The sequence below is a fragment of the Peromyscus leucopus genome, chromosome 10 (genome assembly GCF_004664715.2).
Source record: "Peromyscus leucopus breed LL Stock chromosome 10, UCI_PerLeu_2.1, whole genome shotgun sequence".
Taxonomy (NCBI): Eukaryota; Metazoa; Chordata; class Mammalia; order Rodentia; family Cricetidae; genus Peromyscus; species Peromyscus leucopus.
This window is the reverse complement of record NC_051071.1, coordinates 44,403,502-44,475,590: the sequence shown is the minus strand read 5'-3', so window position 1 is coordinate 44,475,590 and position 72,089 is coordinate 44,403,502. Positions and strand designations below refer to the sequence as shown.

Sequence of the window (72,089 nt, the reverse complement as noted above, 5' to 3'; positions counted from 1 at the left end):
CCACCATAACCATCCCAGAGTGGTCAATGTTTCCATCTAGAGCCAGGATGTTCTCCAGATCCAAACTCCTGCCAAGGTCCATAGCACACTTCCTCCAACTAGATCACATTTACTCTAGGAAGACCACAGCTCCTAATAGTACCACTCTCTATGATCCGACAGGGGTCATTTTCATTCAACCAACCATATCCATGATTCAATTACTGACCCAATTCTTAACAATGATGCACTTTGACCTGTATAACTTGAAGTAAAATCCTTCTTCCTCAAGTAGCCTTTTGTCAGAGTATTTTATCCCAGTACCCAAATGAAATTAGGATAGATACTGGAGTTTGGAATGTGGAGTGTTGCTGTAATGTACTTTTTGTTTGTTTGTTTTGTTTTTAGAATTGTTGAAAATGTTCAGAACTTTAAACTGGAAAAGACACTGAATATTCAATCAAAGCTTAAATGGAAGAATATTTGGAGCTTAATATTCTGTGGGGTCTTGGAAAATTGTGTGTGTGTGTGTGTGTGTGTGTGTGTGTGTGTGTGTGTGTGCATCTGAATTATAGAAGAAGAACTCTAGAGGGAGAGGAAAATAAATTGAAGGTGGAAATGAGAAATGACCTAACTAGAGGGTACTCCTATATGAACTTGAGGCTTGAAATTTTTGAATTAGAAAACAATGTTGAGAAAAATACAGAAAACAAAGGTAGTATATGAAGGTACAGAGAGAAGTATATGATTTGATAATTTGGGAGAAGTTGTAAGTGGAAGAATATGTAGGAGAAGTTAGGATAAAGAGCAATATTTCTTTTTTTTTTTTTTTTTTTTTTTTTTTTGGTTTTTCGAGACAGGGTTTCTCTGTGTAGTTTTGTGCCTTTCCTGGGACTCACTTGGTAGTCCAGGCTGGCCTCGAACTCACAGAGATCCGCCTGGCTCTGCCTCCCGAGTGCTGGGATTAAAGGCGTGCGCCACCACCGCCTGGCTAAAGAGCAATATTTCATACAGTTAAAATACAATGTAACCATCATCTAAGAATTAACAATTTAATATATTTAGAAAACAGTGTGATGTTGTTTCTCACCTAGAACTGAAGAATAATCCATAACTAATAAGAAACCGATATCACTTAAGTGAAACTTTGTTTGTTTTCCTGGAACAGTGGATACTGGGAATGTGATTAATGAGAGGACAATATTATTGAGCTGAAAATTTCTATGATTCAATGTGTTAATATGTGTGGGGAAGTGTTTTCTAAGGATCAGCACACAGAAGCTGTGGTCCAAGGGGCCACTAATGGTCCACACTAAGCTGGTAGCAGGTGTGGCAAAGAATATAAAACTGTGTTCCATGTCCTGCTGGTCTTGAAGGAATAAAAGTAACATGGGAAAGCATATAAGGCACAGCACCATATGGCATGGTCGCAGTTTTTGTAGATGGGGGCCTAAGTGGCCATCGTGAAAGTGAAGACTCAACTACATTAGAGAACTCATTATATTGGAGATGGTAGGCCTGTGGAGTGACTATCAAGGACAGTGATGCGTGTAGAGCTGGCTTGAGCTAAGTATCCAGGATATGTTCTGAGAATGGCAGACATAGAGAGATGAGGACACCAAAGCCATTGGAACTCTGAGGATCTAGAGTGAGTTCTGTATGTTAAATAGTGAATTATTTTCAGTGCTTATTTTTGGCAGTGCTTTGTTCTGAATGCAAGTATAATTTGGTTATTTTTCCATAAAATAATAAAATATATTTTATTTCTACATACTCAAAATACCTCAGTCAAGAGACCATAAACTTTTAAAGGAATGTTAAACTTTTCTATTAGAACTTTTGAAAAACTGAGAAGTTTTTAAGTTGTTCTATCCTTATAATATCACAATAACAACAAGATATTTGGAGGACAATAAATGAAAAAAGTCATGGTTTGAAGTGATTTAGTTATGTGTCCATTTTACAGGGAGTAAGAGTGTTCAGGTTAACTTCAGCTGTCAACTTGAAATAGTCTCGAGTCTTATAAGGGAGTCTCAATTGGGGGATTGTCTGGATATGACTGGCCTATTGCCATGTCTGTAAGCAATTATCTTGATTCATTGATTTGGAGGGCATGGATCACTGTGGACAGCACCATAACTCACATTCCAACAGATCTGATGTACTCTTTTGGCATCTGTAGGCACAAAGTGAACATATGGTACAGATACAAACTTGCAAAAAAAAAAATACTTGTACACATAAGAAAAAATCCTTTTTGAAATGTCTTCTATAGCTCAATAAATAATAGATTAGTATCTAGAAATTAAAAGAAGTAAACAAAAAAGGAACAAAAAGAAAAATGAAACCTAAACACCTAGAAAGTAAATAACTCAAGAATTGGGTCATGGAATAAAACAGAAAATTCTCAAAAGAAGAAAACTAAATGACTGAGAAATATCTTCAAAAATGATCACTAGTCATAGCTATCAGCAAAATTCAAATTAAAACTACTTTGAGCTTTAATGTAATGCCAGTCAGAATGCCTAAGATGTTTATTTAATAGTAAAGAAAAATTATAAAATATAAAATTGAAGCTTAATGAAAAAAATCAAAATATTCTGAGTGAAATACCCAGATCCAGAAAGACAAACACCACATACTCTCTGTTCTATGTAGATGCTAGTGTTGAAACTCGAGATATATGTGTTTAAATAGCAGTTTCCATAGAGGCCCAGAAATGGCCATTGGGTGGTTGAATCTCTAGGGAAGGAGGATGGAATACAGTATGAAGAATAGGGACTATTGGAATGAGAAGTGTTAAATGGAATAGTTCATGGAATGGTACCAAAAAGAAGGGAGTAATACTGAGCTTAATGGTACAGCTGAGATTGTTCTCAAAGAGAGGCTTCCAACTCTGAACTGGGACAATGGGAATGGTTTCCTCAAGACAAGACAACAAACAGATGGACTTCAAAGTTCTGAAAGGAAATCATATGGGTAGTTTTCTGCTTCTTGAAAACAAGAGCATACAAGCCTGCTGAAAATGTAATTCTCAGGTGTGATTGTCCCTCCCAAGATGGCTGTAGAGTTTGCTAGTGTTGTGTACATGCTATTGGCTTGGGAAGCATAAAGATGAAAAGCTGAGGTGGCATTTTATTTTCCTCTGCAGTTTCAGAGAACCGCTGAAGCCACCTAAGTGTGGCAGGGGAGTCCTTGCAAAGCCATTAGAAACCAAAATGTGAAGCCATAGAGGTGAACCCTGGATTTCAGTGCAGATCCCAAGTTGTTGGAAATCCCAGAGCCATGAAACATCCACTAAAGAGAACAGGTAATCGAAAAGATGCATGTTGCAAGCAGAATAGCTGAAGATGCAAAGTGATCTAAGCACTTTGAAATTAAAAGGAAGATACTGTATATGGTGCCACAAGAGTTGGTTATTGTCCTGCTATCTTTTGGTCTTGCTTCTAACATAATGGAATAGATTATTCTGTGACTTTTAATGATGAATGACTGTGAATTGTGTTCACATCTACAAGAGTTAACAGCTAAGAGATTATCTTTAAATTCATAAAAGACTGGACTTTTCATCAGCGATGAGACTGCTAATGGCTGTGGAGACTTTAGAAGTTAGACTAAATGCATTTTTGCAATATAATATGGTCACAAGCCCATGAGAGCAAGAGATTAGACGATGAAGATTTAATAATAAATGTCCCACATATGCTCAGGTATTTCAACAATTTGTTTCCTGTTGATGTTCCTTGAGGTTATTGATCCTTTAGGAGCTGTAACATTGCTGGAGGAAGTGTGTCAATTGGCACAGGACTTGCACATTTATAGCCTCATCCCATTAACTGTTTACTCTTTCTGCTTCTTGAATGTATGAGGAAATATGTTTTATCAGATTCTTCCTCTTGCTGCCTATTACCATGTTTCCTCCACCATTATGGACTCTCCCCCAGGTCAGTAACTCAAAATAAACTCTCTTATCCATTAGTTTTCCTTGAGCATGTTGCTTTTTCATAACAACAAAAAATAATACAGGAAGTAAACAACTACATCCTGAATATGCTTAAAGTCTTATCCACAAGACATAACTCATTCCTGGAACTGTTAGATGAGACCAAATCCCTAAGACTGTCTAGGTCTTAGGGTTTAAGGAAGAACTTATTCTACTAAATGAACATATTACTAAACTGACCACTACAATATAATCATCATATACATACATATACATAGATTGCTGTATCTTGTAACCCTTTTAAGGGAAATGTCATTTTTCCATAGAAACCAATTATTATAAAGGCCCACAACTTGTCTTGATGCAAAGAATAAGAGGCAAGTAGAATAAGAGAATAAATAGTGTGCTCATCTCTAAATGGAACTTCTACATACTACTCCTTCTGGTGTCATTGCAGAACAGATGAAAGCAAGATTCTAAGAGCCAGAAGTAGTGAGTAGCTGCAAGTCAACATTATTTTTGGACATGACAGGGCCATTGCACATAGTAGCTGTGTTTCTATGACCAACAGCATACAAGATCAAGCCAATCAAAAAATTAAGCATGATCCAGCAATGGGCTCAGAATGTCCCACCACAAGACAAGTAGCCAAAAGTGACTGATGGTTGATAGAAGATGGAGAGTAATGTTTCTTCACAGAAATGGCCCTGAAAGGCTATTCATGCTCCAGCAGATGGTCCTGCATACAAGCAGTTCTAAATAGACTTAGTTAAAAACAGACAGACAGACAGCAAGGGAGATCACAATTAATTTGGGAGTGAAATATGATAAGGGATAGAGAAGGAATTGGAGGAGAGAAAATATGGCATGGTTTTGATAAAAGAACTTTATAGCCATATATGAAGTTCTCAATTAAAAAAATAATTCTACTACTGTAACTTCTTAATATTCTGTGAGCTTCTGCAATTACATCCAAAATATTGACAAACCTTTAATTTAGATTTCATTGGTCTCATACTTGGATTAATAAAAGAGCTTCCTATTTTCTTTAGAAAATCATTACTCTTTAATATGTATATTTTGCTAATAAGAATTCTGTGACAATGAAAAGATGTTTGCATCATTCACCTAAGTGACAGTTGAACTAATTAGGAGAATTTACAGCATTTCATTCTGTTCTCAAATACACTGCCTACAATTGTATCTCTGTTTATTTTTTTATTTTTTTTTTTTACTCAGACTCCATTAATTGCTTCTCTGGCAACTTTACATAGTTCTAGACTTCCATCAATGTCTGCATCTTATTAGCCTATAAAAATATGGGCATCCTTATTATTCAAATTCCTATAAATCAATAACTTCCTAATTTCGTTACTGTCACATATTCTGGCTTAAGTAGTTATCCACTCTAACATTTACCAGAACAATATAGTGTAACTCTTGTTACTTTTTTGTGTACATATGTATTTACTTATTTTTGTTCATTAAAGAATGCCTTCCTTACTATATTCAGGGTTCATATAAAGAAAAATTATATTAGAATCCAAGAGCTATTGAACATTAAAGACAAAATAGTCTAATAGGTAATTGAAAGAACTTGAATGATGCTGAGAGTCATTAAATTACAGATACCCAAACACCATCAACTATTTCAAGTTTAAGAGTGGCATATACATAATATTATTGAAAATTTGAGAGTATGAGTTTACTAATAATCATATTAGAAATAAAACAAGAACAGGAAAACTAAATATTGTATTTGGCAATATTTTTACTCTTTTTCTGAGAGTCCTACTTGACCCCAGCAATTTATGTTTTGTATTGAATCTACTTCAAGTGTTTTTGTGTAGCATTTTCACTGAATAAAAGAAAAAGAATCCCCATTCCAAAGAATGCTACAAATCTCTCCCCACTCCTTTCTTGCTGTGTGTTTCTCCCCTCTCCATTCCACCTCTTTTTTCTCTCTCTTAGTCCTGCTTAGCATTCATTTTTTTACAAATGCTATTAAGAAAAAATAGAAGGTTGGGCATTTAGTTCAGTGGTAGAGCACTTCCCTAGCAAGTGCAAGGCCCTGGGTTTGTTTGGTCCTCAGCTCTGAAAAAACAAAAACAAAAACAAAGACAAAAACAAAAAACAAAAGAAAAAATAGTTAATTAGCTAGAGAGTTGATTTTTTGATATGGGAGGTGTGGCTCACAAAGTTAAGTTTAAGGATAGAAAATGTGAAACTATCTCAGAAATAATTGGTTGTAATCCATCAAACTAACCATCCTACTCACCATAGCTTTTTTTAAGGTAAGATGAATCTCTATGGCTAATAACATAGATTGCATGTAATCTAGGTTTGCAGGCAAATGGATGGATCTAGAAAAAAATCATCCTGAGTGAGGTAACCCAGACTCAGAAACACAAATATGGTATGTACTCACTCATAGAAGGATACTAGATGTGGAACAAGGATGACTGGACTGCTACTCACATCACCAGGGAGGCTACCTGTAAAACAGGACCCCAAGAAAGACACGGGGATTGCCCAATGATGGAGAAATGGCTGAGATCTTCATGAACCACATGGACATGAGTGGGAGCAATGAAGGGCGAGGGTCGAGGGAAAGAGAGCGGGAGATCCCACCTGGATCAAGAACAGAGAGGGAGAACAAGGAATAGGAGAGCATGGTAAATGAAGACCACATGAGAAAAGGAAGAAACAAAGTGCTAAAGAGGCCCACAGAAATCCACAAAGATATCCGCACAAAAGACTGCTGGCAATGGCCGAGAGACAGCCGGGACTGACCTACTCTGGTGATGGGATGGCCAAACACACTAATAGTTGTGCCAGAAGCCCCATCCAAGGACTGAGGGATTTGAATGCAGACATCTATGACTTGGCCCTGAGTGGAGCGCAGGAGTCTAATTAGCGAGAAAGAGGAGGGTTTACATGAGCGAGAATTGTTGGAACCAAGGTTGGATAAAGCACAGGGACAAATAGCCAAACAAATGGAAACACATGAACTATGAATCAAAGGCTGAGGGGCCCCAAACTGGATCAGGCCCTCTGAATAGGTGAGAAAGGTCATTGGCTTGATATGTTTGGGAGGCATCTAGGCAGTGGTACCAGTTCCTGGGCTCATTGCATGAGTTAGCTGTTTGAAATCTGGGACTTATGCAGGGACACTTGGCTCAATCTGGGAGGAGGTGACTGGACCTGCCTGGACTGAGTCAACCAGGTGGATCTCAGTCCTCGGGGGAGGCTTTGCCCTGGAGGAGGTGTGAATGGGGCATGGGCTGGGGGGAAGGGGAGGAGGGTAGGAAGGGGGAGAACAAGGGAATCTGTGGCTGTTATGTAGAACTGAATGGTATTGTAAAATAAAGTTAAATTAAATTAAAAAAAGAAAGAAAGTAAATGAGTATTCTTACTAAAAACTATATGTGATTTGCATTTTCCTTAATCATAATATTAATACCATATAAATAGTTCTGTTAAATGAATATTCATATTAAAATGACCAATAAAGATAAATGTATGAAAAATAAATATCATAACAATGCTACTTTTACGAATAGGGTTCCTTGAGACTTTATATATTGTGAAGAATGTATGCAAAGAATAATCATGGATAAAATGCTGTTTCACACAAATTAAAATTACAAATTTTTAGTAAATCAGTATAGATCACTACCCATTGCAGCCACAGATGTAGGTCAGCAGGCAGGACTCCTGCAGGCAGGCCTGACTACTACCACCCTTCCACTAGACCCTGTAACCTACAAGCCCCAAGCTATGGTCCAAATCCACCCATCCCCTGAGATGGCAGCAGTTCCTTGAGACACAACCTCTATTAGCTCTGATTGGACCAAGAGCTCCAATTAGACCGGGAGTGCCAATTGGACCAAGAGTGGCTCCATGATACCATTTGCACCAATTAGAGGAAGAGATGGGTAGATGCCAGTGCAAGAATACATTCAACAACATAAGAAGGAACATGGCACCACCAGAATCAAGTGGTCTACATAATCAACAATTGAACATCCCAACATAGAAGAAACAGTAGAAAACGACCTTAAAAATGATTTTGTGGAGATGATAGAGGTCTTTAAAGAGGAAATGAAAAATTCCCATAAATAATTGAGGAAAAGACAAAAAACTGGAAGAAAGCAATAAATATCTTAAAGAAATCCAAGAAAAACCAAACAGGTAAAGAAAACAGTGCAAGACTTGAAAACTGAAATAGAGACAATAAAGAAGACACAAACTAAGAGAATGCTGGAAATAGAAAATTTGAGTAAATGAATAGGAACTACAGATGCAAGCATAACCAACAGAATGCAAAAGATGGAAGAGAGAACATCTGGTATTGAAGATATGATAAAGGAAATAGATTTGTCAGTCAAAGAACACGTTAAAGCCAAAAAAGCCATAACACAAAATGTCCAGGAAATCTGGGACACCATGGAAAGACCAAATGTAAGAATAATAAGGATAGAGGAAGGAGGACAATACTAACTCAAATGTGCAGAGAATATATTCAACCAAATCCCAGAAGAAAACTTTCCTAACATAAAGAAGGAAATGCCTTTGAAGATACAAGAAGCTTACAGAACACCAAATAGACTGGACCTCCCCCCAATAAGGTCTTTTTGCCACATAATAATCAAACCACTAGACACACAGAATAAAGAAAAATTATTAAAAGTTGCAAAAGGAAAATGGCCAAGTAACATATAAAGGCAGAGTCATCAGAATAACACCTGACTTCTCAATAGAGACCCTGAAAGTCAGAAAGTCCTGGACAGACATTTTGCAGATACTAGATACAATAGATAATCCCACAACAACATATCCCAAAGAAGGGAAACAGAAAACATTTCACCAAAAAATAACAAGAATTCACAATCATTGGTCATTAATATCCCTTAACATCAATGGACTCAATTTGCCTATAAAAAGACACAGGTAACAGAATGGATACAAAGACCAGATCCATACTTCTGCTGCATATAAAGAGACATACCTCAACCTCAAAGACAGGCACTACCTCAGAGTAAAGGGCTGGGAAAAGTCTTTCCAGTCAAATGGACTTAAGAAGTAAGCTGGTATAGCCATCCTAATATTTCACAAAATAGACTTCAAACTAAAATTAATCAAAAGAGATTGATAAGGGCATTACATATTCATTACAGGAAAATTACATCAAGATGAAGTCTCAAATCTGAACATTTATGACCCAAATACCAAGGCAACCACATATGTAAAAGAAATATTACTAAAGCCTAAATTGCATATCAAACCCCACACCCTAAGAGTGGGAGACTTCAACATCTCGTTCTCACCAATGGACAGATCTGCCAGACAGAATCTTTAGAGAGAAATAAGGGAACTAACAGGCATTATGACTCAAATGGACTTAATAGACATCTACAGAACATTCCACCCAAACACAAGAGAATATACCTTTTTCTCAGCACCCCAAGAAACCTTCTCTAAAATTGACCACATACTCAGTCACAAAGCAAATCTCAACAAATACAAAAAAAGAAAAAGAAAAGAAATAACCTCCTGTATTATATTGGACCACCATGGCTTAAAGTCAGAAATCAACAATGACAAAAATTACAGAAAACCTACAAACTCATGGAAACTGAATAATGCTAAACTGAGTCAGCCATGGATTAAGAAAGAAATAAAGAAATTACAGCCTTTCTCAAATGCAAGGCAATGAATGTATAACATACCCAAACTTATGGGACACTGTGAAAGCAGTACTAAAAGGAAAGTTCATAGCTCCAAATGCCTACATAAAAAAGTTAAAGAAATTTCACACTAGTGACTTAATGGCACACCTGCAAGCTCTAGAACAAGAAGAAGCAAACTCACCCAAGAGGAGTAGATGAAAGAAAATAAACAAAATGAGGGCAGAAATCAATAAAATAGAAACATAGAAAACAGGACAAAGAATCAATGAAGCAAAGATTTGCTTGAGAAAATAAATAAGGTAGAAAAACCCTTATTGAAACTAACTAAAAGGCAGAGAGAATATCCAAAATAACAAAATCAGAAATAAAAAGGGAGGCTTAACAACTGAAAGAGAATCATCAGGGGCTGGAGAGATGGCTCAGAGGTTAAGAACACTGACTGCTCTTCCAGAGGTCCTGAGTTCAATTCCCAGCAACCACGTGGTGGCTCACAACCATCTATAATGAGATCTGGTTCCCTCTTCTGGCCTGTAGACATACATGCAGGCGGAACATAATAAATAAATAAATCTTAAAAAAAAAAAAAAAAGAAAGAAAGAATTATCAGGTCATACTTCAAAAACCTGTACTTCACAAAATTGGAAAATCTAAAAGAAATGGACAATTTCTAGATAGGTATCATATACCCAAATTACACCCAGACCTTATAAACAATTCAAATAGACCTATAACTCCTATGGAAATAGAAGCACTCATTAAAAGTCTCCCAGCCTAAAGAAATCCAGGGCCACATGGTTTCAGTGCAGAATTATATGAAAATTTCAAAGAAGAGCTAATAACCATACTCCTCAAATTGTTCCACACAACAGAAACAGAAGAAACATTGCCAAACTCTTTCTATGAGGCTACAGTTACCCTGATACCCAAATCACACAAAGATGCAACATAGAAAAAGAACTACAGATCAATCTCCTTTATGAACATTGATGCAAAAATACTCAATAAAATATTGGCAAATAGAATCTAAGAACATATCAAAAAAATCATCCACTCTGGTCAACTAGGCTTCATCCCAGAGATGCAGGGATGGCTCGACATATGTAAATCTATCAATGTAATCCTTCATATAAACAAAATGAAAGAAAAAAAACCATGATCATCTCATTAGATGCTAAAAAAGCCTTTGACAAAATCCAACACCCTTTTATGATAAAAGTCATTAAAAGATCAGGAATACAAAGAACATACCTAAACATAAAAAGGTAATTTATAGCAAGCTGACAGCCAACATCAAATCAAATGGAGGGAAACTCAAAGCAATTCCACTATAATTAGGAACAAGACAAGGCTCTCCACTCTCCCCATATCTATTCAATATAGTACTCAAAGTCCTAGCTGGAGCAATAAGACAACAAAAGGAGATTAAGGGGATACAAATTGGAAAAGAAGAAGTCAAACTTTCCCTATTTGCAGATGATATGATGTGACCCAAAAAATTTGACCACAGAACTCTTACAGCTGATAAACACCTTCAGTAATGTGGCAGGATACAAGATTAACTAAAAAAAAAAAAAAACAATAGCCCTCCTATGCACAAATAATAAATGGGCCGAGAAAGAAATCAGAGAAACATCATCCTTTATAATAGCCACAAATAATATAAAAAATATCCTGGGGTTACCCTAACCAAACAAGTGAAAGACTTTATACAAGAGCTTTAAGTCTTTGAAGAAAAAAACTGAAGAAAATATCAGGAAATGGAAAGTTCTCCCATGCTCATGGATAGATAGGATTAACATAGTAAAAATGGTAATCATAACGAAAGCAATCTACAGATTCAGTGCAATCCCTATTAAAATCCCAACACAATTCTTCACAGACCTCAAAAGAATAATACTCAACTTCATATAGAAAAAAAAAAACCTAAAATATCTAAAACAACAATTTACATTAAAACAACTTCTGGAGACATCACCATTGCTAACTTTATGCTCTACTATAGGGTTATAGTAATAAAAACAGTTTAGTATTGGCATAAAAATAGATATGTGGACCAATGGATTCGAACTGAAGATCCTAACATTAGTCCACACATCTATGAACACCTGATTTTTTTATTAAGGAATTTTTTATTCATTTTACATACCAATCACAGATCCCCCTCTCCTCCTTCCTCCTGCCCCTCCCATTTTCCTCCCCAAACCGACACCCATTCCCTCCTCCAACAAGACAAGGTCTCCCATAGGGAGTCTTCAGAACCTGGTACATTTAGATCTTCACCCACCCCACACCTGACAGAGGTCCAAGCCCCTCCTCCAGCATCAAGTCTGTGCTAGTTGTCTTACCATAGTGGACTCCAAAAAGCTAGCTCATGCACCAGGGATGGATCTTGATTCTACTGTCAGGGAACACCTGATTTTTGATAAAGAAGCCAAAACTATACAATAGAAAAAATACATCTTCAACAAACGGTGCTGGCATGACTGGATGTCAACATGTAGAAGACTGCAAATTGATCCATATCTATCACCATGCACAAAACTCAGATCCAAGTGATCAAAGACCTCAACATAAATCCAGCTATATTGATCCTGATAGAGGAGAAAGTAGGAGGTAGCCTAGAATACATTGGCACAGGAAACTACTTCCTAAACATAATACCAGTGCCATAGACCAGTACCATAGAGGTCAACAATTAATAAATGGGATCCTCTGAAACTGAGAAGCTTCTGTAAGGAAAGAGCATGGTAAATAAGACAAAATGACAGCCTACTGAACGGGAAAAGATCTTCACCAACCCCACACCTGACAGAGGGCTGATCTCCAAAATATAAAATGAACTCATGAAACTAGACAGAAAAATGTGAAACCATCCATTTAAAAAAATAGGCTACAGAAATAAACAGAGAATTTTCAACAGAAGAATCCCAAATGGCCAAAAGACATTTAAGGAATTTCTCTCATCCTTAGTCATCAGGGAAATGCAAATCAAAATGACTCTCAGACACCATCTTATACCTGTCAGAAGGTCTAAGATCAAAAACACTAAGACAGCTTATGCTGGAGAGGATGTAGAAGAAGGGGAACACTCCTCCACTGGTGGTAGGAGTGCAAACTTGTACAGCCTCTCTAGAAATCAGTATGGCTGCTTCTCAGAAAACTGGGAATCAATCTACCTTATTACCCAATGATACCACTCTTGGGCATATACATAAAGGACATTTAATCATACAACAAAGTCATTTGCTAAATTATGTTCATAGCAGCATTCTCCATAATATCCAGAACCTGGAAGCAACCTAAATGCCCTTCAACCAAGGAATGGATAAAGAAAATGTGGTACATATACACAATGGAGTATTACTCAGCTGTAAAAAAAAAAAAAATCACCTTGGAAAGGGAAAACAGAGGTCTCTATGAATAAACTGGGGATAGTGGGGCAATAGAAGGGAGGGGATGGGGCATGAGAACATAAGGGAACAGAGTGGTCGAGCTGGTGGAGGGATAGAATTGGAGAGCAATGAAGGAGTTACCTTGATAGAGGGAGACATTATGGGGTAAGGAAGAAACCTGATGCTAGGGAAATTCCCAGGAATCCACAAGGATGACCCTAGATTAGACTACTAGCAAATAGTGGCAAGGGTGCCTAAACTGCCCTACCCTGGCAATTACCTTAACTGTCACCATAGAGCCTTCATCCAGTAACTGATGAAAGCAGATGCGGAGATCCACAACCAAGCACCAGGGTGAGCTCCAGGAGTACAACTGAGGAGAGGGAAGAGGGATTATATGAGCAAGGGGGGGTCAAGATCTTGATGGGGAAATCTACAGAGACAACTTAACCAAGCTCAAAGGAACTCAAAAACTTTAGACCAACAGCTGTGGAACCTGCATTGGACTGAAATAGACCCTCTGCATAAGGGAGACAGTTGTGTAGCTGGATCTGTGTTAGGGGCCCCTGGCAGTATGATTAGGATCTATCCCTGGTACATGAGCTAGATTTCTGGATCCCATTACCTATGGTTGGACACCTTGCTCACCTTTAAGGAAGGGGAGAGGGGCTGGGTCCTGCTTCAACTGAATTTACCAGGTTATATTGTCTCCCCATGGAAGAACTTACCCTTTTGGAGGAAGGGATGTGGGGTGGAGGGGGGTAGGCAAGCTGAAAGCAGGAGGAGGGATAGGGAGGCTGTAGTTGATATGTTAAATGAATAATACATTTTTTAAATAAAAAATTAACCAGTATACAAAAAAGCAGTAAATATTTACTACTCTTTCCTAATATGGATAATAAAGTTATTTTCAAGGCTGAACCACAAAAGTACCAATCCTACATTCTCACCCTTCTGAAAGGCAAGATTATATGGTATAGGTACATACAACTATATCTAGCTATTTGTATCTAAGTGTTAATGGTAACAAATTATTCTATAAGTAAGCTATAAAAGAATTCCTGAAGATCCATCCACCTCCCCCGACCCTTTTTTTGAGACAAGGCTTTTCACTGTACTTGACACTCACTGATGGACACTCACTGGCTGACAAGTGAGTATTAGTGGTCTTCCTGTAACCTTTTGCTCACTCTCTGTCCCAAACTCCCCCATCCCTCTGTATGCTTGGGTTACAGAATCAACTACCCTACCCTTCCCTGCTTTTATGTGAAGCCTGGGTATCCCAACTAAGGTCCTAGTATGCATCAAGGACATTATCCCTTAAATTGCCTCCCCAGTTTTATTTCTTTTGAAAAAGTTTATTTGTAGCTTTTACTGTTCTCAAAGTTGCTATAAAGCTAAAAATAGTCTTGTAGACCTGGTCTTCCAGGTTTTGCCTCCTAAATGTTAGGGTTATGGGAATGTAGTACAGTGACAGTGACTGGATCCCTTTTTAAATTGTATATTCTCTAAGGTCTGTATTGTTTTGTTTTGTTTATACTTAAAATGATAATTATTCTTTCACAACAAGATGTATTTATGAGGTATTTCTAGGCATTGTGATCTGTCTTCTAAGGTACACATGCTGAATTGTCTGAGAAATAGACTTACCACAGTTTAAAACTAACCCAAAGAATTATCTGCTCCTGAAAGTTGTCCCTGAGACTTTGGACCACATACCCTCTTTATGGAATTCTGTATGAACTTTTTTAGCTTGCATGGCTTCTTCTCCATTTATGTCTTACTTTAACCACATTGTATGTTTTAAGAAATACTTAAGCATGCCAATTGAATATGAAATCTGAATTTCCATTTCAGACATTTAATGTAGAGAAATCAACACTACAAAATGAGTGTGTTGATTTGAAGACATGATAGATGTGGTAGAAAGCAGTGATTCACCATCTCATTAGTGAAGTATCCTCAAAACAATTCAGAGGAGAGGCAAAGTGAGTTCACTAGTTTGGATGCCATATCATGTAAGGGAAGTCACTAAAGAAACTGAACTGGTTACTTGAGGATTAGAGATCAGATTTTCTTTTCCTCTTGTTTTTGATATTTCTTTGTGTGTATGGGGCGTGTTTGTTTATTTTCTTTTCTTACAGAAAAAGTTTAAATTAAAATGAAATAATGGCAGTGATTGGATTATGAATGACATTCAAATAAAAGAATACAGCAAACTAAAGCAGCTTTGTTGATAAAGAGAAGAAACTGAATGCAAGGAATTGATCATTGATCAGAGGTTATAAAGCAGAGAAGCTTAATGAGGGTTGCATTGGCATTTTAACACTATGAGGTCCTAAGTAGATTTTTTTTGATTCTCAAAATTGTGGGGTTTTTTTGGGTAACATATATCATTATCAAGAATGTTCCTTCACAATAGTTTGTAAAGATGGTAAAAATATTTGCAGCCTTTGGCCAAGTATCTATCACATAATAAACACATAATAAATGTTAAAATAAGATAAAAATACAGGACCCAAGAGTCTAATAAAAATGCTCTTGACAATTTTGGTTTAGCCAAACTGACCTATAAATAATTATGGAAGATTCAGAACTTGAGGTGGTTCAAGTTAGCAATTTTCACATTTACAAAGATGTAAAAATGATAATAACTTCTTTTTAGAAATTTGATGCTGAATATTTATCCTTTTCAAGGGTCTTGTCTTGAGATAAGATGCGATTTGTAGTCCATAGTGGTGATCAGATTTGTAGGTTATATCAGACAACTGATTATGAGTATAAAGAAACATTAAAAACTGCTATGCTGGTAAGCTATTATGCTCAGAAGATTTAGTTGTGTTTAAGGTATTTCCTAATTATAGTATATTTAGTATACTGAAATTGAGGTGAATAAGACATAACCCACTGTAAATAGCAAGCCACCTGCATAAAAACTTGAGGATGAGCTTCTTCATCACTCCAAACATGGCATTTTCACAATCTCTGCATCATTCTTTTATTTGAACTTTGCTCTCCACATCTGGTGATCTTTCATAAAACCCATCAGCCTTCAACTTGGAGCTGAGCCCAAAACAAGTTTATCTGATGTAATCACTGAGAATAAGAGATAGGTGAATTAGAAAATTCACCCTGATAAAAGAAACTCTAATAATTGGCACTTCTGAATAACACTGATTACAAGATGTAATATATGAAGAAATAAATATGCTGTCAAGGTTGTTGAAGAATACAGATTAGGAGATACCTGTGGATTCTGACATACACAATTAATATAATTTTACAATATGATTCATATGTGATTGCCAGTAATAAAGACGCAAATGCTTTGAAAGTTAGTTTTGTAATGGAGCATTAGAAGGGAATGTCATTCCTTCAGGGGTTTCTCTGACAAGTAATTGCTTTGTGTAGACCAATCAACATTGTTCAATAGTATTCTTGCTGCAGTGTCTGTCAAAGGCACATCACACTTCTTTGTAATAAACTGTATTTCCAAGACACCTATGCATTGGTCAGACAAGCAAATAGTGGCATGACATTTTTCTTACAGAATGTGGTCCTGTTCTGAAAGCAATTTTCCTCGTATAATTTCTGTTTGAAAACCCATTCATTTGTGACAGCAGTGTAAAGAGAACATTAATTTTAGTACATTCAGGATTGCTTTCCTTCATGGTCAATGTGACATTGTCAAAGAGAGTAAAGGAAGTAAAATTGGCCATCTTGCAGGAAGAAGACCCTCCTAGAAACTGAGAAAGGAGTTTCATGGAAGTTAAATATGTCTATTTTGAGGCTCTACATATCAGAAAGTAAATATGCTTAAGTTTATACTCCTTCCATGATAGAAGAGCCACATCTGTATTCCTATTGAGAGTGGCCAACTTTTTTTCTCAATGTGAAGGAGTTTATGGATGAAATTTACAGATTTAAAAGAATGAAAATAATGGACACATCTTCCCTTTCAGATACAGGTACTTGAAGTTTCAAGCCAATAAAATTTCACTTTTCCTGGTTTGTGCAGACAATACTGAATAAGGTAGATGGGTCAAGCTGTCTGTGTGTAAGATTTACCTGTGGTGATGGTTAAGCACAGACCAGAAGCTGCCAACATAAGGACCCTATGAGATTAGGCCTACTTTTAAATTTATATGTTGTATATACCTTATATATTATTTGTAGTAAGATGATGTTGCAGATAATAACAGTGTGTTTAATCAACAATAACAGTTGATTAAAATTCTGAGTCTGAAGTATTTGCTGAAGAATGTAGTCAGACCTTCAAATTTCAGTATGTCTTCTGAAACATCAAGAATAAATAAAACGCATTTGGCTGGTTAAACATGTGGCTGGTTAAGCTTCAGGCTTTCCAGCAGCAGTTCAGCTGAGAGCCATTGGGATGAGGACACAGAAGCTTCCAGTCTGAGGAAACAAGACCAGCTGAGAAGTTGACCAGGTTTTCTCGTGGCGGCGGAGACAAGCAGATGCAGGTAGGCCCGCAGCAGCGGCCCGCAGAGGTAGACAGGCCCAGCGGTTGTGACCAACAGGGACATACAGGCCCAGTGGCGGCCCGCAGAGGTAGACGGGCCCGGTGGCAGTGACAAGCAGAGGTAGGTAGGCCCGCGGTGGCAGCCGGCAGAGACATACAGGCCTGGTGGCGGCCCGCAGAGGCAGACAGACCTGGCGGCAGTTGACAGGGACATACAGGCCCAGCGGCAGACCTCAGAGGTAGACAGGCCTGGCGACAGAGACAAGCAGACGCAGCGTGGAACAGGGACGCCTCTAACCCCAACACTGGGGGAAGAAGCTATCTCCGTGGGACGGAACCAGAACGAATTTGAACACTCTGTCTGAGGACAACCCAGGGCCCAGCTGCTGATCCTGCGAAACCCAACAACTTGGAAGTGTTGGTGAGACTACCCCACTCAGCTGAAACCCATCTGGGAGAGGATCCAGATACCTACAGTTTGAAGTCTGAAGAAACAAGATCAGCTGAGGAGTTGATGAATGAACAAATCGTGACCTGGGAACACAGAAGAATGTGCTGCCCAGCCACCAAACCAGATCACCAGAATCATAAGTATATACTTCACCGACTGAGATCAGCTGCCCCTGAAGTTATAGCCCAATAGCACCAATTTAACCAAGAACCCCTACTAAACCAAGACCAAAAATTAGAACAAGAGAGGCACTCTCATACACAGACACCACCTGCACCACACAGAGGAAGAGATGACTAGACGCCAATGCAAAAATACAGGCAACAATATAAAGACCTATATGGCAACATCAGAACTTAGTGATTCTACACCTGCAAGACCTGAACATACCAAGACAGAAGAAACAGAAGAAATCAACCCTAAAAATGACTTTAAGAAGATGATAGAGGCCCTTAAAGAAGAAATAAAACATTCCCTCAATGAGGAAATAAAAACTTTCCTTAAAGAGGAAATGAAAAACTACCTTAAAGAGGAAATAAAAACTTTCCTTAAAGAGGAAATAAAAAACTCCCTTAAAGAGGAAATAAAAACTTCCCTTAAAGAGGAAATGAAAAACTCCATTAAAGAGGAAATAAAAAACTCCCTTAAAGAAATGGAAGAAAAAACGAACAAAAAAATGGGAAGAAATCAAATCAAGCCAAGAAAAAGCAATTAAACAGATGAAAGAAACATTCCAAGATCTGAAAAATGAATTTGAGACAATAAAGAAAACACATGCTGAGGGAATGCTGGAAATAGAAATCCTGACTAAACGAACAGGAACTACAGAAACAAGCATAACCAACCGATTGAAAGAGATGGAACAGAGAATCTCCGACGCTGAAGACACGATAGAGAAAATAGATTCGTCAGTCAAAGAAAACAATAAAGACAAAAAAGTCCTAACACAAAACGTCCAGGAAATTTGGGACACCATGAAAAGACAAAACCTAAGAATAATAGGGATAGAAGAAGGAGAAGAATACCAACTCAAAGGCACAGAAAATATATTCAACAAAATCATAGAAGAAAACTTTCCTAACCTAATGGAAAAAATACCTATGAAGATACAAGAAGCTTACAGAACACCGAATAGGCTGGATCCAAAAAAAAAGTCCCCTCGCCACATAATAATCAAAACACTAAACACACAGAATAAAGAAAAAATATTAAGAGCTGCAAAGGAAAAGGACCAAGTAACATATAAAGGCAAACTCATCAGAATAACACCAGACTACTCAATAGAGACTATGAAAGCTAGAAGATCATGGACAAACCTCATGCAGACACTAAGAGACCACGGATGCCAACCCAGACTATTATACCCAGCAAAACTCTCAATCACCATAGGCGGAGTAAACAAAATATTCCAGGATAAAACCAGATTTAATCAATACCTGTCCACAAACCCAGCCCTACAGAAAGCACTAGAAGGGAAAATTCAAACCAAAGAAGTTAAACACATCCATGAAAAATCAAGCAATAGATAATCCTACACCAACATACACCACAGAAGGACAACACAACACAACCAAAAAAATAACAGGAATTAACAATCACTGGTCAATAATATCCATCAATATCAATGGTCTCAACTCACCTATAAAAAGACACAGGCTAACAGAATGGATAAGAAAACAGGACCCATCCATATGCTGCATACAAGAAACACACCTTAACTCCAAAGACAGACACTACCTCCGAGTAAAGGGCTGGGAAAAGGTTTTCCAAGCAAATGGACCTAAGAAACAAGCTGGTGTAGCTATCCTAATATCTAATAAAATAGACTTCAAACTAAAATCAATCAAAAGAGACCAGGATGGACATTACATATTCATCACGGGAAAAATCCACCAAGATGAAGTCTCGATTCTAAACATTTATGTTCCATATACAAAAGCACCCACATTCATAAAAGAAACACTACTAAAGTTTAAAACGCACAACAAACCGCACACATTAGTAGTGGGAGATTTTAACACACCACTCTCACCAAAAGATAGATCTACCAGACTGAAACTTAACAAAGAAATAAAGGACCTAACAGATCTTATGACTCAAATGGACCTAATAGATATCTACAGAATATTCCATCCTAACACAAAAGAATATACCTTCTTCTCAGCACCCCATGGAACCTTCTCAAAAATTGACCACATGCTTGGACACAAAACAAATCTCAACAGATACAAAAAAATTGGAATAACCTCCTGTATCTTATCAGACCACCATGCCTTAAAGTTAGAACTCAACAACAACAAAAATTATAGAAAACCCACAAACTCATGGAAACTGAATAATGCCCACCTGAAACATCAATGGGTCAAGGAAGAAATAAAAACAGAAATTAAAGAGTTCCTAGAATTCAATGAAAATGAAAGTACAACATACCCAAACTTATGGGACACTATGAAAGCAGTGCTAAGAGGAAAATTCATAGCTCTAAATGCACACATAAAGAAGATGGAACAATCCCATACCAATGAATTAACAGCACAACTGAAAGCTCTAGAACAAAAAGAAACAAACTCACCCAGGAGAAATAGACGCCAGGAAATAATCAAATTGAGTGCTGAAATCAACGAAATAGAAAACAAGAGAACAATACAAAAAATCAATGAAACAAAGAGGTGGTTCTTTGAAAAAATCAACAAGATAGACAAACCACTAGCCAAATTAACCAAAAGGCAAAGAGAGAGCACCCAAATTCACAAAATCAGAAATGAAAAGGGAGACATAACAACAGACAATGAGGAAATCCAGAGAATCATCAGATCATACTTCCAAAACCTGTACTCCACAAAAATGGAAAACCAGGAAGAAATGGACAATTTTCTGGATAAATACCACATACCAAAATTAAATCAAGACCAGATAAACCATTTAAATAGACCAATAACCCCTAAAGAAATAGAAACAGTCATCAAAAGTCTCCCAACCAAAAAAAAGCTCAGGACCAGATGGTTTCAGTGCAGAATTCTACCAGACTTTCAAAGAAGAAATAATACCAATCCTCTTCAAAGTGTTCCACACAATAGAAACAGAAGGAACACTACCAAACTCTTTTTATGAGGCTACAATTACCCTGATACCCAAACCACACAAAGATGCAACAAAGAAAGAGAACTACAGACCAATCTCCCTCATGAACATTGATGCAAAAATACTCAACAAAATATTGGCAAACCGAATCCAAGAATACATCAAAACAATCATCCATCACGACCAAGTAGGATTCATCCCAGGGATGCAAGGATGGTTCAACATACGGAAATCAGTCAATGTAATACACCATATAAACAAACTGAAAGAAAAAAACCACATGATCATCTCCTTAGATGCTGAAAAAGCCTTTGACAAAATCCAACACCCCTTCATGATAAAGGTCTTAGAAAGATTAGGAATACAAGGAACATTTCTAAACATAATAAAAGCAATTTATAGCAAGCCAACAGCAAACATCAAATTAAATGGAGAGAAACTCAAAGCGATACCACTAAATTCAGGAACAAGACAAGGCTGTCCACTCTCCCCATATTTATTCAATATAGTACTAGAAGTTCTAGCTAGAGCAATAAGACAACAAAAGGAGATCAAAGGGATACAAATTGGCAAGGAAGAAGTCAAACTTTCACTATTTGCAGATGATATGATAATATACATAAGTGACCCCAAAAACTCTACCAGGGAACTTCTACAGCTGATAAACTCCTTCAGTAAAGTGGCAGGATACAAGATCAACTCAAAAAAATCAGTAGCCCTCCTATACACAAATGATAAAAGGGCTGAGAAAGAAGTCAGAGAAACATCACCCTTTACAATAGCCACAAATAATATAAAATACCTTGGGATAACACTAACTAAACAAGTGAAAGACCTTTTTGATAAGAACTTTAAATCTCTAAAGAAAGAAATTGAAGAAGATATCAGAAAATGGAAGGATCTCCCATGCTCATGGATAGGTAGGATTAACATAGTAAAAATGGCAATCTTACCAAAAGCAATCTACAGATTCAATGCAATCCCCATCAAAATCCCAGCACAATTCTTCACAGACTTGGAAAGAAAAATACTCAACTTTATATGGAAAAACAAAAGACCCAGGATAGCTAAAAGAATCCTATACGATAAAGCAACCCTTGGAGGCATCACCATCCCGGACCTCAAACTCTACTATAGAGCTATAGTAATAAAAACAGCTTGGTACTGGTATAAAAACCGACATACGGACCAATGGAATTGAATTGAAGACCCCGACATTAATCCATGCACATATGAACACCTGGTTTTTGACAAAGGAGCCAAAACTATACAATGGAACAAAGAAAGTATCTTCAACAAATGGTGCTGGCATAACTGGATGTCAATATGTAAAAGATTACAAATAGATCCATATCTGTCACCATGCACAAAACTCAAGTCCAAGTGGATCAAAGACCTAAACATAAATCCAGTTACACTAAACTTAATAGAAAAGAAAATAGGAAGCACTCTTGAACGCATTGGCACCGGAGACCATTTCCTAAATAAAACACCGACAGCACAGACCCTGAGCACAACCATTAATAAATGGGACCTCTCGAAACTGAGAAGCTTTTGCAGGGCAAAAGACACAGTCAATAAGACAAAAAGACAGCCAACAGATTGGGAAAAGATCTTCACCAACCCACATCTGACAGAGGATTGATCTCCACAATATATAAAGAACTCAAGAAACTAGACATCAAAGCACTGAACAGTCCAATTAAAAAATGGGCTAAAGAGCTAAACAGAGAATTCACAAAACAGGAACTACAAATGGCTGAAAGACATTTAAAGAAATGCTCAACATCCTTAATCATCAGAGAAATGCAAATCAAAACGACTCTGAGATACCACCTTACACCTGTTAGAAATTGCTACGATCAAAAACACCAATGACAACCAATGTTGGAGAGGATGTGGAGCAAAGGGAACACTCCTCCACTGTTGGTGGGAATGTAAACTTGTACAACCACTGTGGAAATCAGTATGGCGATTTCTCAGAAAATTAGGAATCGAACTACCTCAAGACCCAGCCATCCTACTCTTGGGCATCTACCCAAGGAATGCTGATTTATACCATAAAGATACATGCTCAGCTATGTTCATAGCAGCACTATTTGTAATAGCCAGAACCTGGAAACAACCTAGATGCCCATCAACGGAAGAATGGATGAAAAAAATGTGGTACATATACACAATGGAGTACTACTCAGCAGAGAAAAACAATGAAAGCATGAAATTTGCAGGCAAATGGATGGAACTAGAAAAAAATCATCCTGAGTGAGGTAACCCAAACCCAGAAAGACAGTTATGGTATGTACTCACTCATTGGTGGATTCTAGATATAAAATAAAGAACAATCAGACCACAACCCATAGAACCATAGAGACTATATATATAGCATGGAGATCCCTAGGACGACTGTGGCATATAATAAATTTCAGTTTTACTCAATTATTGAAAAAAAAATAGCCAAATGAATGGAAACACATGAACTATGAACCAAAGGCTGAGGGGCTCCCAGCTGGATCAAGCCCTCTGAATAGGTGAGACAGTTGATTGGCTTGATCAGTTTGGGAGGCATCTAGGCAGTGGGACCAAGTCCTGTGCTCATTGCATGAGTTGGCTGTCTGAAACCTGGAACTTATGCAGGGACACTTGGCTTAGTCTGGGAGGAAGGGACTGGACCTCCCTGGACTGAGTCTACCAAGTTGATCACAGTCCTCGGGGGAGGACTTGTCCTGGAGGAGGTGGGAATGGAGGGTGGGCTGGGGGTAAGGGGAGGGCGTGGGAGGGGGGAGAATAGGGGAACCCGTGGCTGATATGTAGAACTGAATGATACTGTAAAATAAAAAATATATATCACAAAAAAAAATGAGAGAAAGAACAAAACAATTGTTCTTTAAATTAATAGTGGAATACTCAAGAATTGTCAACAAATGTACTTTTTATTTTACTTCAATTTTTCTTAATTGAAATTCTCATATCTTTTACATGTAAAAGGTTTGTTATAAAGAAAATCTCCCACCTCAAAACCAGGGCCATGAAACAGCCCCAAGGTTTCAAAAAACCATCAGCCCATGAAATGCTGGAAAGCAGCCCATACCTCTCACTCAACCTGGAGCAGGGAGGTCGAAAAACAAACAATCTGGCTTACTACTCACTCTGAAGTTATCTAAAACCACAGTTTCTACATCTAATGAAAGCAGGAGATGTCCATCTCTCTCCTTACTTTCTGCTACAAACCTGACTCTCATACTCCACATGACATGGTATGTTTTCCTGTACCCTCAAATACTGTAGTGGCATTTGGAAGCATCAAATTCAAAGTGTTCTATAAGTGGGCTTTTACACTTAAAAAAAAAAAAAACCTTACAATCTATTGTAGATTCAAGATACTGTCACTCTTTTTATTAATATGGAATTGTCTGGTTTTTCTTTCATAAAGTTTTATACATTGCAGTTTTCTTCATTTTTCTATTTTTTTCTAAGAGAACAAACATTATAAAAAATTATCAAGGATCTGTGCTGCTTTCCCCCCTCCCCTAGCTTTACTAAGGTATGAGAAAACATAAAATACGTGTAAATTTTGTACATATAACTTAATGTCCGTATGGGTCTATACATTATAAAATTATTGTTACAATAAAATACCTATATTCCTCCATGTAACGCTTAAGCTTCCTTTGTGTGTAGTTAAACACTTAAACCTAATTCTCTTCAATAATAAAGTGCTATCCTTTAAAACTACAGTTACTTTAGAATATACTCACTCCACATAACTAAACAACAACAGGCCAGTTTTTTTCCATTTTCCCAACCCTTAGTGTTTGGCAAACATCTTTTAGTTCTGTCCTTGTGTGATTGCGGCTCATTTAGATTCCACTTAAAATTGGGATCACAAATCTATTGTTCTTTTTTCTCTGCATTATGCATCTTTATCTGGTCATCTGGTAATGGACATTTATGTTGTTTCCCTATCTTGGTGATTGTGAATAGTGTTGCCATAAGTTTTCATTTATAGATGATTCCCCCTATATATAAATTTAATTCCCTTTGGATGGTGTCCCAGAAATGGGATTTCTAGATCTTACATTAGTTCTGCTTGTACTTTTTCCACTGACATCATTCTGTTTTTCTCAGTGTACCATTTATATTTATATAAACAATATATGAATCTGCTTTTCTCAATGTTATCAGCATTTGATATGATTTTAATATATAAGGTATTCTATCAAACACACAGTGACATCTCATTGTGGTTATTATTTGATTTTTCTAGAGAATCAATTGATGCTGAAGCCCTTTTCCCGATCTGTTGGCCAAATTTCATTATTTCTCTCTTTGACAAATGCCTATGTACATTCTTATTTGTAAACCACTGTCCCTGATGTTTTTGTTTATTTGCTTTGTTGTTGTTTGTTTTATGTGCCTTCAAATTGCCTTGATGGTACAGACAGATAGAAAGATACAACTACCTCCTCAGAAATGTGGTTTGCAAATATTTATTTTATTGAAGTGTTTTGCTTTTTACCCTGTTGATTATTCGTTGCTCTTATGCAAAAGACTTATGCATGGATATTTCCATTTTAAAGATCTAAGCAGAAAGTCAATCAAGACATAGCCCAACAATACCATTGTATACTATACATAGATAGGTGCAGATGTTTTCATAAGTAACTCAAGAACACATCTTTTTTTTCCTCAAAGAAGTATGGAAAATTTTACAAGATAAATTCCAAGTTAGTTAACAAAGTTTTAACAAATTCAGGAAGAGCAGGAAGTGACTCTTACCCCCTTCGAAGCCCTCCTAGAAAAGAAGTTATTGTTATCATTATCTCTTTTTTTACTTTCTAAATCCCCAGTTAGATGGTGATTTGGAGCTTCTAGCAAATTCTGATTGTATGTAATGGCTATTAATTTATCTAGTTAATTATATAAAACATCAAAGCATTAAGGTAAATTAAATTATCAGAGATTACTCAGAACTGAGCATTGGTTCATTGGCTCTAATAAAATGAGGTATAAATGTAACTCAAACCACACAGCTGGGTTTGGAGAATGTTGCTGTAGAGAAAAATAACTTACAGCTATAAGTATTAAGATTGCCAACCACCTATAATTTAAACATTCATATTGAAAATGAATAGCATTGTGAGACTAGATATCAATTCTTGAAGCCATTGTGGTAATTCAGAGAAGGCCTTAGTCTCTTAAAAAAAATGGGTTTTAAAAATTATAGGAATGGCCAGGCGGGGGGTGGCATAGGCCTTTAATCACAGCACTTGGGAGGCAGAGGCAGGCGGATCTTTGACAGTTCCAGGCCAGTTTGGTCTACAGAGCAAGATCCAGGACAGGCACCAAAGCTACACAGAGAAACCCTGTCTCAAAAAAAGCCAAAAAAAGCCAAAAAAAAAAAAAAAGCAAACAAACAAAACTCAATTTTATGTCCTTTCCAACTTGGGCCCAGCAGAATGGCTCCCCAAAGAAGGGTGGTGAGAAGAAGGGCCGTTCTGCCATCAGCGAGGTGGTGACCCGAGAATACACCATCAACATTCACAAGCACATCCATCGAGCGGGCTCCAAAAAGCATGCCCCTAGGGCACTCAAAGAAATCCGGAAATTTGCCATGAAGGAGATGGGTACTCCAGATGTGCGCATTGATACCAGGCTCAATAAAGCCTTCTGGGCCAAAGGAATAAGGAATTTTCCATACCGTATCCGTGTACATTTGTCCAGAAAACGTAATGAGGATGAGGACTCACCAAACAAGTTCTACACATTGGTAACTTACATACCTGTTACCACATTCAAAAATCTACAGACAGTCAATGTGGATAAGAACTAAGCTGCTGAGTGTCAAATAAAGTTGGAGAACTACCATCAAAAAATTATAAGAATAGATGTGTTGGTTTACATGGTGAGTTCTAAGTCACTAAGTTCTAGCTTGGTTTACATAGTGAATTCTAAGTCAGCTAGGGCTATTTAGGCAGACTACATAACCAAAATGAATCTAAAGTATCTTTTGTGTTTATATGTCTTGATACACATAAGTGTATATGCTTGTGGTGTTCTATATTCCAGAAAATGATGTCCAGTGTCCTATTCTTTTATTGTTCATTATTTCAAAAATGGTCTCTCACAAAAGCTAGAGATGAGCTGACAGCCAGGAAATACAAGACATTCTCCTGTCCTTTACCCCAGTTCTCCAGTACTAGGCTTACAGGCACATAGACAAGATTGAGATTTATATGGGTGTTAGGTTCTGTACCTTGGTTCCTCATATCTGCAGAGTAGGCACTCTGTTCACTCACCCATCTTCAGCTTCACTGGAATAATTTTGTACTGATTGTAGAACTCTGTAGTTTTCTTTCTTGATTGTAACAAGGTGGACACCTCTAGATGCTGTAAGTAGACTTCCAATAGCAGATGTGAACAGAGATATGGTTTTGAAACTTGTTTGCTCCGGAGCATCTCTTGACAACTAGAACTGTGCCTCTACCTGTCCAGTACCCTGACAAGCTCACAGTCAGCAAAAAGAAGATCTACACAAGGGGAAGAATAAAACTTGAGTCAATACCATATTTGTAGGCACTGAGTCAAACTTCCAGAGTCTGACCTCAAGGTTTCTGCTCCTACTGTTGCTTTCTTCTTCTTCTTCTTCTTCTTCTTCTTCTTCTTCTTCTTCTTCTTCTTCTTCTTCTTCTTCTTCTTCTTCTTCTTCTTCTCCTCCTCCTCCTCCTCCTCCTCCTCCTCCTCCTCCTCCTCCTCCTTCTTCTTTTCTTCTCCTCCTCCTCCTCCTCTTCCTCTTCCTCCTCCTCCTTTTGATTGATTAATTTATTATATATACACAGTGTCCTGCCTGCATGTATGTCTTCAGGCCAGAAGAGGGCACCAGATCTCTCATTATAGATGGTTGTGAGCCACCATGTGATTGCTGGGAATTGAACACAATACCTCTGGAAAAGCAGCCACTTAGCCACTGAACAATCTCTCCAGTCCAGGTTTGTTCTTCTTGCACATTTAAGCACAGTAAAACTTGGGGAAAAGGTTTCCACATGACAATTATCACAACAAAGCTTTAGGCAAAGCTACGTTGATATTCCCTAGCAAAGTAGCAAAGCACCTGTAATCTTTACAATAAGGAAGGATTTATGATAAGCATCAGGGTAGATTCTATTTGTGCAAGATGCAAAGAAGATGGGGCCTCTTTCAGAAAGATGAGTTTTATTCACTGAGAGTCAGAGCTAAATATTAGGGCCTAAAAAGGGCTCAGAATATTGTCGGAATTCAGGTGGAGTTTGGCTCCTAATAGAATAGCAAAGGATCACCAGGTTATCTGACCGCTTTCACTCTGGCATTCCAGGTGACCAGCCATCATTCATTTCCTTCCATTGAAGAATACAGGCCCATGTGACTGACAATCCTGGTTTCTCCAATGTTTACTCAAAGAAGTGCTTCCTAAATCTACCAGGAAATAATTAGTAAAGTCAAAATATAGTTGACCTCTCCATTAGAGCAGACACTAGATCAAACCATTGTGGAGCTAAAGAATTCAGTAGAAAAAAAAAGTTAAGAGTGAAATATTTTACCCCTCATTAGATACTTCATCATTTGTCTCCTTTATTTTTCTCTGGCTTTGTTCTTTCTCCTTCCTTCTTTCCTTTCTTTTTCCTTCCCTTCCTTTCTTTCTTCTTTTACATTTGTAATGTATGTTCAAAGTATGGTCTTCAAAGTATTCATTTTCTGTAACTCCTCAATTACAAGATTTTCATTTATGAGAGCATGTTAAAGGAGATAAAAATGATGCCTCTAATGAAGATATTTGGGTAGACTGCTGTAGAGATTTTTGACACTTCCTCTTCCAAGAAGAAACATAAGATGATAATAAGAAGCTCCTTACAATTAGGACAATCATGTTGAAGATAGCATTTTTACCTTGGAAACCCCAATTTTGTTTTACTATGACACATAAGAGAATGATGTCAGGACATTAAGTAGAAGCTGGTTGATGATGGGCCACACACATTGTGGGAAATTGTTGTAGAGACAATTGACAGTCAAGATATGTGCAGTCCAACTCTAAGCTAAGCACTGACTTCTGAAAGGACTGTAGCTGACACTGAATTCCAACATGAAGCCTATAGAGATGAGGAAACTGTTTATCAATCTTGTCATGTTTAGTTTGGGAGGTGAGAAGGTGAGAAATTGGAGCTGCCAACGGTGACAAGTGACAAGTTATTTCGTTTTTAATCTCAAGTGTGTATGTGGTTAGCTGCACTGTCAGTAATGTGATTTTTCCTGTCATTGTAATAGAACTGAGTTTTATTCATCACCATGTGGATTCACTTTGACTTGAAATAAGTCAATGAGTTACAATCAACCATTATTATCCCCCATTGTGGACACTGTATGGAAATATTGCAGGTGTCAAGAATATTTAAGTTTCTGAAGACATCAAAACATTTTGATATTATTTTTAAATGTTATTTCATTTTTTAAGATTTTAATATAATTATTTTCTTCTACCCTTTACTTCCTCTAATCCCTCCCATATACCCCTCCTTCCTCTGTTTCAAGTTTACCACCTCCCTTTTTCATGAATTTTGTTACATATATGTATATCTAAACATATGTGTTCATTTATATATAATATTCATAAATTCATAAATTCAACCTACTCCTTCTATACAGTGTCATTTTCATGTATGTTTTTTAGTGATAGCTTTTTGGTTTTGAATAACCAATTGGCATGCTTTTTCCTGGTGTCAAAGAGAAAATTAAAATAATGGCAGGTTAATTTTGCAAATGGTAAATACCTTAGTTGCTACTTGTAACCTAATGAAAATTAAAGGGATATTTTGATATCTTTTTTCCCACATGTTAGCACATTCCATCTCAAGTCAACATTTCTAGAAGATAGTTTGGAAAGCTTTTGTCACAATCCCAGGGCAGCAAGCTACAACATCTAGAGAAATACACTATAATGTAAAATATGAAGAAACTTGGCTCAGGATGTGTAGTGTATTAGCCTGATGTTTCCAAACCTACATTTTTTAAATGTAGTTTTTCTTTTCAAAATTCCCATCTTTTCATGACTCTCATCCAGTAGTATATCAATAGTAAGTAGTCTTGGTTTGGTCATGTTGATGCTCTTTTTTTAATGGAGACACAGTATGTCCAGTTTAGGTTCATAGTTTTGTTAAAATATTTTAAAATAAATTTAGAAGGAACATGGGGGAAAATTTACTAGAGTTTAAAATGGCCAGCAAGGTACTAATCTTTTCTGCTGCCTTAAGGAGGAAAACAGAGAAGAGATAGAGAGAGAAAGTCTTGCCTTTTGCAATTCAATTAGACAAACAGCAACAAGATAGAGTGCAAACAGGGCTACAGAGCAAGATGGGGGAAAATCACAGTGCTTCAAACAGCATGCCCAAGCTTTGCCCTATACCTGAAAAAAAAAAAAAGTACATAGAAGTAAGGAAAGGAAAAGTTACCCATTCCTTAGGATGTCAAAGCACAGGTAGTTTGACTGGAAGAGTGTCTGTCATCTGCTGCCTTGAGAGCTCCATAACTGGATCACCAATAAAGGGCCTCCTTGGAAAGGTAAGTGTATTATCTCTTTAAGGGATAGTTAGTCCTCCCATCGTCTTAGCATGTTCAAATGAATCAGAGCCAGGAAAGTGATAGACTCCTGACCAAGCTGCATTAACTCTTAAAAAGAGGCAACATTATTTGAGTAGCTTACAATGTCAGTTCTCTTCCCAGGGCCCAAGTTTAGATGTAGATGCTTTAGAATAATATCTCTGATGCCTGTGTTGTTTTAAGTGATAATTTGACCCTAAAGAGAGCACACTCTTCTAAGTTTTACCTAGGAAACTTAAGGTAAGATCCATCCTTAATCAATGACTTTCATGTCTACAAAACTGTCTTAGCAAATTGACAATAATTATTCCAAAATTGTAGCACAAATCCTAATTGATCTTAAAAAATTTGAGCCAAATATCAGGGTAAATGCTGAAAGATCAGAGAGAAAAGAAACAAACACAGCCACCTCTCTCCTCAGCCTAAAGGACCTGAGCTCTTGTCTCCTCAGGCCTTATCTTCCTTTCTCTACCCAGCCACACCACATTTTCTGTCTCATCCTCCCAAGTACTGGGAGCAAAGGCAAGAGATCCCAAGTGTTGGGATTAAAGGTGTGTTACTACCACTGCCTGGCCTTTATGGTTAACTATTGGCTGACTTTGCCCTCTGATCTTCAGGTAAGAGTTGTTTGTTAGATCATACACAAAATATCATCACACATAATAAAGCAGAATTATAAGTGGCATGAAATAACTATGCAATTATAAAAGGAATGTGTGTTTAAAGGAAAGGAGGTCAGCTGAGGTGTAAGGTTATCCTCCTGATTAATTATCTATTTGAACTTCCTCTACATTCTTTCCTGTTGTGTTATCATTGTTGTTGATACTGTTCCTCTTTCTTCAATGTATACTCTCATGTCTGTAACTTGAATATGACATTTGAAGTATTTTGGTTTCAATTTGGTCTTTGTTTGTTGTTTTCTCAGTTGAAAAAATGTTTTCCAGACACCTTATCTGAATATCCAACAATCTCATATAGAAAAGATGCCTTTCTGGAGTAATACGGATAAGTTTTTCCAAGAGAAATACGTAGGTTCAGAAGCATATTAATAATAATCTTTAGGTTCCCTGCCTGAATTTCAATATCCTTGCTTCAACCATCTCATTCAATTTAATCCTAGAAAATTTGTGTGTTTCAGAACAGGGGACTGTGATTGCTAATTGTATCTTCTTGTCAGAATGACAAAGGAGACAAGCATCAGCCAGCAGTTGTGTCTATGAGGGTTTGAGAAGTCCACCTTAACTGTGAGCAGCATCACTCCATAGGCTGAATAAAAGGAAAAAGCAAGCTGATTATGGGAATTCACCTCTGTCTTTTTCCTGACTGGGCACAATGTGAAAAGCTAACTCCTTCTCCAAACATTGACCAAACATTCTACTCTATGATGTAGTATATTCCTTGGAATTGTAAAAAGATGAATGAAAGACAAAGATATATGTAAACTGAAGTTTCTGCCCCACCAGCAACTCCTAAATAAACAGCAGCCACTTCTTAAATTATCACACAGTGGCTTATATTAATTATAAATATTTGCCCAATGGCTCAGGCTTATTATTAACTAGCTCTTACACTTGAATTAACACATAATTTTTGTCTATGTTTAGCCACGTGGCTTGGTACCTTTTCTCAGTATGGCATTCTCATCTTGCTTCCTTCGCATCTGGCTGACATCTCCTGATTCCACCCTTCCTCTTCCCAGCATTCTTAGTTTGGTCGCCTTGCCTAATCTTCCTTCCTGGCTACTGACCAATTAGCATTTTATTACACTAATTGGAGTGACAAATCTTTACAGTGTACAAGAGGATTATTCCACAGCAGGTAGATTCCAGGAAGAAACATAATCACTAAAATGTAATCCAGAGAAGAATAGCTATTATTTTACTGTAGAACACCATTTCTATATTAGAAGACAAGCTGTTTATTCTCATATTGTTTCTTTGCCCCCTGCTTCAGGAAGAAAGAGAAAAATCAATTGGTAAAACAGTGAACTACAGACATCAGGAAACTCTGTGTCAGCTATAAATTAAGGATACTGAGATTCTAGTTCCTCTTCAAGACTCATATTGCATGAGAACCTGGAAGATTGAGGGATAAAGAGTCAATGATGAGAACAAGTATATTCTAAAGGAAGTTCTGTAGTTTTATTCTGCTTGACACTTCTTTATTGATAATAATGCAGAAGGGAGACTAGAAAAATTAAGGCAAAGAGTTAAGAGGGTAATGAATCAGAGAAAGTAAAAAGCACTGGGGCCAAATATGGTACATATGCATGGTTTATAGGAGAAATCTGTATGAAATCTAGCACCACATAATGAATATGTTAATTAAAAGGAGTATGTATATACATAAGTTATAGATAAATACAAACTGACATTAATGTTATATGTTTATTATGGGGTTCAGTAATAAACTAAGAGATGTACACTCTAGGATTGATATCAGCAACCTGTGACGGTAAAAAGTTTATTTGATTGGTCCCATACCTTTATTTTTATTTCATGTTTTCTTACTGAAAAGAACTTTTTAGTGGGTTCTACCCCTCAACTGTCCTATTTTGATAACCTTTTTCAAAGAGCTACTTGCACATAATTGGTAAGTAGTGAGCCACATTGGGTTTGTGTATTTATCAAAATAATTATAAAACTAGGTATTGGGACTCAGTCAAGAAGATTTTCTAGTTACCTGAAATTGAAGCTCAAATTGTGGATGCAATTATATAAAACTTGATGAGGTAAAAATAAAACTTCATCATCTCATTTTAACAAAAACTTTTCTTATCATTGTTTCTCCTATCTTCAATTTTACAGGGTTCCAGGGTTACTGAAAGCAGAGAATGGGATTAGTCCACAAAGGAATTGTAAAAAAATTCTAAGCACAAGATTATTTTTTATTCATCCTATTGTTGTAATTTGTAAAATTAAAATTAGATAATCCCTAAGGGTATTTACTTAGATGTCCATCATTTTAAAATTGGAAAGTTTTTCTTTTTCATAGATATGACAGTGGTTTCTCATTGAATATCATGTCTCACACTGGAGCTGCTATTCATAGTCAAGCATCCTACTATTACCCTAGCAATTCCATGTGACTTTCAGGAATACCTAGGTAAATAGCAATTCATCTTGATAACAAGAAGGAATAAAACATTGTGCTGAATTAAGTTATAACTCTACTTTAATTTTTTATTGATTATATACTTTATGTAAATATATTGAGTACTCAGGCAAATGAAATCCAAATTTTAATAGATTACATGAAAATTTATGTCCTATGTTACTTCTAGATGAACACAGCTGTATAGTTTCATTATATTGCATTTAAAATGTTTCTTTGAGTTTTGACTTTTTATGGCATATCATGTGATTTTTAAAAAATTTTATTCCTTTTTTTAGATAATTAAATTTTGCATACCGACCACAGATCTTCCTCTCTTCCCTCCTCCAGCCCCTCTATCCTTTCTCCCCAACCCCGACCAACACGCCCCTCATTCCTCCCTCCAACAAGTCAAGGCCTCTCATGGGAGTCAGCAGAGCCTGGTACATTCAGTAGAGACAGGTCCAAGCCCCTCCCCCTGCATCAAGACTGTGAAAGGTGCTCCGCCATAGGTATTTGAGATCTCCATGAGTAAACTGGGCATGAGAGTGGCAATGGAGGATAGGGGATGGAGGATGAGAACATAAGAGTACAGGATGGTCAAGATAGAACAATGATGGAGTGGGAGAACAACGAAAGAGATCCCATGATAGAAGGAGACATCACGGGAATAGGGAGAAACTAGATGATAGAGAAGTTCCCAGGAATCCACAAGGATGACCCCAGCTTAGACTGCTATCAATAGTGGAGAGGGTGCCTGAACTGGCTTACCCCACTAATCAGATCGCTGGATACTCTAAGTGTCATCATGGGCATTTCTCCACTAACTGATGGAAGCAGATGCAGAGATCTACAGCCAAAGCACAGGCCGAGCTCCAGGAGTCCAGTTGAAGAGAGAGAAGCAAGTTTCTATGAGCAAGGGGCATCAAGTTCGTGATGGGGAAACTTTCAGAGACAACTGAACCAAACTTGTGAGAACTCATGAACTTTAGAATAACAGCTATGAGCTTCCATGGGACTGGACTAGGCTCTCTGCATATTCCAGACAGTTGTGTAGCCTGATCTGCTTAAGGGGTCCCCGGATCCATCCCTGGTAGGTGAGCTGGTTTTTTGAAGACTTATGCTGTTTTATCCTAATTCAAGTATTGTTCCCAAACTTTATTATTTGATTTTAACAACCATTTAATAATGATAATGATGATGATGATGATGATGATGATAATGAAAAAATAAGAACATGGTGCCTTGTCCTCAGAGGGAAAATCATAACCTGGGAGACTAGACAAATAAATTCATGAATTTCAGCTAAAAATAAGCTAAAGTTAAAAGCATTGACAGATGAAATTATATTGCAGCTGCAATATAGTCCACCTGTGGACTAAAGCTGAGGGATAATTGCTAATGCTTCTAAACCAAAGTCATTTGTGCATGGGTCTGGACATGTCTGGAACATGCTGTAAAAACTGTTTGTCATACAGCCACTTAAAGGCATAATTACCCTTGAGGGAACAGGGCACACAGTGTTTCAGAATCAATGATGTTATATGACAGAAGTTTGAGGATATTGGACTTATTCATCCTAAGAAATGAACATTAGCCTTTTTTGACCTTATCAAAACCATAGAATTCTGAGAGTCATAGATAAAGTTGATTTATTTTTTCTCTCTACTCTAAAAATCAATAGGAGGAAGAAATGATCTTGAAATCAAGAAACCAAGACTTGCAACAAAACTAAGATGTAGGCTTTCCATTCACACATTCACAGTGTGGAACAAACTGTAACCATGATTGAACCTGCCAGATCAGTAGAGCTGTACCATGCCAGTATGCATGTGTATGCTTTTGTGTGTGTGTGTGTGTGTGTGTGTGTGTGTGTGTGTGTGTGTAAGTATAAAGGACTAAGAGTTAGACAGATCCCTGAAACACAGACAGATATGAAAAGGGGCCATAGATAAATATTCACCTTCCAGTATTGATGTAACCAACCGTCTTATTAAATAAGAAACACAGAAATAATGCAAAAGAGAAAGCCGAGAGGTCAGAGCTCAGAGCTAAAATCTCACCCTTCTGCCTGTGGTGTCCCAGCTTCCCGAATGAGGGCTCTATTTCCTGTCTGTTCGTCTATTTAAAGTATTTTGTTCTGCCTTCTCATTGGTTGTAAACCCAAACACGTGACTGCCTCGTCACTGTCTGAATGTACAGCCCCCTAGGTCTTAAAAGCATATGTCTCCAATGCTGGCTATATCCCTGAACACACAGATATCTATGGGATTAAAGGCGTGTGCCACCACCGCCACCCTCTTGCTATGGCTCTAATAGCTCTGACCCCCGGGCAACTTTATTTATTAACATACAATCAAAATCACATTTCAGTACAATTAGATTACCACCACATTCCAGTGCTATGACAATGACCTGGAAACCTGAGACAGTGGTGTGGCATGCTTTTCTCCCTCTAGTTGGACCTTTTTCTCCTCCTGCCTTCTAGTTCAGCTTGTCTGATAAACTCAAAGCCAGACATGGATATGTTAACTCAAATCTGTGGTCCTGACTGCTTCCCTAAACATGTCACAATTTACCTAAATAAATTAGGGAAATTAGATCCCAAACCAGGCCACTAAAGGCCATAAAGTCACATGCCCTCCAGAAGAGTATGGACTTAAGGCAACCAGAGTCCCTGTAAACTATTTCAGAGTGTCTTTTCTCTGTGTCCTTTTTTATATGTGTTTTGCTTCACCTTTAATAAGAGTACATTTCATCTGTTCATACACTTGACCTTGTATGAGATTTTTTTCCATGATGTTATTTGTTGATTTGAGTTTTTAACATATCTTTTAATTCTTTAACAATCAGAGAAAGTAAAGCCAATCCTGATCCCTACGTGATAATAAGGGTATGTTCGTTGTTGTAGAATATTATTTTAAGATGTGTTATATTAAAAAAAAAAAAAAAAGCCAGGCGGTGGTGGAGCACGCCTTTAGTCCCAGCACTCGGGAGGCAGAGGCAGCAGAGGCAGGCGGATCTCTTGTGAGTTCGAGGCCAGCCTGGTGTACCAAGTGAGTTCCAGGAAAGGCACAAAACTGCACAGAGAAACCCTGTCTCGAAAAACCAAAAAAAAAAAAAAAAAAAAAAAGATGTGTTATATTTGTTTATGCTGTGGAACGTTTGTTTAATGATAAAAAGATGTGTTGCATTCTTTTATGTTGCATCTGTTAAACTCTGTGAAGCTGTGTTACTGTGCCTGTCTAAAACAACTGATGGTCTAAAAAAGAGCTGAACAGCCAATACTGAGGCAGCAGAAAGGATAGGTGGGGCTGGCTGGCAGACAGAAAGAATAAATTGAAGGAGAAATCTGGGAAAAAAGGAAGAAAGAGCTAGAGAAGGAGAGGGCCATCCACCAAGCCACCTAGCTACATAGTCAAATGTGGAGTAAGAATGAAATCAAAGGTATATAGAAATAAAGAAAGATAGAAGCACAGAGGCAAATGATAGATGGGGATAATTTAAGAAAAGCTGGCTAGAAATGAACCAAGCTTAGGCCAAACATTTACAATTAAGAATAAGCTCCCATGTTGGTTTACTTGTGAGCTGGATGGTCGTCCCTCAAAAGACCAAAGATCAAAGAGCAAAAACAGTTCATGTATGTGTTTATGTGAAAGTATGTATGTGTATGTGACAGAATGGCCGTGGGTCTGAGTATGCATATGAGTACATGTGTGAATGTATGTTTGAATATGGGTGAGTATGAATATAAGCCTCTGTCTATGTGTATGCATATTTGTGAAGTGAATATATGTGTATGTATAGGTGTTTGAAATGCAATTAGATGAAGACATGATGGTTGACTCATAAACCCTTACAAATAGGGATACCACGTTATTATTGTACAAAATTAATAAAACAAAAGATTTCTCTTGTGATGATAATCCCTAGGTTTGCCCTATATCCTATTATTTTCTCTTAATACTAATTGTAGAGTCATAAAACATCAGTGCCATGCAACTATTTCTCTGTATTTTAAGTTCAATATCACATCTAAAGTAATTAAATTTAAACTTGATTTTATGGTAAACCATTGTAGAATTTGATATTGAAATATGATTTCTGTAGTTTCTCTGCTGCAATGTATAGAATGGTGTATTTTCAAACAATCAGCTCCAGGAAACAAACTTAACAATTACTGAAACCAGGTCTCCAAAATGAAAGTATACTATACATAGCATCACAAATTTATTTGGCAATATAATTTTGCGATGGAACAGAGTAAGGGAACATACACAGACCTGCTTTTTTAGGCACATTATGGTAAATGATCACTTATTACACAATTCCAGATCAATGCTCTCTCTGTTAATAACCTGTTTCTGTGTCCCACAGACAAAACTAAATTTCAAGAAACAATGAACTATATTATCAAATGCTTATTTTTGTGAAACAGCAAAATTCACAGATGCTCTGGTAACTGCCCAGTTTATAATTTTTCATGTTTCAGTATGATAAATTTAAAAAAGTAAACAGCAAACAAATAAATTCTGAGGAAAAAATTAACTTCATAATCTAAAGAGTGATTAATCTTGTCTGAAATAAGCAAAGGATGATGACAGCTAGGATTTTTGGAAAGCAGTAAGGTAAAATAACACATGATATGTGAATTCAGCTATGAAGAAATATGTAGCTGGAGATTTTCTCTCCAGCTCCCGCCAAGCCCCGACAGTTCCACAGCCCACTTATAAAATAAACACACAGACGCTTATATTATTTAAACTGTTTGTCCTAATGGCTCAGGCTTCTTGCTATGTAGTTCCTATATCTCCAATTAACCCATATCTATTAGTCTATAAGTTGCCATGTGGCTCGTGGCTTACTGGTACAGTACCTTACATTTCGCTTTTCATGGCAGTGGCTGGCAGCATCTCTCTGACTCTGCCTTCCACTCCCCAGACTTCTCCTCTCTCTTTGTCCCGCCTATACTTCCTGCCTGGCTACTGGCCAATCAGCGTTTTATTTATCAATCATCCACAGCATAAATATGTACATTAAACTACATGTCTTGACTTATGTATTTAAAATTTGATCTTTTTTTTAAATGAAATTCTTTATGAAGAGATCCCATTCCACAAGATGGGATCTATACCAGGCACCCTTATTATTGCCATGAACCTGCACCTTTGTTAAGTGGTAGGCCCTGGTAGAGAACTTACTACTATTACTTACTCTATTAAACAGACATTGAATTAAAATCCTACTGATTAATCACTATACCCATAGGTTAGTGGATCTCTTAACACTCATCATAGAAGCTTGCACATTGAGTGTCAATTAAAACATGGAAATACTAGTCAAGTGAAGAAAATAAGGGACTATTGAGGCTCAGTCCTCTATGGTCAGTATATATGACACCCAAAGACTCTGGGATACTTGTGGGAAAAGAGACAGGAAGACTGAATGCAAGAGTCACAGGCAGTGGATGACTACAACCAGGGTTTTCAAAAAAATAACAGAGCAGTTGAATGCATGAAATGTCAGTAGTTGTGATAACGTGTACAAGACTTTCACAAAGTCATGTCAGACAAAACCCAAGCATTGCATGGAGATAATCATGAAGTGATTGATGATTGACTGATACTGTAGGAGGGAGAGACAGTTTTCTTTAAGGATGTATCTTGAGGTAGGTGAAACATACTCCAATGAACTGGACTCTAGTAATTTGACTGGATTTGATTTAAAATAAGGACATAAAGTTGAGTCTATATGGGATAGAGGGTAGACCTGGAAGAAATTGTTGGATAGGATGAATATAATAAAAATACATTGTAAGAGATTCTCTAAAATATAAATATAACTTTGAAAATAAAATAAAAATACAACATTAAATTCTTAGTTGTATGTTTTTGAATAATGTGTATCATTAGAAAATAAATATAATTAATTTTAACTATTCTGATTAATAATTCAGCTCCAAATTCAATATGGTAAAGGTAAATTCATTACAACATTTTTTGAAGATGAGTCAATGATATTTCTATTGTTAAAAGTTTAAATTCATTTAATATCTATAATAACCATACTTAAAATGTCCACTACTAAATGCTTTGACAATTTCACTCAAAGATTGCTAGAATGTTTTGATTAGAAGGTATTTTACTCAAACTGAAAGCCCCTGGTAGATCCTGATGTTCTCAAATAATCTGCCAGCCTTCTCCTAGAATGTGTGTTAACTGTAACCCTGACTAGACTAGATTAATAATTACATAAAAACATGTATTTTTCTAAAGTTGTGTTGGATGCATTGAAATAAATGGCTTTAAAAACCGCAGAAACTATTAACCTTATTCTCACAAAGATGAATTTGACAAGTTGAGCTTCTATTGATTCAAAAACATTCCTCTCAGAATCCATCCTGCTGATAGCTTTTAGATATTATTATGGCTCAAGGAATAATCAATATTGGTGAGACTGTGTGCTAAATCTGTTTGTGACTTTCTTTAATATTCCTCTGATACTAGATAGAAATCAAATTTTTACTTCAGAATATGATAGTCCTCAGGACAATAAAAAGATGGTGTTGTCAATATAACTGAGAAATAAGTTGGATTGCTGTTGTCTTTTCTAATTCTTATTTACTTGCTTCTATATAAAGCTGAATAGTTTGTATAGTTTTAAATTTTTTCAGATTTCTAACACAACACCCTGCAAACATTTTTACTGACATATATTTATTGTATCATGCTTCCCATTTAAATATACTAACAGTAAAATTTGTTTTACTAATAAGTTTGTACTTCATATATCAGCTCTCTACAACATCAAGAAAGAGTGTACACTGCAGCTGGACCTTCACTTCAGGTGTGAGATGAGTTCACAGTAATGAGCCTGACTGGCAACACCATCACCCAGGGTTGGAGCCCAATGATACTAATGCAAATTCGAACAGCAGAAAGAGGGATAGACTTTCTCACACTACAATATCTAGAGAAGACCCTGTTTGTGTTTGTTCATGTGCTTGAAAGGAGAAGTTTCTGCTCTTGAGTGGATTAAAGTCACAACAGGACTGGGTCATTGCAGAGCATTAATACCACAGGGGAGTTCAACACTTTGTCTTTCATTGTACACCTTACCATATATTACCTTACAATTTGTTGGGATCAGAACTGTACCACATACATTTGATAAACCTTGCTTTCCCTGTCCTTTTTCAAGATATAAGAAGCAGTTCAATTTGTCTTCACCTGGCATTTGGTATTATATTTTTAAAACAGAGCACGAATTAGGGCAAAGTACATGTAAACAGTCACAAATATACACAAAAAAACTATATTGTTAACATTAGCATATATACACAAATTATGTGTGTGTTTGTGTTGTGGCTATAGAAATATAAATCTGCATTTCTACTATAAAATTGTATTGAATAATCATTAATAAATATATAATGGCTTCCTTGACTTCCTTAATGAAAACAGTAAAACTCAACTTGTTCCCTACAATTCAAAAGTAGCATAACTTTCCTTGAAGTGGTCCCTATGCTCTGAGAAAGCTTCATCCTAACTTTGTGTCACAAAGTTCTCAGAGAAGAGAAAGCACCTACTGGCATCCTTATGGGGCATGATCATGGCAAAAGTCAAATAGAAGTCCACTTACTGTGTGAATCTAAGCAGTCAGTCCAGTCAACTGGATGTAAGGCACTGGATATAGCAATGGCTTGTTTTATAACCCATAGCATGCACCGAGACAAACATTTAAAGTCAATAGGAATGAGCTTCAGTATTTTAGAGTTTCCCAAGACACATATCAATATTATTAATTCTCCAACCATCTCAAAGTATACACATCCCACAAGTGATTTTTGATCTGTATTCTGTGAATTCTACTTGCTAGAATATGATTTGGACAAGATTTTATTATGGCATTATTCTCCATTCACTTTTTGCTTTCTTGTTTAAGTAAAACAAAAACATATTCAATTCACTTTTTACTTTCTTCTTTTAGTAAAACAAAAACATATTCAATCTACCATTCTCAAACAGTATACTTGGTTTGAAACATTAAAATTATTTTGAAATAATTTGAATTTAAATGTACAGATGACCTGTATTTGTGAAAACTTTGTATTTTGAACATGTAGAATATCAGTTTTGTGATCATCTTAGCAATTTTCACCAACAATAAAATCATTCCTTGACATTTGAAGACAATTACTTCCAGGACTCCTCAGAGATACCAAAATCTATAGATGCTCAAATTCTGTTCATGAAATGGAACAGTATTTTCATATAACCTCCATAAAACCTCTACTGTACTTTAAATTGTCTCTATATTACCTGCAATATCTAATACAAAGAAAATGGCATGCAAGTAATTGTTTTGAAAAAATGACAAAAAAAAAATCTGTACAATGTATACAGTACAGATATGACCAATTTTGAACTGAATGTGGTAGTCCAGGTCAGCAGCCAAGTAGCAGCATTCAGTGAGTACCTGAATCCACAAAAGCAGACTCTGAAGGCATAAAGGGTTGATTCTAATATACTATGAATTGTAGATGTAACCAACCATCTTATTAAATAAGAAACACTGAACCAATGTAAAAGAGAAAGCTGAGAGGTCAGAGCTCAGAGCTAAAACATTACCCTTCCTGCGGTGCTCCTACCTCCCCGAAAGAGACCTATTTCCTGTGTGTATATCTTTACATAGTCTTTCTGTTCTGCCTTCTCATTGGTTGTAAACCCAAACACATGACTGCCTCGTCACTGCCTGTAAGTACAGCCCTCCAGGTCTTAAAGGCATATGTCTCCAATGCTGGCTGTATCCCTGAACACACAGAGATCTATGGGATTAAAGGTGTGTGCCACCACCGCCATGCTCTTTCTATGGCTCTAATAGCTCTGACCTCCAGGCAACTTTATTTATTAACATACAATGGAAATCACATTTCAGTACAAATAAAATACCACCATAATTAATTAAATTAATGTTTCATCTATTTCTCTAATGAAGGTATAAGCTTTGTGAGATTGAAACAACTCCACATCTTTATTCTGCTTGTTTTATTCACTTGATGAATCAACATTTTACACCTGAACTTCAAAACAAATAGCTGAATGATAAGTGGATACATATATTACTCAGACTTGCCTTAACTAGCCATTTTGAAAGGCTTATACATGTTGACATAAGAAGTAAAAATTAATAGAAATTGAAAGTCTGATGAAGTTGATTTTATTTATAATTTTTGACTTTGTAGATAGTTTTTATACATTTCATGTCAGTTTATTTTCATATGAATGGTAAATGAAATAAAACTGTCATAAGTCAAGCCTTAAGGTTTTGGTTCCACCTGGTTTAATATTAGAATAAAATTTAAGAACATATTTTCAAATTATCTTATATTTTTATCATAGGCATTTAAATTGGCAGCAAAATTTGTAAATATTTAAGTTTATGTGTATAAATGGACATCTGTCACCTGAAATGGACATAGGTCTTGGGGATCTGTTGTGTAAGACATTGGTATCTCAGTTTATAAATCACAGAATGCTCTTGTGAAGGAACAGATTGTGACACAATTGTAATACAGAATCAAGGTGGCCACTATTAATACCCATAAGAGAAAACAAAGGTCTCAATGTCATGGTTTTATATACTTTAAATAATACTAATAATACATATGTAGGAGCCAGTGGAAAGTGAGAAGTGTTTTAGAATATTATTTTAAGGTGTGTTACTTTTGTTTAAGCTCTGGAACATTTATTTAATGATGCAAAGATGTGTTGCATTTCTTTGATTAAATAAAATTCACCTGTGGTCAGGAGGCTGAGTCAACAACTACAGGACGGGAAGTGGTAGTGTGGAGCAAGGTGGAAAAGGGCTTTTAAGTGGGAGCAAGGAGAAAGATGAGGGCCTTTTGGGAGAGGAGAGAACAAAGAGAGTAGGATATCAGGGGCCAGCTGCCCAGCTACATAGCAAGTCACAGAATAAGAAACAAAGAAAGGTATAGAGGAATAGAAAAAGAAAAGCCCAGGGGCAAACAGGAGATGAAATAAGTTAAGAAAAGCTGACTAGAAACAAGCCAAGATAAGGCTGGGCATTTATAATTAAGGATAAACCTATGTGTATGCTTTATGTGGGAGCTAGGTGTCTGGCCCCACAAAAGAGACAAAGAACAAAAACAAACAACAACAGAAGAATGCTATAAAATATCCTCTGGATATGAACTTGCCAAAAACAGACATGAACTCACAGCTGCTCTTATGACCTGAACAAGGTCAAGCTAGCTAAAAATCCCAGAATAGATATCACAGATGATTGCCAGGCCACACCCACTATTGAGGAGCTGTTGATTTCCAATAGCACTGCTAGGGAAAGGAATCTCAAAGATGATGTGGTGTTCCTGCAATCCAGTGGACGGTCCCACACCCATAAACTTATGGACAGCACTAATTGCACTTAGTATATTATCAAAACAGCAACAATGACAAAGCAAAACCAAACAAACTTGGAGCTGAATGGAAGGTGTGTGAGCGATATTGGAGGAATTAGAGGGAGTAATGGAAGGAAGATATTATATTTCATTCTATACATTCAAAGATTTTTTTCAAAAATAAAAAAATCAAAAATCATCTTTAAATAATTAAGTAAATACCATAAGTGTAGTTATTTCTAGTTGTTATTTTAAAGAATTGAGAATGGGGACTATCCTTATGTGTTTTTATTTTATTTTTAAAAAAATGGCAGTAATATGTGGGCAACAGTTATGAAGTACTTGTGTATGTCTTGTGTATGAAGGAACCATGGTTTTAACACATTTGAAAACACAAAATTTCATAGCTAAAGAGGAAGACAGGAAGTTTGTAGCCACTTTGGGTAATATGAAGAGATCTTTTTAACAAAAAAAGAAATAAGAGAATAAGGAGGCTGAGAAGGAGAAAAAGGAGGAGGAGGAGAAAACAGAGGAGGAGGTAGATGAAATGATTTTACATGAAGATTTTTGTATTTACCTTTAGCTACAGTCTAAAATTCTGAACTAAACAATCTGAAAGTTTGTCATTATGGTGTATAAGTAATATATTGCTGTTTATGGTTTGCACACACACAAAAAAAACCTGCTATATAATTACATTAAGGAAATATTGCTGTTATTTTACAAAGAAAAATGTCACTAAGGACACACAAACTTCTATTAGCTTACATATTTTTATGAATGTATCCTTACATCTTGAACTAAAATCAAGGGATATCCATTTTCATTTATTGAATGAAAACAAAGATAAATATTTTCCACCAGATTATTATTCTAGGAAATGTAGTTGTTATGTGACAAACCCAGCCTACGTACTCCATGTTTGTTACAGTCCAATAACTATGATAATGTTCATCAATTAATGTTATTTAAATTTATGTTAGTATTGTTTTCATACAATGTGAATACATGATCCAGAATATCACATTTGTGATTTATAAACATTGAATGGTAAACAATTTCCCACACTATGATCTCTTTCTAATTAGAAATCATATTAATCTTAAATGTCAAGAATTCAATTAAGAAACAGAAATATTCCAACCAAGTACTTTCAACTACCTCTTTATTTCAGGCATTATTAATTCTTCTAATTATCAAATTCTTTAGAAACTGTACTGTTACCAAAATGTATCCTTGAAGCTGCCTGTGCATTATTGAATGAATGGACTGATTAATTTAACTTTAGAATCTCAATGGCAAGCACAGTGGTCCAAACAAAATAAATAATAAAGGACTTTTAACAGAAGCATTTTAATTAAGTTTATAATATAATAGGATTGAGTCAGCCTGAATAATGTTCAATTTAAAACTAACAGCATTTTTTTAACAGTTGCATTTGGTTATATAGTTGTGAAATTAATCTTAAGGTTACAGAAAATTTATTTATACTTAGTTTTATAATGGTGTCACCTTAGCATTTTATTATAAATATGTGATAAAGTGAAGAGAATACAAAAATATTCCAGTGAGAACACATTCTGCATAAGATTGTGTTTCATTTGTTATTCATTTTAATGCACAGTAATTTTGAACATTTTATAGAAAAAGAAAAGTTATATTTGAATGAATATTGATGAATTCCTTATGCCTCTATCAACTATCTTGGTAGTCATCATACAACAGAAAGAGTTTGCCCTCCGGTTCAAATCAATATATTTTTGTTGTAAAATACAACACACCAAGTAGTTAAGTGTTAGTTTCAAATCTCTAGAATCATTAGTTTACAAAAATATTGAGGTAGGGATTCAATATGAGTATAGACATTGCTCCCTAGGAAAAACATGTATCTATTTCACAATAAAGGATGTAACAAAAAAGTTATAAAGGAATTATTGATGGACTTACTGGGCAAGAATATGTGATTTTAATTTGATGGATTTATTTAGAAAGCAGATTCAAGTGATGGCTGAAATAAAATAAGAGAAATGTAGAATATTTGTATTCATCCGTAAAATGTTGACAGCTCAAACTTTTAATATCAAACAAGTTTATGGATCTCAGATATTTTTCTATGAAACGTGATAATACTGGCATGAATGTGAGGAGTCACAACATTTGATATGTGTTTGACATATGTTTGCAAGTTTGCATTGGTCTGTAGAGGCCCAGATTTTATTTCAATATACCCAATATTGGCAAAATTTTTATCTGATAAGTTAGGTTTCTTGAATTAATATGCTATTAACATTTTCTGAATAATTTGTCTCCTTTGTACCATGTGGGACAGAGAAGGGAATAAAGGGTTAGATTTTTGCAACTGAGTTTTCCTTTCCATGTACTCATTCTTAAAGAAAAATGAATGATAATCTAGTTCTGACTGAGAAGATATAGGATCTTAGTTACTTTCCTCTTGCTGTGGCAAAACCCCATGGTCCAGGAAACTAATAAAACAAGGCATTTAATGTGGACCTACACTTGCAGAGGGTGAGTCCATGAGCATCATGATGGGGAGCATGGTAGTAGGCAGGCAGTCTCATAGTAGAAGCAGTAGCTGATAGCTTATATTCTTGATACAGAATCAGGAGACACAGAGAGTTGAGTGCTAAGGACATGGACTTTTGATCTCAAAGCCTATTCCCAGTGACATACCTCTTCCATCAATGCCTCTTGATAATTCTAAAAAATTCCATCAACCAAGCATTCAAATATATGAGCTTATAAGGGCCATTGTAATTCAAACCATCACACATACCTTTGTCAGTAACAGAAAGATGCCATAGTTCATAATTAATTTGGAAAATTGCATACATATTGAATTACAGATTAATTAAACTACAGAACTTCATAATGGCATACATTAGTCAAATATTTATTTTAGTAACAATCCAAGAGATGAATAGCTCTGAGAATGATGTTCCTATCTTGTCAACTCCCATCTGTAAGATTATATTCATATGTCACCTTAAATGAAATTTTACTTTATATCTGAGAATAAGGTCCTTTATAAAAGTAAATTTCCCATACTTTATTATAAGGATAATGTCACAGGTGAAGATACGATGAATTAACTTACAGTGGTGTGGAGGAAATGTGGTTTGAACAGTGCAATTCCTGCTCTGGCCCAGGACCAGATCAGGAGCATCCATATCTGGTAATCCATGCACAGATGACTGTAATTCTATCTCCAGGGGTTCTGGTTTCCTCTTCCAACCTCTGAGGGCATCTGCATGAACCTATGTGGATACCTGGATACACACACACACACACACACACACACACACACACTTTGGAAATCAATATGGCACTTTCTTAGAAAATTGGGAATCAATCTCCCCCAAGATCCAGCTATACCACTTTTGGGCATATGCCCAAGAAATGCTCAATCATACCACAAGAGCACTTGCTCAGCTATGTTCATATCAGCATTGTTTGTAATAGCCAAATCCTTGTTGAGTAAATTTTAAAACACTTCAGGCATGTTGGATTCATTGAAGTGTTCCATGGAGACTGGCAATGGGGAATAGTGTATACACTTAAAGTTGGTATAAAATTGTGTAGTAGTTTTCTCTGAGATTGACATTAAAACACTAAGCTACAAGATTATGACTTCAGAGTCAAGGCATGTACACCCCAGCAACATCTTTTCTTTCTCTCTCACCATAGCATAAATTCATACTGTACCACAGTAGCTCTACAAAGAAACATTTTACAGAGCATAGAATTCAGTTTATTTTGTTAAATATGGATTATACCTGCCTCATATTTAGAAAGTTCTCAACTTCTCTTACTTCAATGAATATAGACTTTTTTGAATGGGATGTGAAATGCAGGGAAAGCCCTATTGGTTTGAACATGGTGTTTTATTGAGGTACATTTTGAGGCAAGTTCTAAACTTCTTTGTACAAAAGACTGAGAAAATATACAGAGTGGAAAGTTTATTGATAGGTAGATAAAGAATGCTGAACAAGCATGGCTGTGAACGCAGTCATCCTTTGAGTATAAGATAAACAGTATGAGAGACAGAGAACCCATGAGATGGTGTCTGCAAGCATATATTTTTGCCTTTATTTTTGTCAATCTTTTCTAAGTTATTAATTATACAAAATATTTCATGAGTTTTGTGTTTTTTGTTTTGTTTGTTTGTTTGTTTTTTGAGACAGGGTTTCTCTGTGTAGCTTTGCACCTTTACTGGAACTCACTCTGTAGCCCAGGCTGGGCTCGAACTCACAGAGATCCGCTTGCCTCTGCCTCCCGAGTGCTGGGTTTAAAGGCATGTGCCACCACCGCCCAGCTCATATTTTTATCATAACATGCAAGATAGTATAGACTCTACTCTTTTAATAGTATTAATTTATTAATTATTTGAGGATTTCATACATTTACATTGTGTATTTTGACCTTATATAGTTGTTTATGTGGGAGCTCCCCCTCAACACCTGGCATCCTGGCATCCCTATACCCAAAGAGTCTGGAATGTTCTAGTGGAAGATCCACCTCACGTCCCCTCCCCCATCTCTTCCCCCAAACCCACCACTTCAAAGCCCACCAAGCATAGCTCCTTCCCCAGAGAGGCTCAAGACCACACCCACAGTATCTATAAGCTACATCCCAGAAAACAGACACTTGGCTCTTCTGGTCTCTCATCCCTATCTCTTCTCTTCGGGGCTTAGGGGATTGGAATCACCTGGAATACTTCCTAATTTGGTCTGATTTGGATTGCTGCATCAGCAGAGAGGCCTATCAGGGTGCAAAAAAAAAAAAAAAAAAACCTTATCAATAGTATGTAAATTTTATGCTGACATTAATAGAATTAAGTGGAAAATATATAGCTATGTTTATTATTTTGAGAAAATGAACAGAATATTTAGTTAATTGTATGAATTTCTCCTTACGTGTTAGATCCCACTTAGTATGAGCAAAGAATCCTCGGAGCACAAGGAATGACAAAAGCAATCTGAACAGAAACCTTTTCAAAGTCATGCATTTTGGAGCAAGGAGAAAAAATTAAGCAGCAAGATTTCACCAGAATTTCACCCTGGTGCTAAACCAAGGAAATAAAGAAAACAAATTAAAAAGTGAAAGAGTTTAATAATGACTGGAGGTACTTTATGTAAATAATCACCAAAGAGCAATGGAAAGAGGTCGTTCAATGGCTGAGATACAAGATAGGAGGCTAGTCATGGGGGAGAAACTTTTATTTGCCAGAGATTTGCACTTAATTAGTGCAAAATCATTACAAAAGTTTGGAAATAAATATTTGACAACAAAAATCAATGCATACTGAATTAAGGATAAGGTTCTAAATATTTCAATATAATATAACATAACAACTGAATTTTGCTGATTAGAATAGTGAGATAATATGTCACAAAGAAGGAAACAGTTTTGAAATTGCCTGGCCTTAATACAAAACCAAACCACTGATTACAGCCTAGAGAACTGGCTCTTTGGTAGAGATATAACAGAGATGAGCACTGGTTTGTATCCCTAACATCACAACAAAACAAAAACAAAATAAAATCGATCTCTTTCCTGATTATACATTTTAGGTGTATAGTCTTCTAGAAGCATCCTTGAACTGACTTTTCTGAAATGGTTTGAAAATTAACACCAGAAACAAGAAATAAAAAGATACACTTAAGAAAAGAGAAGAAATAAGTACAATCAGGCGAAATGTGAAGCATCACACTGGATGTGGGTCAACTTTGAATTTTAGATGAATACTTGAACCACAATTCATCTGAATTAGGTCACCCATCCCTGGTGACACATGTATTTCAGAAATTAACATTGACTTTCATGTCATTGAAATATTTCTTTTTTTCTTCATTATATCTTTTCTTTTCATAAGATTAAAATATAATCACATCAGTTAACCCTCCATTTCTCCCTCCAAATCCTCAAAGATACCCCTTCTTGCTCTCTTTGAAAGTTATGTCTTTTCCCATCAATTGTCATTACACACACCACCACCACCACCACCACCACACCACACATACTCTTAAATACATAAATAAAATCTGACTTGTCTGTACAATGTTACTTATATGCATATTTGAGGGATGACTCTGATAAGGACCAGCCAGGACACAGAAAAACTTCAGCTACAGCTGACCATTTGGTTTCCCTTAAGCCTTTAGGTTGCTCTTTCCTAGAGAAGACTACTTATCTTGCTTTCAGCATTCTGTGGTTGTTTGAAGATCTTTGTGTAGGGTTCAAAGCCCTCTTGTGTAGAAGTTTTCTCCCATATAGCAACGTTCCATCCTGCAGAGAAGCTTCTCAAGACAGAAGATAAACAACTCAAAACAGCTCTAGGAAGTCCTCAAAACTGACCAGATTCACTTGGTCTTTCCTTGTGCCACCAGAGTAAGCAATAAAGATGCCTGAGAGTCACTGTAGACAAGCCTGTGACCAGCCCAGCCATCTGGAAGACATAGAAAGCAGAGCTGCCTAAAAGTGGTTTAGACCAACTGAGTCAGCTGGAAAGGACACTCTCAAACTTCTTGAGAGCTGCCTAAAAAGTGGTTTAGACCAACTGAGTCAGCTGGAAAGGACACTCTCAAACTTCTTGAGGTACAGTGTAGTGTGTGCTAGGTTCCCAGCTTTTACTTCATTAAAAATAAACATCAAACCATGGAAGTACAGGGTAAATATTTCCATGATATGGGTTTCTCTTGGGGCTGAAGACTTGGAGACTGTCTTTGAAGGATTTAAATATAATGTATTCCTATATATATATATATATATATATATATATTTGATGGACATATATATATATTTGATGGACACTAGATTTTTTATTATTTTTTTCTCGGTAATCTCCTTTTCCTCAATTCCAACCTATAGGCTTATTTCTCTGAGTGCTGATGTCAGAATGCAAAAACTGATAGTATGAACTGTTCTTAAATCTCCATGAATGTGAGCCATTTTAGAAAGAGAGAAATTTACCTGTTTTAAAATCTAAGTTTTTGTGAATTCAATATTGAATTACTTATGCAAGAAGTACTTTAAAAGTTCACATGCAAGAACTTTATGAAGACTGAAGATGTTGGAAATACATTTTGAAAGACAAAGAAGGCTTCAAATTAATGTTATTAATCATTAGATTTCATGTTAATAATATATTCAAAATTAATTGAAAGCTATGATATGGTTAAAGATTCTCTTTGAGACCAGAAGATAGCACCTGCCATTTTTCCTTTGTAATTTTATCATGAATTCTTTCTAATGTATTAGGAAACCCTATTGCTATTACATTATGAAGTGAATTAATGAACTTTATTTCAGGTTATAGAATTATTACAAAATCCAGTTTTTAATTAGATTTGGATATTATATATACAAATTAATGATCATAGGCTAAAAACATTATCTACTTGTTTTGCACATAATCTGTTTTGAAATGGTTCTTACCTTGTAGTGTTTTCTTTCAACTCTGCATTTTATCATCATGTAGAAGTTACCAGTTTGTATGTCATCACTTCTCAAGACACATCTGCTCTACTTTTCAGAATGGAGAAATTATAAGGGAGGTCTGCTATTCATCCTTCCTAAAGGAGGGATGGAAATTCTTGAAATAAAGGGCAAACAGAGACTATGAATCACGTTGGTTTACAATGTGTGACACTGCGAAAGTGCTATCTTAATAGTTAGAAGCCCTGCATACTACAGCTAGCCTCTCACAATTCATCTTCCTTCACTTGTACAGTAAGACTTGAAAGTAAATGATGGACTGATACAATCCCTGGTTTTTATTAGACAATAAATTGGTGTTGTCCATGTATCACCTATATGTCAAATTGAAGAGTAAGCTACAAAGTTTTTTATTTGTCCCATTCTTCTCATTGAATGTCTCAGAAAGGTTTCGATGCTTGACACAGTGCCAAAAAGTTCCTCTACCTTTAGTCTTACCTGTGTTAAATAATGAGGCCCAAATCTAACTTCCTCTGAATTTTTTTCATTGTATATCTCACAACATTTTACTGAAAAAATATCAGACATTAAAAACAAATATCATTATTAAAATACATAAATCTAACATGTATATGCTAAGTAGTTCCTGGAATAAAACCATTAATGTCCTTCTTGCTGAATTTAAGGGCTTCTCTACTCTGGGTCCTAGGTGCTCATTTATACTCTTTCCTGACTGAACTATATGATCCAGAATGTGACTGTAAATAATTGTGCCATAGTAATATTTAACATATATCCTCTTCCTTCTTTCCTGTCTGTGTTCCAGCTTTAAGAAAAATCTTTCTGGTGAATAAAACTTTCTTTACTTTAAACAAAGTAACATCTTTGCATTTTCATTGAGTCCATCCTGCCCTTCTCTTCTCTTGTTTAGCCAAGAGCCCTTTTGATTTCAATAGTGTCTAATCGTACATGCATGTATTTACCTGTCTCTTTACTCTTCTTCACTCTCCATCACTGTGACGAACGTTACATATAAAGTAGACCCAGTTCTCATACAACTGTGGTTTTACAAAAGAAATTACTTAAGGATTTGAACTTTAAGATTAAATCCCCAGATTTTGTGTGGATAATGAATAGCAACTTCTCTTTTACAATAAAAAATTGGAAATCATAAAATATTCTTTCCATTTAGATGGAGAGAAATAACACTGTTTTTAGGAGGCTGGAGAGAGGGGGATATGGGAGTGTGATGCCCTTGGCTCTGAAACTGTAACAGGAATCCTGAAGTTTTCTTCCATACAGCCATTCCAGTTTCTGTTCTGTTTCTTTGCAGACCTCAATGCTTCTTCCACTCTAAGTCTCTTCCCTCCTCCAGCAGTCAGGCCCCACTAGCACTTCTGCAGCCTGGCAAACCACTCAGCTGTCACTGCTGTTGTTGACCATCTGCCTCTGCCTTCACTGCTGTTTTTACTTTTTGTTACTTCTTCCTTCATGTTACCAACTGGAACTGCACTGCTCCTAATAAGAAAAAAAAAATGTTCTCCAAAGGGAATCGTTTTTACTGGGACTAATATGCAAAACTAGGGAACATATCCAGGAGCCTTTTACCAATCAATCTGACTTCAACATTAAATTAACAGCACATGACACATGCAACTGAATGTGTGTGTTTAGATCAAGCACATCATTGTGTCCTTACCAACAGTCGATGACTGTGTGAGAGAGCAAGGAAAGAGATACCATGATAGATGGAGACATCAAGGGAACAGGGTGCTAGGGAAGTTCCCAGGAATCCATAAGGATGACCCCAACTTAGACTACTAGCAATAGTGGAGAAGGTACCTGAACTGGCCTACTACAGTAATCACCATTGGTGAATACCCTGTCATCATAGAGTCTTTCTCCAGTAAGTGATGGAAGCAGATGCAGAGATCCAGGTCGAGCTCTAGGAGTCCAGTCAAAGAGAGAGAAGAGAAAGTCTATGACCTAGGGGCATCAAGACCATGATGGGGAAACTACAGAGACAACCAAACCAAATTAGTAGGAACTCATGAATTGTGGACCAATAGCTTGGGAATCTCTATGGAACTGGGATAAGCCCTCTGCACAGACCAGACAGCTGTATAGCTTGACCTGCTTAAAGGGCCCCCTGACAATAGGATCAGGATCCATCTCTGGTGCTGAGCAGGCTTTTTGGAGCCCACTACCTATGATGGGACATCTTACACAGCCGTGGTTCAGGGGGAGGGGCTTGGACCTGCCTCAACTGAATGTACCAGGCTCTGCTGACTCCCCATGGGAAGCCTTGACTTGGGTGAGGTGTAATAGGGGGTGGGTTGCAGGGGAAGGCTGGGGAGTGGGAAAAAGGAGGAGGGGGGATCTGTGTTTGGTATGTAATATGAATAGAAAATTTCTTAATAATAAAAAAGTAAAATAAAATAAAATATCCACTCTTTTAAAAAAAAAGAAAAAAATTGAACAGAACTTTTAAAACATCATTGGCTGAGATTTCACCTTCAGAAGCCAGTGACTGTACAACTTTCCAGGGCAAATGTCTACTACCAAAATGATGATGTTGGAGTAAAAGTAGTCTGTCTGCCTGTTTAACCCACAGTCAGTTTACTCAACACATACTGGGAAACCAAAACCAAAACAAACAAACAAACAAAAGAGTCCAACAGCTGCAGATTAAGGAGTCAACTTGTCCCATAACACATTGCCCTTGCTTATTTACAGGAAAATAAATCTCTCAATAAAGCTTCGGATAAGAATTAAAAACTTGATCATTAAAACAAAATTGCTACTTCAAAATATCTGTGATATAACAAGAATTGAGTTTATAAACTTTATAAAATCTTGTGTGGGATTTATATCTCAGAACACGTTTAGAGTTATATGTAACTGGACCAGTTGAGCACTCTCCTATAGGTCTTTATGTTGTTCTGGGATGTCCTCAAACATCACTTCATTCCTACTAATGAATGCTTCATTGTACCCAGTTTATAAATAAACGTAAACAAATAAAAATCACCCCAACTGTTAAAAACTGTCATCATTATTTCTTAGAGTATGGATATAATAGCTTTGCATTTTGTATTAATTATATCAAAGATTGCATAAGCATGAGCAGTTTTTTAGTTCTCTCACTCATGATTTTGATTTTAATATTTATCATGAATCCTATTCCATGTTTTTTTTCTAATTTACTATTTCTAAGGCCTTCTCCCATCCCTATCTATTCTAAATTGTTTCAAGAATTTCTTCTAAACAAGCAGATTCTCCTGTATTGTTTAAGGAGGGGAGGTGAGAGAAAAAAAAGCAGAGTACTAATAAAATTTGTTGGAATACTATTAGACTTTAGTGGAGAACCAGAGTAACTCTTCTAACATTTTTTTTTTTTTCTCAAGACAAAGTATGTTTTTTCAACCATGTTATGCATGTTGTTTTCCCAGGCCAGTTGGCCAGTTCTCTCCCACATCAACGGGGTATTCAGCAAGTTAATTGAATTCTGACACCATGTCAAGTTAGCAACTTAATGCTGACCTACCAGATAAGGGTCAGTCCCTCCAGACTGCTGCCAGTTCAAAGGTCAGTCACAAAGGGAGTCTAGGCTGCTCTTTTACTTCTCATTGGCTGGCACACAGAATTCAAGGAAATGTTCTTGAGAAATATGACAATATTCATTTATTGCAAAGGGTACAGCCTAAGAATGTTCAAATCGCAGAGGTGTGTGAGTCAGTTTCGATGCTCTCTCCAACACTTTAACGTGTTTACAAAGAGGAGCTTCTCAGATGCTGCCCATAGGGGCTCTTGGATATGATTAGATTAAATGGGCATAGTAGATTTGTTCATTGGCCAGCTATGATTGTGGTCAGTCTCTACCCCTCCTCCTAAATGTATTTATTTATTTTTAAATTTATTTTATTTTTAAAAATCAGTTAGTTTGTCTTAAAGTTCCAGCTTTCTAATTGTGTGTCAGGTTCCCTATAAAGCAACTCCATTATGAAAATGTACATGGGTTTTGCCAAGAGTCACTTGATACCATGAAAGAAAATATACCTAAATTAATTTATTATTAATAATAAGGGATGCTGTCAGTGTTCAGATGCTTCCAAGAGTTTTATAATCTTCATACCAGGAACCAAATAGGGCACAGAAACAAGTACATATATTGTGATCCAAAGGTAAGGGCTAAGATTTGTGGTCCCTATCTGGACTAATTTCTCCTTCTTTAAATATGAAAGAAATGTCTAGGTGAGCCTTTAAAAGTGAAAATGGGTCCAGAAGGGAAGTCAGGGGCAGGATGGGAGTCCATCAATGTAATACACCATATAAACAAACCCAAAGGGGAAAAAAAAAAAAACCACATGATCATTTCACTAGATGCAGAAAAGGCATTTGACAAAATCCAACACCCCTTCATGATAAAAGTCTTGGAGCGATCAGGAATACAGGGAACATACCTAAACATAAAAAAGGCAATTTACAGCAAGCCAACAGCCAACATCAAATTAAATGGAGAGAAACTCAAAGCAATTCCACTAAAATCAGGAAAGAGGCAAGGCTGTCCACTCTCCCCATACTTATTCAATATAGTACTTGAAGTTCTAGCCAGAGCAATAAGACAACATAAGGAGATTAAGGGGATACAAATTGGAAAGGAAGAAGTCAAGCTTTCCCTATTTGCAGATGACATGATAGTATATTTGAGTGACCCCAAAGACTCCACCCAGGAACTGATAAAGTTTATAAACACCTTCAGCAACATTGCAGGATACAAGAGCAACTCAAAAAAATCAGTAGCCCTCCTATATACAATGGACAAAGAAACTGAGAAGGCAATCAGAGATACATCACCCTTTACAATAGCCACAAATGAAATAAAATACCTTGGGGTAACAAGCAAGTGAAGGACCTATATGACAAGAACTTTAAGTCCCTGAAAAAAGAAATTGAAGAAGATGTCAGAAAATGGAAAGATCCCCCATGCTCATGGATAGGCAGGACCAACATAGTAAAAATGGCAATTTTACCAAAAGCAATCTACAGATTCAATGCAATCCCCATCAAAATACCAACACAGTTCTTCACAGACCTGGAAAGAATAATACTCAACTTCATATGGAAAAACCAAAAAGCCAGGATAGCCAAAAGAATCCAATAAAACAACCTCTGGAGGCATCACAATCCCTGACTTCAAGCTCTACTATAGTGCTACAGTAATAAAAACAGCTTGGTATTGGCATAAAAACCAACATGTGGACCAATGGAATCGAATTGAAGACCCTGACATTAACCCACACACCTATGAACATATAATTCTTGACAAAGAAGCCAAAAGGGTACAATGGAAATAAGAAAGCATTTTCAACAAATGGTGCTGGCATAACTGGATATCAACGTGTAGAAGGCTGCAAATAGATCCATATCTGTCACCCTGCACAAAACTTAAGTCCAAGTGGATCAAAGACCTCAACATAAATCCAGCTACTCTGAACCTGCTAGAAGAGAAAGTAGGAAGTAGTCTTGAACGCATTGGCATAGGAGATCACTTCCTAAATATAACACCAGTAGCACAGAGAGACACTGAGAGAAACAATCAATCAATGGGACCTCTTGAAACTGAGAAGCTTTCGTAGAGCGAAGGATAGGGTCAACAAGGCAAAGCGACAGATTACAGAATGGGAAAAGATCTTCACCAACCACACATGTGACAAAGGACTTATATTCAGAATATATAAGGAACTCAAGAAATTAGACATCAAAAAGACCAACAGTCCAATTGAGAAATGGGCTTTAGAACTAAACAGAGAATTCTCAACAGAGGAAACTCAAATGGCTGAAAGACATTTAAGGAATTGCTCAACATCACTAATCATCAGGGAAATGCAAATCAAAACAACTCTGAGATACCACCTTATGCCTGTCAGAATGGCTAAGATCAAAAACACTTTATGCTGGAGAGGATGTGGAACTAGGGGAACTCTCCTACACTGCTGGTGGGAATGCAAGCTTGTACAACCACTTTGGAAATCAATAGGGTGCTTTCTTAGAAAATTGGGAATCAATCTCCCCCAAGATCCAGCTATACCACTCCTGGGCATATACCCAAGAAATGCTCAATCATACCACAAGAGCACTTGCTCAGCTATGTTCATATCAGCATTGTTTGTAATAGCCAAAGCCTGGAAACAACCTAGATGCCCTTCAACTGAAGAATGGATAAATAAATTGTGGCACATATACATAATGGAATACTACTCAGCAAAGAAAAACAATGACATCATGAGGTTTGCAGGCAAATGGGTGGATCTAGAAAAAATCATCCTGAGTGAGGTAACCCAGACTCAGAAAGACAAATATGGTATGTACTCACTCATAGGAAGATGCTAGATGTGGAACAAGGATGACTGAACTGCTACTCCCATCACCAGTTAGGCTACCTGGAAAACAGGACCCCAAGAAAGACCCAGAGAAATGGATGAGATCTACATGAACAACCTGGACATGAGTGGGAGCAATGAAGGGCAAGAGTCAAGGGAAAGAGAGCGGGAGATCCTAGCTGGATCAAGAAAAGAGAGAGAGAACAAGGAATAGGAGACCATGGTAAATGAAGACCACATGATAAAATGAAGAAACAAAAAGCTAAAGAGGTCCACAGAAATCCACAAAGATACCTCCACAAAAGACTGCTTGCAATGGTCGAGAGACAGCCAGGACTGACCTACTCTGGTGATGGCACCCTAATAGTTGTGCCAGAAACCCCATCCAAGGACTGAGGAATCTGGATGCAGACATCCAGGGCTAGGCCCCTGGTGGAGCACTGGGAGTCTAATTAGTGAGAAAGAGAAGTGTAGCAGGAATCTTAAAAGTTCTTATTAATAAAATCAAACCTGAGGCGAGTTATTGGGGTCCATGCTGGTAGATCAGAGAGACAGAACAAGCCACAGATATCTCACCTCGCCGGATCTTCAGCTGGTCTTGTCTCCTCAGACTGGAGGCCTCTGAGTCCTCATCCGGAATGGGTCTCAGCTGAATTACTGCTCAAAAGCCTGAATGCTTAACCAGCCAAAATCTTAACCAGGCCAAAATGCTTAACCAGCCAAATGCCTCTAGTTTCTGGTCCTCACACCTTATATATCTTTTTGCTTTCTACCACCACTCCCTGGGATTAAAGGCTGGCTTTCTGGGATTAAAGGCGTGTCACCATGCTTGGCTATTTCCAATGTGGCCTTAAACTCACAGAGATCCAGAGGGATTTCTATCTCTGGAATGCTAGGATTAAAGGTGTGAGTGCCACCATTTTCTAGCCTTTGTATCTAGTGGCTGTCTGTTCTCTGACCCCAGATAAATTTATTAGAGTACACAATATTTTGGACAACACAATACCACCACATCTCCTCTCTTTTTGTCTAAAATTAAAAAAGCTTATAACTAATACAAGAAAAACTATCTTCAATAAGTATATGCAATATACAGTCAAGATTACATTAACAATGTCTAGTCCATTAACATTTGACAGATACAGACAAAAAAACTCCATTATATATATTAACAATGTCCAGTCCAGTAACATCTGATCAACTCAGACCAAAAATTTTCATTACTTATCTTATTTAAAACAAGTAGTTCCTTTTTAAAAGTAGATTCCATAATCTCCCTTTTTATCTTATCATATCCATATTTTCTCTTTTTTCTTTTCATAATAGATTCAGTAGTCTACCTTTTGTCATTTTTATATCTTCCCCTTTTTCTTCAGTGTAGATTCAGTGATCTACCTATTTATCCTATTATTTCTTTATCTTTTTTCTCAGAGTAGATTCGATGATCTATCTCATATCTATATTCTCTTTTTCTTTTTGCTTTCTAGGGGTGAAGATATCTTTAAGGATTCTTGAAAAGAAAATTTTGAGTTAATCATCAAGTCCTGTATCGTTTGTCCAGTTTCTGGATAATAGGAAAGTTCAGGGCTTGTTTCAAGTCCTTGTTTGAGTAGTCTGTCAGGCTGTATCATCTCAGCTAGTCCTCTCGAAATTGTCCTAAGCAGTTTGTAGTCCAAAGCAGATCTTTCAGCTTAATGGCTTTATCATAGTCCATGTGGAATCATCGTTGTAGGATCCTGTCATCTTTTTGAAGATTTCAAAGTCACTGTTAGGCGTAGTCATGGTTTCCTGCGGATTTTTTTTTTTTTTTTTTTTTTTTTTGCCTCCTCTGTGGTTTGAAGCAATCACAGTCTGATAAATGTCTGTCTCTCGGAACCATGAACATTCTTCCTTAGAACAGAAAATCTTCACAATAATTTCTCCCCACCATTTGTCTTGCCAAACTTTTCCAAACTGACCTTTGCCGAAGCTTTCTTGTAACACGATGGTCCTGGCAATTCTTCTCTGAATCAGCAGCAGTAAACCCTTTGTCCCAGATAGCAGCATCACCGCAGTCACCAACATGATGAGAAGGAGCTGGCAACGTGGAGCAGTAGCCACTGCTTCCATGGTCCCACCACTGTTTGTGGCTCAGTCCGGGCCGAAGCTTCTCCAAAGCCTCCAAGGCCGGCCTCAAACTCGGGATCTTCCTGCCTCTGCCTCCTTCAGCAAATCCTACCAGCGTGCGCCACCACAACCGGCTGAGTGTAGCTCGGGCCTGAGCTGGGGCTCACAAGGCCACAGGCAAACAGCTTTTTCATGAATTCGTAACACAAACGTTGGGCGCCAGAGAAGGGTTTATATGAGCGAGAATTGTTGAAACCAAGGTTGGATAAAGCACAGGGACAAATAACCCAAGGAATGGAAACACATGTACTATGAACCAAAGGCTGAGGGGCCCCAACTGGATCAGGCCTTCTGAATAGGTGAGACAGTTGATTGGCTTGATCTATTTGGGAGGCATCTAGGCAGTGGTACCAGGTCCTGGGCTCATTGCATGAGTTAGCTGTTTGAAACCTGGGACTTATGCAGGGACGCTTCGCTCAATGTGGGACGAGGGGACTGGATCTGCCTGGACTGAGTCTATCAGGTCAATCCCGGTCCTCGGGGGAGACCTTGATCTGGAGGAGGTGGGAATGAGGGGTAGGCTGGGGGGAAGGGGAGGGGGCAGGAAGGGAGAGAACAAGGGAATCTGTGGCTACTATGTAGAACTGAATAGTATTGTAAAATAAAATTTAAAAAAAAAACTGAAAATGGGAAGATTAACAGGGATTATTTAACTCTCTAGTTTCTTCCTTCCCTTCAGCTTACGGTACAAGCTTTGGCACCTTGGCCTCACTCCCAGATGTTAGAGATGAACAATATTTTAAATTTGCTGATTACAAAGTATAGGCAAGGAAAGCATGGCAATTCTCTCTTTTTTCTGTTGGAATGCTCAATCTTGTAATAGTCTGCTATAGTAGCTGTGACAGGAGGACATTCATGTTGCCCACGAAGAGTTCATGTACTCTGAAACATATGAAGGCTACCCACCAGTAGCTAATGATAATTTGCAAGAGTATGAGACAGCATCCCTAAAAAACACTAAATATATCTGCATCTCTAGTTCATATCTGAATATAGTCTCTTTAGAAATCCTGAGTCAGAAATCAGCCAGGCTTCTATTAAATTTATTACCTGCCTGATGAACAATAATTGCTTTTTTAAGCCTTCAAATCCCTAGATACTGTCTGGTGGTAATACATAAATTCATTTAAATTATTAATATTTGAAAATTTCAATAAATTTAAAACAATAAAATTTAAATTCTACCCTTTTCTCCGTCTAAAAGTCACTGTAAAATATTTATTTCGTATATAATATAATATTTTTCGGTCTGTCTGTGTGACAAATTAGCTGGCAGGAAAGACATAGAAGGAGGAACCTATTTTGATGCTGGTTTGTTGCTTCAGTCAATCATGGTACATGTGCAGGGAGAGACATCTAGTTAGAAGAGTATATTAACTCAAACTTTAGTAGTGAGGGAGGGGAGGGTCTGTGATACACTATAGCCACAAGAATAGCAAACTGTGAGCTTTTTCCTCCATGAATTTTATCCCTCTTTTTCTTAATTTTTATTTTGTATTGATGTGGCAAATACTTTATCAGTAAGCTATCTTCTTAGCCAATGCTTTCTTAAATGCTTCTAGGATCAGATTATTCTATATAACTTGGAGTAGTCTTGAACCCACTATGGAGCCCTAACTTGTCTTGAGTTCAAGATCTCTCTGCCTTAGTTTCTCACACTGTGAAGTTATAGGTGTGTAGCACCATTCCTTGCTCAAAATAGTTTCTTAAGATAAAACATAATAACCTTGGTGCGGATCAAAGACCTAAACATAAATCCAGTTACACTAAACTTAATAGAAAAGAAAATAGGAAGCACTCTTGAACGCATTGGCACTGGAGACCATTTCCTAAATAAAACACCGACAGCACAGACCCTGAGCACAACCATTAATAAATGGGACCTCTCAAAACTGAGAAGCTTTTGCAGGGCAAAAGACACAGTCAATAAGACAAAAAGACAGCCAACAGATTGGGAAAAGATCTTCACCAACCCCACATCTGACAGAGGATTGATCTCCACAATATATAAAGAACTCAAGAAACTAGACATCAAAGCACTGAACAGTTCAATTAAAAAATGGGCTAAAGAGCTAAACAGAGAATTCACAAAACAAGAACTACAAATGGCTGAAAGACATTTAAAGAAATGCTCAACATCCTTAATCATCAGAGAAATGCAAATCAAAACGACTCTGAGATACCACCTTACACCTGTTAGAATGGCTAAGATCAAAAACACCAATGACAACCAATGTTGGAGAGGATGTGGAGCAAAGGGAACACTCCTCCACTGTTGGTGGGAATGTAAACTTGTACAACCACTGTGGAAATCAGTATGGCGGTTTCTCAGAAAATTAGAAATCGAACTACCTCAAGACCCAGCCATCCCACTCTTGGGCATATACCCAAAGAATGCTGATACCTACCATAAAGATACATGCTCAGCTATGTTCATAGCAGCACTATTTGTAATAGCCAGAACCTGGAAACAACCTAGATGCCCATCAACGGAAGAATGGATGAAAAAAATGTGGTACATATACACAATGGAGTACTACTCAGCAGAGAAAAACAATGAAAGCATGAAATTTGCAGGCAAATGGATGGAACTAGAAAAAATCATCCTGAGTGAGGTAACCCAAACCCAAAAAGACAGTTATGGTATGTACTCACTCATTGGTGGATTCTAGATATAAAATGAACAATCAGACCACAACCCATAGAACCATAAAGGCTATATATATATAGCATGGAGGTCCCTAGGACGACTGTGGCATATAATAAATTTCAGTTTTACTCAATTATTGAAAAAAAATAGCCAAATGAATGGAAACACATGAACTATGAACCAAAGGCTGAGGGGCTCCCAGCTGGATCAGGCCCTCTGAATAGGTGAGACAGTTGATTGGCTTGATCAGTTTGGGAGGCATCTAGGCAGTGGGACCAAGTCCTGTGCTCATTGCATGAATTGGCTGTTTGAAACCAGGAACTTATGCAGGGACACTTGGCTTAGTCTGGGAGGAAGGGACTGGACCTCCCTGGACTGAGTCTACCAAGATGACCACAGTCCTCGGGGGAGGACTTGTCCTGGAGGAGGGGGAATAGAGGGTGGGCTGGGGGTAAGGGAGGGCGTGGGAGGGGGGAGAATAGGGGAACCCATGGCTGATATGTAGAACTGAATGGTATTGTAAAATAAAAAATATATATCAAAAAAAAAAAAAATAACCTTGGTGCAATTAAATAGCTAGTCTGAGGCTTCTATTCTGCTTGTCTTTACTGTCTCAAACATCTCCCTGGTCTTTTTCATGCATACCTGGAATGTATCCTTTCTTGGACTTTTCCCTTGGCACTGGCTAAGCTCAGTACTCAAGACAGGGTCTTCAGAATGTTTAATGATAACCTGGACCTCCACTGAATTATTGGATAGTTCTCATAGTCGTTTACATAGGCTATAATGGATATTTTGTTTGTTTTAGTCACAAGTCTGTGATCATAGCACATTGCAGGCCTACATTAATAACCTGTCATAAAGAGGGGAGCCATGAATACGTCTATATTGGAGGTCATGTTCAATGATCATGGATCCAAGCACATTAGATGACTATCAGAGTATGCAGGCCACTGTAGCAAAATTGACCGTTATGCTGGTTGTCCTTAGTAGTGATAACATGAGTAACAACTCTGAATTCAAGGATCTATTGAAAATGATTGCTTTCCTCTGTGAGAGGTAATTTAGAAATTACAAAAAAAATACAGAAACAAAATGAATGAGAAAACACAACAAAGTATTTATAATTTTCCTCTACATGAAAAAGGAAGCAAAGAAACATATGCTTCACTTCCGTTAGACATAAACAGTCATACTTCATTTTATGTGTCAATTTGACTGTACCTAAGAGTGGCCAGAAACACTTTATTTCTCTACATTTCTCTGAAGATATTTCATATTAACTTAGCATCTGAGTCATTGTATCACGAAGAAGAAGAGGGCTAGCTATTCAAGTCTTGAAGAGACTTCAAGAACAGAAAGGCAAGGAGGTGAGGCATCACACGATTTCACTTGTTTTGATTTGGTTTGCTCTTATTAAGCTAAGAAATTCACATTTTCCTATCTTGATATGGAAACTTCTGGTTCTCTGCCTTTCGATTATGGATTAAATCTTTGATCCTCCAGCTTCTTAATCCTTGAATTTGCACTAGAACCATACTTTTTTTTTTCTATTTCTCCAACAGACATAGCCATGAAAAATAGTATTCATAATGAATCATATTCTAATTGTTTTTCTTCCCAAGTAATTGGGAAGCATTGCAATGAGATCATCCAAGTTAATTGCCTTTGACAAATGCAAGGTATTTGAACAAAACAGCATAAATATCCTCTTCTTTGAATTGTAATTTCCTTTAAAATTATTTGTTTGTGTTGTTAAAATTCTTCAGGCATGGGAATAAATGTGTTTTGAATTTGAATGTATGCATAAAGGACCATATGACAGTACAAATAACCACAAAAATATAAATTTAATGTAGACCTTTTTTAAAGTTTTACCAAGTAATGAATTTCTCATACGTTCAAAAGAGGCTATGTCTGTGTTCTTTATATGTGTTCTTTTTAGCATTTTAAACACCTTATTTGCTGCATAAAACTCCATGTAAGTCAATTTCCATTTAAAAACATTTATCTGTGCTAGAGATTATAAATAATTTACTTGTAGAGAAAAAACATTTAATATAATACAAACAAACCTTATACATAGCCTCTTTTGAGCTTTTCTGTAAAGGAAAGTTGCAGAACTTTGATATTATTTTGATATGTTTATGCTTTATTTCTGTCTTATTGTTTCTTTTCCTGTAGGTGTCTGCTTCTTTACCCTTTCTCAGTTTGAGTTTCATTCATTTGGCTCCTTTCTCAAGAATGATCTCAGTGTTTGGTGCCAAGTTGGGTAGCAATGGTTACATTTTACCAAATCTAGAATTGAGAGAGCTTCAATAAATACTTAACTTGTCTCTTTGAAAAAAATAGTCAGTTTTCAACTTATATTGAATGGTTGGTTATGAGGAAGGAATACCTCAGATTGTGCTGTATTTTGTAGAAGACTTGCAGCCCAGCTGTATATTGGGGGTCAACTCATTGTAAACCATTCAGTGTTAGATGTAGGATAGCTTATTTTTCCATGACATGTTGTATTTATATGTGTGTATATGTATGCATAAAAAGGAAAGAACAAATAACAAATATTTGGAGAAAACAACAGCAACTAAAATTTTTATTGATTGTGCTTTCACTGTTCCTAGAATAAGTGCTATTTTTAGAAAAATACATGTGGTTCTCTCTCTCTCTCTCTCTCTCTCTCTCTCTCTCTCTCTCTCTCTCTCATCTCGCCCTCTCCTTCTCCCTCCCTCTCTCTCCCTTGCTTTCTCTCCTCCCCCTCTCTGCTATTTCTCACTCTCTGTCACACACACACACAAACACACACACACACACACACACACACACACACACACAAATGCACACACTAGAAAACACTATGGTTGATACAGACACACTAGGGTTTTCTTGTGGTGTATGCTTAATTTGAAAATGTTCCTAAAGTTACAGAGTTTTCATTTTTTTATAAACTATCCATTGGTTGAGTAAATATTAATAAATAAAATCTTCCTTTCATGTATAGACAAGGTTTTGAATCCACTTATGTCTCAGATGCATATCATGATTTCTCCAACATGTAATTCTAGGTAGCCTAGAAAAACTAGTAGCTGACAAAAGTGTTTTGCATGGAAGTTAAAAATGCAAGTTTCAAGGTCAGATCAATGTGATACATAACATTTTCAGGAATAATATATGTTGAGTCACTTCTGACAATATTGTTTTTCTATGGCATTTGTGTTGCCTGAGTTTTCCGGCCTTGCCCACAGTCAGGACAAATCTCTGTCACCCGCCAGTCCCACAGCCGCTCAGACCCAACCAAGTAAACACAGAGACTTATATAGCTTACAAACTGTATGGCCATGGCAGGCTTCTTGCTAACTGTGCTTATAGCTTAAATTAATCCATTTCCATAAATCTATACCTTGCCACGTGGCTGGTGGCATACCGGCATCTTCACATGCTGCTGGTCATGGCGGCGGCTGCAGTGTCTCTGGTCATGGCGGTGGCTGCAGCCTCTCTGGTCATTGCGGCGGCTGCCTTTCTGTCCTTTTATTTCTCCTCTCTGTTAGCCACAAAGAACCCAAGAAGGGCTCCCACAGGACATACAAATCATCCCACAGCACTTCCCCTTTTCTTTTTTTTAAAAAGGAAGGTTTTAACTTTTACACATCTCCAAAGCCAGCTTGGTATATTTGGGAATTTGGGCGTAGCTTCTCTTAACTACTTCCTGCTGGAGGGGGGCGCTGTATCTTATGGGGACGCAAAGAATATTTAAGGATCATGGAGTAGTCCGTGAGGCTGTATCGTCTGAGCCAGTTGCCTTGAAATGATTCTGGATGTTGGATCATCTGGGCCATGGTGTCATCGGAGACCTTTCAGGTGGTCTTGGCTGGTCAAACCTGATGTATCTTAATCTGGAACAAATCCATAGCCTCTGGCTTTCTGTAGAGACAAAAGCAGAGTCTCCTTTCCAAAGTAACACATCCTTATATCCAAATTTTAAAGTCAGGATATCTTTAATATATACATATTGGTTTTACTCAACATCTTTTACGATCAAATGTTTTTCTGCAGTTAAAAATCCCAAAGACAATATAATCCAAACTCTCTGTGTGATATCCATCTTTCATGACTTATTTCTTATATTACTTTTACTTTCTCTTTAAAGACTTTATTTTTTTAAACTTTCTATTTCTTTATATAACTGTCTATGTTCCTTTTTCTCTCTCTTTTAAGCCTATGTACATTTTTACACACATTATAAACTATTTCATCTGAATCAGTCTTATTGCAAACTTATTGCTTTAAACTGTAGCCTTCTAAGCCTGAAACAGCTCTGTGGCTGCTGGCTCCACCCCCTTCAGCTTCCCAACATGGCGGTGGTACGTTTACCGCCAGCTCTGGGAGCTATCATGAGTCTATGCTTTTATCCAAGCAGCGTGTAGCCCAGAAACCTTTTTTGTTTTGTAACTAGCAAAGGCTAAATCCACCACACAGCTTAATGTGCCACTTGCAGAGGCCTCATTTCCGCCTTACTGCAGGTTAAGCGCACACGCCAGGAATCCGCCAGTAACTCAAACCGGCGGCTGCCGCTCATTTGAGAGAGAGAATTAGGAACTGTGGGGCGTTTACCGACGTCACCGTTCCTGGAGAACTTACCGACGTCACCGCTCCGTGTGTTGAGTTCTGAATCCTCTTTACCACCACGCGAGGATTCTTCTCAGATCACACTTTATTGGAGTGCCTCTTGGTTAAGGGACTTTGTCTTTAGTATTTTTTTTTTCATAACACCGGCCTTTATCCCTGTTCATTTGTCCTTTTTCTTTAGTCCCTCTTTTTTTTTCCCCCTTTTTTTCTTTAGCCCCACGTTGGGCGCCAGATATTGATGTATCCAACTCTTATTAAATAAGAAACACAGAAACAATGCAAAAGAGAAAGCCGAGAGGTCAGAGCTCAGAGCCAAAATCTCACCCTTCCGCCTGCGGTGTCCCAGCCTCCCGAATCAGATCCCTATTTCCTGTCTGTTAGTCTATTTAAAGAGACAGAACAAGCCAGAGCTATCTCACCTCACCAGTTCCTCAGCTGGTCCTGTTTCCTCAGACTGGAAGCTTCTGTGTCCTCATCCCAATAGCTCTCAGCTGAACTGTGTTGCTCCAAAGCCTGAAAGCTTAACCAGCCAAATGCTTCTAGTTTCTGGTCCTCACGCCCTATATATCTTTTTGCTTTCTATCACCACTCCCTGGGATTAAAGGCTGTTTTTCTGGGATTAAAGGAGTGTGTCACCACCATGCTTGGCCATCTCCAATGTGGCCCTGAACTCACAGAGATCCAGAGGGACCTCTATCTCTGGAATGCTAGGATTAAAGGCGTGTGCCACCACCGCCACACTCTTGCTATGGCTCTAATAGCTCTGACCCCCGGGCAACTTTATTTATTAACATACAATCAAAATCACATTTCAGTATAATTAGATTACCACCACACATTTGTAATTTATCTTTTCTCAAACATGTGCTTTTAACAATTACCATTTTAATACTCCCTCCACTCACACACAAGGGTTGATTCATATTGGTCTGCTTTTCTTAAGACAACTAGGAGGTGTGTGGATAATAGTTCAAGTAGGCAACAGCAATAGGAAACAGTAAAGAGATTTGATTTTTCTGGAAAAAAAAAAGCTTTTAAATTTTGGTGGCAGTCTCTCTCTCCAGTATTAATCTCCCTTGCACACTTCAAAATGTCAGCACTGTCTGTTTTAAGAACTGATGTTCCACTTAAAAATATTTATTATATAGTTGTTCCTCAGTTCTCTTGGTCACTGTATGAAAAAAAAATAGGGCTTTCAATAAGAAACTGTTTATTTGCATAAATAATTCCCATCTCTGTATTTCTGACATTTGATATATGGTGGAAAACAAAATTTGCTGGGCTTAAAATTATTCATTCAATTATTTTGTTTTCTTTTATTATAAATGGAGGGAAAAAAAGATTTTTAGTCAGGTCCTGAACAGCCCTTCCAGCATATCTTCAAATCAGGTTTTTATATACAAAATGGAATTAGATGTTATGGGAAATAAAGAGATATAAATGATAGAAGCTAAGGGTGAGAGAACATCAGAATGATACGTGAAATATTTTTTAAAGGAAATAAAATCGTCTGATTCTATTGTACTAAGAGCTATCATTTCAAAGTTAGAAAACTTGCTATATAAATGTATAGAAATATTTGACATTGACCAACCCAAAGCTTAAATTCAAATTCATCCTTCAGTAGAAAAACAAAAACAGGCAACAACAACAACAAAATGACTCTGTGATGTTTGATATACACTATTTAACAATGCTGTTTTAGAACAATGATACGTTTTTTGAGAAATTAGAGCCAACTGTCAACCTAGGTTCTGTTAGATAAGATTTGAATTACTGGAATCAGGAATTCATATGCCCAATATGACTAGTTAATAATTTGAAAAAATTTTTAGGAATCCAGAGTCTCGTGTTTGTATCCAGTGAACCAAATTGTTTCATTCAATTTTCTAAGTGCAGTTCTGTAAGCATCGTGTACCATTCTAGAAATGATTCTTTGTGAGATAGATTTGGGAAATTACTAGGTTTAAATATCAACAGAGATTCTGCTGCTCCTATGTAAAAGTGACTGAGAATCTAGCAACTTGCCATGGAATTCATCTTTCAACTGGACATTCTGAATATATTCCTAAGGATTCTGTTGTCTAAGTTTACCAGATATTTGCTTGACCTGATGTGATGATGTTCTTCTACTTGGGTCAGAGTGATCTTTCTTATAAAAGCTTAGGAATGCATTAACATCATCCTGAGGGTATATTTTCAGCTACACATACCAACTGGCTAAGAGCAGCCATACTTCCATTTACATGTAACAGAAGTGAATAGCATTTATATATTTAAGAAGATACTGGTTTTAAATAATTCTTATCTTACTATTCACAGTAATAGGCACTTAAACTGTCCTATTGATATACTGTCTCCGCTTCCTATAGGCTTTTTTTTAAAATGGGCAATTTTATTTTTGCGTGTGCAGGCACCTGTGTGTCCTTCTAGATACTCCCCCCCTCAACATTTCTTTCTTAAAATAAATAAATGAATACAACAACAAACCCCACAAACTAAGTAAGTAAAATAAAACATCTCAAAAGAACAAAACAGAATAAAGAACAAAACAAAAACTGCAACCAAATAAAAGCAAGTGCGTGCGCGTGCGCACACACAAACACACAAAAAAAAACACTATGGTTGATATACCCAATGTCACTCACCCTTATGGCTAGCTTTTCATTCATTTGTTTTTTAAAATGTAACAAAATAAAAAAAAAAAGACAAAACCTTCACATCCAAGTTGAAGAAAACAAACCAACAGAAAGAAAGCGAAGGCACAAGAATCAAAATCCCACTCATTTGCACACACAGGAATCCCAAAAAAAGATGTTGTTCTTCAAATACAGAAGCAGATGTTGGATGGCTTTGGAAGAGACAGACACAGCTTGAGATGATTCTGGTTCTTGACTTTGCATCAACAGTTTATAGGGACCTTCCTCTTCACCTACTTCAGAGAATATCAGCTAAAAATAATTGTATGCACTGGAAGTAAACTAAACTTTGTGTTATTAAAAGAAATAATATCATAATTTTGGTGGATATTTATCCTAATGCAAAGTACATACTGAATATAAAATTTCAACAAAGAGTATAACTAAAACCGTTTCTTTTTTTCTGTCTAAAATCAAATATCTTTCTCTCCTATGATGTATAAAATTTCAGAATGCACAGTACACTTTTACATCCTCCACTATTATCTCTACTTGTGGTTATTTTTACCAATTACATTGAAGAGACTGATAAGACCACTGTAAATTTGAGGACTTTGTCTCTTTTGGGAGTATCTACATTCACATTATTGAAAAACTTACCTTTCAAAAATGTCTACATTTCTACATCTTAAGAGATAAAATATGAATAAAATAAACATTCTGCTTATCTTTCTGTACCTCCATATCATACAAGCCTAAAAAAAGATATTGGAATGTTTTTAATTTAATTTTAACACACGCCTTTCATCCCAGCACTCGGGAGGCAGCTACAGGCAGATCTTTGTGAGTTTGAGGCCAGCCTCGTCTCCAAAGTGATTTCCAGGAAAGGCACAAAGCACAAAGCTACACAGAGAAACCCTGTCTCAAAAAAAAAAAAAAAAAAAAAAAAAATTCTCGACGCAAACCGATGGGCGAACCGCGCTATCAAAGTTTGCCAGGTCCTGGGCTCGTTGCATGAGTTGGCTGTTTGAATCCTGGGACTTATGCAGGGACACTTGGCTCGGTCTGGGAGGGGGGGAATGGACCTGCCTGGACTGAGTCTACCAGGTCGACCCTGGTCCTCGGGGGAGACCTTGATCTGGAGGAGGTGAGAATGAGGGGTGGGCTGGGGGGAGGGGGGGCGAGAGGGGGAGAACAGGGGAATCTGTGGCTATTATGTTGAACTGAATGGTGTTGTAAAATAATAAAAAAAAATTCTTAAATTTAAATTAATTTGCAAGTTTCACATATTTTAAACTTACACCTATATGTTATCATATTTAACTAAAAATAGATATGGAGACTTAGAAAAATAGGGCAATGTCTTTTTTTAAATCAAATAAACTGCTTTTAACAAAATTGTTTGGCTTATAGATGATGCTAGTTCTTTCTTCAGCCTACTATCTATTTAGTAAACATCAAATATGTTATTTGTATAAGAGTTGTCAATGCTATTTTGTATGTGGTAAAAAAGACATAAAGTGGAGTTGCAAAGGGGAATATGTTTTGAAAATATAAAGTAACATTTTTTTTATTTATTAACCTGATTGGATAAATAGCAGAATTTCAACATACAAATATGTTACTTAAACTGACTAATGTTCAATTCAATTACTTGTGAGGTTAAGGGTACTGTAATCTCATTACTGAATATTACACTAAGCCTGAACAGAGCATTGTAAAAACAACTCAGCTGTGCCATGGTATGTGGAATTTCAGATGAAAATTGGTTCATGCTACAAAAGCAGCCTGAATACAAATAGAACTGTTTTGGTGACATCAAGCTATATCACTACAGAAAATCTTCTACATTTCATAAATAAATACCTGTTCCTTTTGGAAGTTCTTTTAGTCTGGTATTTCACTTGTTTTAGGAACCATCACCCTCTATAGCTTTAGAGTTTTCCTGCCTTGCCCACAGTCAGGACAAATCTCTGTCACCCGCCAGTCCCACAGCCGCTCAGACCCA

At 36.9% G+C, this 72,089-nt stretch overlaps 1 pseudogene; it reads left to right on the top strand.

Moving 5' to 3' along the window:
• The first annotated feature begins 15,723 nt into the window (after positions 1-15,723).
• On the top strand, positions 15,724-26,852 carry LOC114692410 (annotated as a pseudogene).
• Positions 26,853-72,089: the final 45,237 nt, after the last annotated feature.